Source organism: Eucalyptus grandis, chromosome 6 (genome assembly GCF_016545825.1).
Source record: "Eucalyptus grandis isolate ANBG69807.140 chromosome 6, ASM1654582v1, whole genome shotgun sequence".
NCBI lineage: Eukaryota > Viridiplantae > Streptophyta > Magnoliopsida > Myrtales > Myrtaceae > Eucalyptus > Eucalyptus grandis.
In genome coordinates this window covers 37409709-37481797 of record NC_052617.1, presented here as the reverse complement: position 1 = coordinate 37481797, position 72089 = coordinate 37409709, and the positions used below count along the sequence as shown (strand labels likewise).

Below are 72089 nucleotides of genomic sequence, written 5' to 3'. Positions count from 1 at the left end.
ATAAATCAAATAAAAAACTAGAAAAAGGTACTCATTAAAAACATCGTCGACATAAAATATCTTTACCTAGAATTTAGAAAGAATGATTTAAACATCTTTATTATTAGATGAAATAAATGTTGGATTTCTATTGACAACAACTCTATTATTAAACATCTTTTACACTTGCAATCTTGAATGAAAATATTAATCAATGAGCAAAATGAATACAATTGTTAAAATAAAGAGTTGAATACACAAATTTTTTTTTTTGGTCAGTCATATTCTATTCCCACTCTATACTCACTTTCAGACTTTTGCCCTACCTCTCTCTGTAAACTTAGGTTCGGTTTACCTATTAAGCCTAACCAATTGTTTTCGGCCCTTTGTCCAGCTAATTTCACAAATATGAAAAGAGGAAAGAGAAGGAAGAGAGAAGGAAGGGGACAGGACAGAGGAGGCCTCTTAAATGCTGTCTTGGATTTTAGCTGAGCATACGGCAGACAGAGCTAACGGGAAACTAGAAACTTGGGCAGCAGAAACTTGGTACACGTATACCTCAAATGACCTTATCTCGTATAAAATAGCGGCGTTGCCATTGTTGTTTTAACCTAATTTCATTTGACCACTAATTGTTTAGGCGCGTCGTAAGATGGTCGTTTTCTTATCGTTTTTCGTGCAAGTTAAAAAAGAAAGGAAGAAAACAGAAAGAGAAGGGGCTTGACAAATACCAGTGAAGTGTGACTCCGTAATCTCCTTGATTATGGACGTTGACGAACACGAGATCGCCTTTGTGAACTTGGATCGTCGGCCCCGGCAAGCTGTCGTTCACTAATAACAGACTCCACGAAGTGCAATTCCTGGTGATGTTCGTCTCCCTCAGCTGTAATAAGAGCGAGAAAGAATGTTGTCACAGGTAAATACAGTGACAGACTCGGAGCGGAGGCACATGTATTATCCAAAACAAGAAAGAGCTACGTTTATCGCTAATGAAATCTTTGCCTGTAAAAATCACATCTTGTTCTGGCCATAGTTCTCCTCATCTCATGGGGTTTGCGTACAGTTGGGACGAGAGAGACAAAGTGCTTGGACTTTGGGGGTTTACTACCTTCCCAAGGTCAGAGATGGAAGGAAAGGTTTTTCTATTTGGTCTGTCATTTTGTCCGCCACTAGTTAGCCCAAAAGAACAGATCATCATCATCATCATCATCATCATCATCATCATCATTATTATTATTATTCGCTTCTCGCACTGACAGAAAGATAAAATAGTGACTCCTCGCGTTTTGTGTTCAAAGTTTCGAAGGCAATTTTCAGTTTATTCTGCAAAAAGTAAATTTAGTTCATAGCAGCTAACACGGTGATCGAAAAACTTGGTAAGTTATGAAGTCCTATAAGGCGAGCATGGCAAACGAAACTTGTTAATCGATCAAATTTCTCTAGTCCAGTGTCTCATTAGTGCAAGTGACAGGCGAGCTAGCGAGCATCGCGTGTGGACAGAACATATTTCGCAGACGACGACGACACTGACTCTAATGAAATCCCGCCTTCCATTCCCACGAGACTAACAGGGGTTTCGGGGGTCATCAAATTAGCACAAAAGGGTACCAAGGATGCGTTGCAACTTACCACGAAGTCATAGTAGTGGACATTGGTGGCTTCGGCAACGAGGAGAGCGTTTGCGAGAAGGAAAAAGAGCGTGGGGAAGAAAGAGACGGACGGCGATCGCATCGCCATCTTCTGCAATTCAAACACGCCGGATGAAGTTTGCCCTTTTTGTGTCTTCTTGACTCGAGGTGATAACACACACTCCCTCTCTTTATTTTATAGAGAGAGAGCAAATTGCCATAATATCACGGTCACGTGCGCACACCTTACATTCAAACCCCCCGGTGATTTTACCTACAGGTACAGGCGACGACAGCGGACGACGCAGAGAACGTCCGATGAGCATTTCCCCCATTGAAATTCGAGACGACCCGGTAAACTGAGCTCTCGGCGTGAAACGCATGGGGGATGAGGACCAGCACGGGAGCAGGTTGAACACATGCCGCTAGCTCCTCGAACATCTGATGTCTTCTCGTGAGGGTTTGGGCGACGCATTATTCAAAGGGCCATGCGTATCTCTAGGGCCGCTGTCACGGGATATCAACGCCACTCATCTGATGACATATCATTAGCCCTTGAGATCCTTTACCAAATCGAGATACAAATCCACGCTGATGCTCTGGGTTCTAAACGTGTTTTTATTTGTTATTTTTTTGGGTCATTGAAACGGTCGCCCGAGCTTGGAATAGAGAATAGCAAGAGAAAGAATTAGGGACTGATGAAGTCGTCGTTCTAGACATTTGACCAAACGCTGGAGGAATAGGTGCGGCGAGCCCTAGCGCCACGTAGAAGCCATGAAATGGCCCGGGACTTAACTCGACCGTCGCGAGAGATTTCTACGCGGCACGAATATGGATTACAGAAGAAGGGAAAAAAACAAGTCAACATTTTCCGCAGAGTTCGATTGATGTCATCCAGTCATGCCGCAAGAACGGCGGGAACGTCTCCCTTCCGAGACATATCGTTGGTGTCATGTCGATACAATTTTTTTTTTTTTTTAAAAAGCCTCAAAATCGTGCCTACAGTACAGAATGTACAGGACGGGTGGGGCACGAGCCGAACGCTTCAGCAGTCGGAGGTTTCTGGGAAAATAGGACGTGTACGAAGTTTAGAAAAATATAAAGCGGGGGCTACAGTGAAAAGGCGCAACTAAGTCGGGGGCCCGCTCTGCAAAAAGGGCGATTGGCTGAGAAGCTGCGCACGTAGCGAGGTTGTTCATGGAAACCACTCCCCACTCTCCCACTTCGAACGGGCGTATTTACTATTCTCACCGAACCCCGGAACAGAAGGTGGGACACAGAAGAGTAGTTGAAGGGAGAAGAGCACTTGAGTTGGAACCGGCTAAATGAACATATATATTTGGTATCTTTCTCTGAGATTCCTGATTATATATGCAAAAGTGAAATTCGGCCTTGCTTGATGGGGAAAAAGAGAATCAGTTTGAGCATATCAAATCGAACTGGCATGATAGGAAAGACTTGAGAAACGAGTAGCCTAGTTGCGTTATTTAACGCGTCCTGTGAAGTATCAACCGTGCGACCCGGCCAAATGAGAGATTACAGTATTGGAGTAGGTGGTATTGTATTGATATTTTAGTATAATAGACAACCATCGGCATTTCCATCTTAAAAGAATATTACTGCTGAAGAGAGAGACTCTGATCCCCTTTGTTTTATACTGACACAGGCTCGGATTCAAAAGAGAGGCCCTACTAAACTAGAAACCGATCGATGCGAGACCCGCGCCCTCATCATCATCCCCCGGAGAACGTGCAGAAAGAGATCTCGTGGCGAGGACTAGCGGACGGGAAGAAGGCAAAAGACTTTTATTATGAGGTTCCTTTCGCATATGAGGGACCAGACCTAAAGGTGCTCGCCGACAAGGTGTCTGAGACCCACGTTTCGGAATTGTGTTGATTTGTTTATTGTAATAGGAATTAAGCAAGCGGTGGGGCGTTCGGTGGACGAGTCGATGCGACGATGCATCGAGGATAGTGGGGGACGGTGCCAATCACGTGACGACGTCAAGTATGCAGTTAAATTGGATTGGTTGAACAGAGAATTTTAGTGTTTTTTTCGTCTTCTTTTTTCAGAAAATAGATAATTGCATTACTGTTGTAAGGTTTGCAATAAGGAAACAGAAGACGCGTGGCAAAGTAAATTTCAAAGCGGCTGGAAATCTTGGGCTAAGTGCATGTTACGCCGGGCCTTTGCCAATTAGCATCTCGGCTACGATGGTCCAAGCCCGGCAACTTGCATTTGGCCTCAGTGATATATAGCTAATGGTCCTCTCAATATAACTGCATTTGATTTGACAAGTTCAGCAATTTTTTGCTTGAAGCTGGTTTTTTCTATAATACAACCGATCCATCTCTTTTTATACTTCGTGATGGACAAGAAACAGTGCTTCCGCTACTTTATGTTGATGATATTGTCTTGATTGGCACACATCTACTGAGTTGTTTTTATGTCAAACAAAATATGCCCTTGATTTATTTACACGAGCACACATGACTGGCTGCAAACCCATCTCCACTCCTCTATCCCTAAGACCAATCACCTTGAAAACCAATGATGCTCTTCTATCCAATCCAGTTGAATACAGAAGTTTAGTTGGTGGACTGCAATATCTTACCATCACTCGTCCTGATCTTGCCTTTGCAACAAACCTGTTATGTCAAAAAATGCAATAGCCTACTATTGACGATTTTCATAAGCTGAAAAGGGTGCTTCGTTATGTGAAAGGAACAGTTCACATTGGCATCTTTATTCGTTCTCATAGCTCTATGAGTTTATATGGCTTCTCTGATGCAGATTAGGCTGATTGTGTTGAGACCAAATGATCCACCACTGGTTTCTGTACCTATCTTGGTTCTAATCTCATTTCATGGGCAGCGAAGAAACAACCTATCGTCTCCCGCTCTTCCACCGGCGTAATACCAGCACTTGCTTCGCTACACCGATCTCATTTGGATTAGTTTTGTTCTACGTGATATTGGTCTACCTCTGAAATCTCCAACTCTGTTATTTTGTGATAATCAATCTGCTATTTCACTTACAACCAATCCTATTCTCCATGCTCGCACTAAACACATTGAAGTCGATTTTCACTTTGTTCGTGAGAAAGTTTCTTCCGGTTCTCTTCGTGTTCAGTATGTTCCGAGCATTCATCAACTTGCTGACATTTTTACTAAAGCCTTATCACGGCTTACACATTCCACTCTTCGAATCAAATTGGGCATGGGTTTTTCACCCCTTCCCAATTTGCAGGGGATGTTAAGAGTAATATGCAAAGTACTGGTGCTGTCAAAAACAGTAGAAGAGAAGCTACTAGAGAACCAGTAAGTGCTGTCGAGAACAGAGGAAGGAAAGAAGGCGACAACGAAAATTGTAGCACATATAGCATGTTTACATTGAGGAATTGGTATTCGATTTTAAGCTTGTAAAGTCAAACTTTCTGTTTTGCTTTTTGTTAGTTAGTTGTTTCATTCGGTTGATCAATTTTCAGCTAATATAAAATTGATCTAAAGAGAGCAAATGATGTGATTGAGTTTTTCAATGTAAACCAGCTCTCATTGAATAAAAATTCATCGACTCTGTTTCTCTTCTATCTCTCTCTCAATCTCTATTCATAAAATTCTTCATCTTGCACTAGTTCATGTTGTGTTTACCATATGGACGTGTAAGTTTTAAGTTATTTCGTATTTTTCTTTTTTTTGTTAAAAAAAGGATAAATTTTGAAATTACATCATTATTCTTCTAATAAAACATTATTTGATCCGATCCCCTAACAACATAAGAAGCAAATCTATTAATAATTTATCTAATACATGATTATTATCCGTATTATCGGGTTGGATAATCCAATTTGTAGGGCTTTTTGTGGACGATGCTTAATCTTTTGTTCACGAAAATTAATATTTAAACCTTTCGTAGGGTCTGGGCAGGTTCGGGTTACCCACTGGTTCTAATCAAGATGGGTTCGGGACATTTCTCCCAAGACCCGCATCCCGCATCCCACCTTGGTCCTCGCGCATATAACGTGCCTATTTTTTTTTTTTTTTTAAATAAAGGAATTCCAAATGCTCACGTTTACTGCACGAAGCACCAGTTGACGAAGGCTGGCGTTGAACCGTGAGAAGCACAGGTCGAACGAAACATGCGAACGGAGGATAGGCGAATGCGGACGGCAGAGAAAAGAATAAAAAAAACCGGGCCCTCGTTTGTCGTATCTCCCAATCAAATGCGCTGCACACCATACATTCGACCGGAAAGTAGACGGGGTATCATCAGAACGTTAGCACCAAAAATAGATAAAAATAACTAGGTGAAAAAAAAAAAAAAACACAGAACCTCCGAAGAGCATGGTCACCGAGATGCATGGAAGTTCACACTAAAAAGCAGTTATACTGCTTACGTTGTTGTCGACATTATGAAGTATTCACGTGTATAGCTGTTATGCACGAAATATATACAAGGGCATATAGTTTGGGATGAGTTTGGAAATTTATAGATGCTGAGAACACGCAGTAGAAGCTCAATAGCTTTCGCGTGTCCGAACTTATTAACGTATCTAGTTAAATCCACCTTCACTCAAAAATCTGTTAATATATCTGATCTATGTTCACTCAAAAGCCTTTTAATATATCAATTGATTCACTCAGAAACTTATGTTACGAGTCAATTATAATATATTAACTACTTTACAGCATATTAATTCTCCGAACATAGGATTTTTCTAATACAACTCACACATACATTTTAATAATAAGTGGGAAACCTACTGGACATATCATTTAAGATCGATGTGATCACCGAGATGCGAACTGGAGCATCACGTGTCAATTGCCATCGGGAAACAATATGACATTGGACGATATGATGTTGGTGGTGTTAGGCGATGCTCAGAAACCGATATGTCAATTACTACGTGGTCCAAAATGGGCCCAAAGGACAGCCAGTACTAACGTAACGTATGCGATCTCCTTTCATTTTGTTGAAGAATTGTTTTTTAGGATACCACGCCGCCCGACTAGAGGCATGCATTGGTCCTGGTCCACCCCAAAAACTAGATTAGATTAAATCAGACAAGCCGATTCCAGGTGCAATCAGTCCGATTCCTAATTCCTGAATTTTGAAGCTAAAAATATCAATCCTGTTCCCGGTTCCTGTGAAAGAATTGTGCCGATCAAAATGAGTTAGCAGAATAAACTCAGAGTTATTTATTATTTGCGAAATATATTAAGCCATAAACAAGTAAGAAATCAACCATCAAACTTGAAATGGGTCAATATAAAAAAGTTGAGATGTGCACATTTTGATTTTTCTGATAAAAGTGTGAATTGTGAGTAAATTAACGTTAGGTGTTTGAGATTTGATAATGAATAATATTTTCTTAAAAAAGGTCAAGCATGAGGTAAGATTTTGGGCTAAAGCCTGGAACGGCTCGGACCCGAATTGTGTAATTTTGGCCCATGCCTTTTTCTTTTTTGGGCTGGGCTAATAGACCGTTCACGCAACAGTAAAGCCAAATTCCCTATAGGTTCGGCCCGCATGGCCAGTTTGCACTTTAATTGTGGAAATTATCAAGAATGAGCTCAAATTCGAGCTCATTAACCTATCTTGTTTGTCTCACCGTTGATCATAAGTTTAGGATAATGTGGAATGCCTATAATACTTTTCTGTGTACTCTCTACTCCAAAAACATTATTGGTTTTTGCATATAATTCTCTTTCATATATCTAGTTTGTAATGTCATACTATCCTATAATTGGGCATAAGAATAGTGGGAGTGCAAAAACTATCGCATGGCATTCATTTAAATACTAAATCTTTTTGTTTTTACTTACTTAAGTGCCACACTGGAGAAAAATCAATCACTTAAATGCCAATACTAGTCAAATGTCCAATGTGGATTTTTTTTTTGAATTTTTTTGAATTTTTTTATTTCTATTTATATTTTGCTCTCTTTTTCTTTTTTCTTTTTTTAAATTTAGAGCTGGTGAGGGTCGCGACCCTCGCTGAACTGCCTCACCCAAGGCTTCGTGGCGAGGACAACTAGATCTAAAAAAGGCCGTGAGGGCCCTCGTCAATCGTTAGGCGATCGCGGCAATGCCAACCAAAGCAAGGGAGGGTCATCATGGCCTTGCTAGCGGTCGATGAGGCCTCGATGGCCTCACCCAAGGCCTTCATGACTAGGGTGGCTAGATCTGGATGAGGCCACAAGACCCCTCGCCTACCTCTGAGTGACTATGGGCAATGCCACCTAGAGCAAGCAAGGGTCATCGTGGCCTTGCCAATACTCAGCGGCAAGGCCCTGACAACCTTGCTTAAGGCCTTCATGGCGAGGGCAATAGATCTAGACGAGACCATGGGCAACGCCACCCAAAGCAAGCGAGGGTTGTCACGACCTCACCAGTGATCGGTGAGGCCCTAACAGCCCTCTTCCACTTTGTGCATCGTCGATCATGACTGCCTAGAGCTAGATGCCGCCCAGAGCGGCCCCGACGGCCTTGCCTAGGGTTTTCACGACCAAGGGAGAGGTGGCTATAGCCGGCGAGGGTTGCTAGTGTCCTACACCGACACTAAAGAAAAAAAGAAAAAGAAAAGCAAAAATAATAAATAATAAAAATTCAAAATAATAATACAAAATATTAAAAATAATATTTTCCAGCAGCCATGTTAGCTTTTCCGATGGGGAAAATTGGAAGTAACACTCAAATAATTGATTTTTTAAATTTGTGGCACTCAAATGAACGAAAAAAAAAGTTTTGATATTCAAGTATTGTGCAAAAGTATTAGCACTTCTACTTTACTTACCCTGCTTTTGTTTCTTTATGCAGTGATGTCCAAAAAGCATAGGTGGAGTCGTATTATATTTAGATCACACTTTCAAAGATATTATTACGTCTGATCGCATCAGGTTTTTCATCCATCTATTTCTCCTCTTCGTATTCTTCCAATTCTTGATTTTGGTTTGACAGATTGATGAATCACGCTTTAGGCCGTGTCAAAATCTAAAACAAAGTCAAGAAATTTCTTCAACACTATCCACTGAAATGAACCGTCCTTCATTATGATAGGTCCACAAGGGATCCACGATTGTAACGGCGCAGGTACTTATTCAATGCAATTGTTCATGACGACTATATAATGCGAGGTCATGGACCATGATGATAACAAAATAATTGATGTCGCCTTTGACTTATGACCCGGCACTTAATGGATTTCAATTCTTTGGGGAGTCCTACTAATCTTTGTAACTTCATGCTGTCTCAAATTTGATCCATTTCACCTCCGACTTTGCTATTTTTCTACAGTGCAATTTTCGATGCGGCTGTGCAAGGAGGCATGTACGAAGGAGGTGGCCTCATGCTCGTCTCTTCAGTCTCCCTATCTTTCATTATGAAAACGGTATTCATACCCCCAGCTCATATGCCGGTTTACGTGGCAGTGCCAATACCATACACCTGTCATATATGCAAAACTTGATTACTGAGGTGGTTTCCGCAATGCTCTTAGCATAGACCCTAATTACCAGCATGAGGAAAGAAAGAAACTAGTACGAGACATACCTGGATTATTTGCTGTGAATCGAATTGCGATCCATCCATGTCTAGGAATTCCGAATGTGTTGACATAAGGAGGATCAATCAGAATGTAGTTTTGAGGATCGGTCTCGTTGTTGAAGTTTCCTAAGCCAAATCCGACGTCATAAAAGCTATATCCGTGCATATGCATCAGATGACTTTATCTTCCATCCAGCAAGTTTGTCCCTTGAAAAACTATCTCCACGGTCTCATTATAATGCAGGACTTTCACCTTCATCCCTCGAACGGCCATCGAAAGACTGTCTGACAAATCGTCACCTGTGAAGGTGTATAGAGTTTCCAGAATATCGGGAAAATCTGTGCTGTATACTCCATTAATATTGCTGCATGTGAATGCAAGGATGTCATGCAAATAAATATATTTTGTTGGTAGGAAGGTTAGCACAGGACCTTTTCACACTACAGCACAGCCTTAAACTGCAAGGTTAGAAAGAAGAGAGGAACCTGTAATGGGCTTGCACAATATCGATGGACAGTGTCTTCACTTGAGTACCGTGGAGCTGCCATGTGATACCGTCCCGGCGATTGATTTGCAGTAATCGATATGTGGCGCTTATCATTATACATGAAGTAACTATTGGTTTTTTGTGTACGCTACATCTATTCCAACCGGTGTCATGCTATGTTCCGCAATAGAGAAGAAAAGGTCTGCACCGAGCACTATGCATATAGGTCTTTCCATAATCAACAAATAAGTGATGTGTTATTTCTGTAAAATCAATAACAAAAAAAATCGGCAAAAGTACAGCATAAGTGCCAAAACTTGGTACAAGAGACAATTAAATACCAATAGTTACGAAAGTATACTTAAGTGTCATTTAAAAAAAAAATTGAGACACATGAGTATCAAATCTGGCGACTTTGGCCGGAAATCTTATGTGGTAATTTTTTTAATAATATAACTTGCCTACATGGCTTGCTGCGAGTTAGTAAAAAAGAGCCAAAACAATGTTGTTTTACCTTCTTCTTTTTTTAAACTTTAATATAAATATTAATTAAAATAAATTTAAAATTAAATCTAATAACTAAAATTAATTTTTAAAAAAAGGAGAAGCAGATTGCATAAGGCAAGGGTTATGCAAGCCCTTGATGTTGCCTCCACTCCATCGCCAGCAAGGGTTGACAACGATGGGCGGAGGGTTGGCCAGGGTCGTTAGGCCTTGACCAAAGACTAGTGACCCTAGTCGACCGGCGGTGACCTCCAACGGGCGATGGCCCTTGGCCCAACTGGGTGAGGGCTAGCGACTCTCGTCGAATTTGGAGGAGGGCTGTGACCTTCGCCCCAAATCTAGGCGAGGGTTTGCTGCCGATCGGCTAGGGTTGTTAGCCCCTATCCAAGGCTCAACAACCCCAATTGACCTTCCCTCCACCGTCACCAACCCTTGTTGGCGGCAAGGGCTTGCATGGCCCTCGCCTTTTGTAATCTACTTCCCTTTAAAAAAAAAAAAAAAAATTAGTTATTAAATTTAAAAATTAGTTGTTAAATTTAATTTAATTAATATTTATATTAAAATTCAAATTTGAGATATATGGCGTCAGTCCTTCCCCTTCCACGGAGGCTTGCTCGCCATCAATGCCGCGGCCCCATCGCCTGTGCTGTACATCGCCATCTCGTCCTGCGCGCATCTGCTTCCTCTGCGCGTGTTGCAGAGACGGGGAAGAAGACAAGGCCAGTAAGAAGACAAGAAAAAAAAAGGGGCTGGGCCTAGGGGAGAAAGGGTCAGGCCCTAAGCCCTTGCATGGAGGGGGAAAAGAAGAAAAAGGGGCCGGGCGCAAAGGCCCAGCCCCAGCGATCGGCTGCTTCTCCTTTTTTGTTTTTATTATGAATATATATTTATATATTTTAGGTTATTATTATTATTATTATTATTATTATTATTAAATTATCCGAAAAAAGTGAAAAAAATAAAGATTAATGGATGCAAAAAAGAAGAAGAAGAAATTAAGGCCTAATTGATGCGAAATATTTTTGTTAGGGTCAAATTGATCCCTAATTTCCTAGGCAAATTAATTTAAAAATTCAATCAAAATTTAGGTGTCAACCACCTTCACCTGATGAGATCACCGAGAGGGAGCCCAAGTTTGTCAATATATTCAATTAAACTTATTACTCAAAAGTTTAAGCCAATAAGTTATGAGTTAAGTAAAATATATTAATTGTTCTATACCACATCAATTCTCCGATATATGATTTTTCTAATACAATTTACTTACACGGGCATCCTAACAGATTCATCCTAACATCTGTAAATTTCTTTTACTTTTCATCTTCATACCCATAAATCTTCGTATTCATACCATACACAAGCCATGAGAAGCCAATTCTTCCTGCAGATTGTTATGGTTGCTCTTGATTCAGTTTGACTATCTACCAAAAGTCACATGTTGCATGCAATTTCACGTTGAGATTCAAGGAAAAAGTTAAGGTAAATCAAGGGCGTCAAATGTAAGTTTTTGAAACTTTCTTGAAATGCAAAGTGGACACTACATTTTTTTTTTTTTTTTTTTCCGGCTTAGGTAAATCTCATTGTGAAGAATATAGGTGGCGAAATTTGAGAATGTAAAAGCGAAGGCAACCAAACCGGTGCAGAGGACATTTGTTATTTCTTTCACGTAAGCAAAGATGTGTGCTTGTGAGTGACGTTGTTTCTATGGGCGCATGTCATTTCTTTCTTGGACGACCATCGAATGTACGATCGGAAGGTAATCCATGATGGCTTCAAAAACACCTATTCATTTGTCAAACTTGGCGTCGGGGTCACGTTGGGCTGTTGCAAGATGGAGAGAGTTTCCAATTTTTTACTCCAGCAGAAAGGACTAGCATTCTTTCCAAGTCTCACTTTTCTGAAACATCGGAGGATTCTTGCGAGGGTCATGTTCTTGTTACAGTGGAAGGCAAATAAAGCCAAAGAGGAGATCCCAACCATTTTTCAGCCTTTACTTAATGAATTCCATGGTGCTGTGCCCGGACGAAATCACATTTCACGCATTTGCTATACTTTGTGCCTTTACTTAATCGATTCGAACCGGTTGGCCAAATGGCCGAGACAAAACGCATCGGAGAGGTTTCTGGAACCTTCTATCCACCGGTTCGACTGCCTTTCCCGGCCGGAAGTTGCGTCTTCGAGGTGAGATCTGGGTCCTTTGTCTCAGTCGCTTTGCAAGCGGAAATAGAGTTTGGGGTTGACTTTGCTGTTCGTGCGTTGGACCTGATTAGGATTAGAGATATTTTCATTGATTTGATTGTTCTGGGCCGAAACGCCGCTTTAACTTTGCACACGGTCTCCTCATCCGAGACGCATTCAACCTGTTCGATAAAATGCTTAAGTGATGTCAGAATGCATGTTCGTCGGAAAAAGTAAGTTCAACAGTCATTTTGATCAATATTTGACCTCACACGATCAGATTGGTACATTTTTTTAGACGATTATGTACCCCCTTCACGCTTGATCTGAGAGACTCATGAAGTTTTAAATCCAGTTCATCCCGGACATATGTAGGCATCGTTATGGTCGGGTTGTGTTTGAATCAAGTGTGTGAGCTGTGCTGTTTGTTGGCCGAACACACGATGTTAAGATTGCATGTCACGTTTCGTGCAAAACCTACTTTAAGTTGCTTTGCCGGTTCTGCTGTCTCTCTCTGTTCTTGCACTGACTACGCTGTTGTTACACGGCATCTGTAAATTTGACTGCGCAGCATGTGTTTGAGAAACAAGATTTAAATGAATAAGCTCGTGGGGTTCATTACGTGGATTTCACAATAAGATCTCACATATTCTTTACCGGGCTTGTATTAAGTTCAGTTCATGGAAATCATGTCCTAGGGCTTATAAAGATGCCATGTAAAACTCTTTGCCCAATATCGTATTGGTTTACTTTCCATAATCGATATAAAAGCATCTTATATACACTTTAGTGGATCTTATATACACTTAGTAGATAAGAATTTTATCACTCATAATTTGACAAAAGACCACATGGGATACTTTGTAACAAATAATCAAGTTTGGGTACTGAAATTGTACTAGTTAGTGTAATTGATTCCCTGTACTTAGAATTTATACCTTGTAGGAAGTAGAACGTCCTTTCTCTAGTTGGCTCCTAAATGGCCCTAATAACCTAGTGGTGAAATCGAGCAAACTTTTGATGTGAGGTAATGAACGTTCCCGCTCGACGATCCACTAAACCCGCTCCCTGCATTGGCAGGGTCGCGACAAGCTCTACTATGTTGAGGTCACTCAAAATCGAATCTATTTTTCGGGTGATTTTGGACTGGGCCTCATTAAACAATTGGTAGTGATTTTGACCCATGAGACAATGTCACATGGTAAAAACGGTCACCAACAATTCATATGCTAATTATAACCAATATATATATGTGTGTGTGTGTCGCAATCATGGGCTTTGGGAGGAATAGGTAGATTGCAATACTTCCACTAGTATTTATTCTCCTTAATTGCCTAAAATACTTGCAGTCAATATAAAGAAATTGGATTTTCCATAAAATTTAGTCGTGCAATATTTTTAATTTGCAGCAACTCTCAAAGATAAGAGCATTTTTCGTTTCATTTTAGTAAAAATGGTTATCGGGGATGCGGAGGGACGACTTAGATGCATCCATGGATAAGTTTTCCATTCTAAACTTCTAGTTTTCAATGAGACGGTTTTCTTAATTTCCTCTTTCTTCTTGCCCTTAAAAACATCATACTTTTTTTTTCCTCACCCAATTTGGTTCTGAACGAAAAAAACAAAGTCTCTTGATGGAGGGAACAATAGAGTTGGTCGAGTTAGGACCTATTTGGTAACCATTATTATTATTATTTTTTTCATGTTCTCTCGTTTCCCAAAACATTAAAAAAAAATCAATTTGTTATCATTAGTTAATTTTTCTATTCTTTGGAATAGAAAAGTGATCAGCGAATAAATTTGAAACAAAAATAAGAAGTAAAAAAGTCTACTTCGTTTTTCCTGGGAACAAAAATGAAAAATACTATTTATGAACAAAAATTGTTCATTGAAATAGAAATATTACCAAACGCACGTTTAGCATAACTTTATTATATACACTTTTTAAAGTCTTGCTCCATTACATTTTTCGACCTTAATTCTCCTGCACTGCACTTATTATGCAATTCACTTTAACAAACTCATTCGACACACTCAACTAATTATGATCATCTAAATCAATTGAGGAATTTCAGAACATTGTCCAATTCCAACTAATTTTGTACATGGAAGATCCACATAAATAGCGCAGTAATTTATTCAATTCAATTTACTCAATTTCACGGCACCAATGAAAGCAAGAATTCATGTGGAGCACGAACATTGACTAATTACCTCGTGCCTAGTGACTTCCAATGGCCAAATGATTCTACCTAATCATAGTAATTACATGTCGCTTTTTAAAGTTTGAGATATTTCACCATATGATTTGTCCTTGGAGGCAATGCAAGGAGGCATATAGGAAGGAGGTGGCCTCATACTTGTCTCTTCCGTATCCCCATTTTTCACTATAAAAGCAGTGTTCATTCCCCAACTCATATGTCGGTCTATATGACAATGCCAATACCATACACCTGCCACATACAATGTTCGAATGTTAGTCATAGAATTCTTTTTCAAATGCAAAAACAATATTTTGGTCCTAATGCGTTATATTACACAAAAAAGGAAAGAAAAGGGTATGAGAAACACCTGGATTGCTTGCCCTGAATCTAATAGCCACCCATCCTCTTTTAGGAACTCCAAATGTATTGACTTTAGGCGGATCGACCAAATTGTACTTTTCAGGATCAGTCTCGTTGTTGAAATTTCCTAAACCGACCCCAACGACATAAAAGCTATATCCATGCATATGCATTGGATGATTTTCTGATCCCTCCAACAGATTAGTCCCTTGAAAAACTATCTCCACAGTTTCGTTGTAGTTCAGAACTTTCACGGATGTCCCCGCAGCAGCCTCAGCAAGACTGGTCGACAAATCATCTCCCGTGAAATTATACAAAACCGGAGGAAGATCGGGAAAATCCGTGGTGTATACTCCGCTGATGTTTCTGCATATTAATGGCAAAAGGATGTGCTTCTCATGATCTTCATCTATCATTTACGTGAAACATATCAAATCAGAAGGGGGAGAGATGAAACCTGTAATAAGCTTGTAGCACATCCACGGATGGGTCCTCCCAACTTATGTTATTTAGGGTTGTGGCAATTTTGGTATCGCCGAAATAACACGAATCATTTGGGCATGCCACGTCATTCATGGAAGCTGTGATGAACATCCTTGTCGTCACGTTGTGAGGGACGTCCACGGGATGTTCTTCAGATGCTAAACCTCTCAGTTGTTGTGTGAAACTCGCCGCGGCACTATAGTCATGATAAAATGGCAGCGTGTCATTTGGGTAACTTGGTGGTGACGTCAGACTGAAATTCCCTTCATATTGGATGATTGTCGTAGCAACGACATGGGCAAATTTGGTGAAATCCATGTCTTCACTTGAAAACCGTTGAGCAGCCATGTAATACCTTCCTGGAGATTGATTTGCTGTAACTAATACATCCATAGTTTGTCCAGGTTCTATCATTAGATACGAAACAACTATTGGTTTCGTGTATGCTCCATCCATTCCGACTAGCATCATGTTGTGATCAGCGATGGAAACGAACATTTCTGAACCGACCACTGCATTGACTATACGAAAGAGATAGGTCTTGCCATAATCAACAAAAAAATGAGGCGTGGTATCTGTATAATTAATAGCATGAAAAAACAATATGTTAGACATTATTTGTAACAAATACATGGAAAAATCATATCCATCAATCTAGACAATTCAATGCTTAATCACATATCTATGTAATTCGAATGCAAGTTAGATCTACTACATACAGGCATTTCTGAAAGTATTAGTTTTACTTTTAGATACAAAAAAGTATCAACATTGCAGTATCTAAGTGAAAGAAAATTATATATCTACAATAACTCGAAATGCAAACATTTCAAGGAAGTAGCGTTTACCTCATGGTCTGCATTCCTATCCTCATAAGCATAATGTCCAAACCAAAAAGGAAAAAGAAAAAGAAGAAAGAAGATAATGAGAGTATAAATGTACCATTGGAGCATGGAACAAAATCTCCAAATTGTCCATTGATCAGGTAACCAGTTGCACGAGGAACGTTAGGACTGCCTATAGACAGTTCCATCTCTAAAGCTTTATTTAGAGAAGTTCCTTCATTATACCAAGAACCTGCAAATCATGAAAGGAAAATGGGAAACTGAATTACATTAATCTTTGCTTTTACCATGCAACCGCAAATGTTTATTCCAAAGAAATGCATAGTCGGAAAATAGAGATAATGATGGAGGAGTACCATTGAAGAAAGTTCTGACCATTAAATCACAATCTCCCAATGAAATATTCAAATAATCTCAATTTTCTAGTAAGGGAGTTTGATCTTCACTATAATATATGCAAGGATTTTAAATAGATATGACCCACGATCATTAGTTACTTTGCATGATTTTAGGAAAAGGCATGCTTTATGAACTCTAAGTTTTTAAACTTCTGATCCACTTCCTACCTTAAGCCTCTACTTTTATGTCTAAAAGAGACCAGTAAGAAATCTTTAGAGCACGTACCTAGCACGATTAAATGTTCTCCTTCTGGCTTAGCGAAGGGAAAGTTGGATCCTTCACGTGGTAGAACAACAATAGCACCATGTACGGTGGATCTAGTCCACTCACTGTGGGCATGCCACCAAACAGTTCCTTCTTCGTCAGTTAAATTCACTTCATAAGTGAAATTTGTTCCTGGTGGAATAGCGCATTGAGTAATATACTCCGGACCATCTGACCATGGATTTCGTGGTTGCTTCACTCCGTGCCTGAAAATCAATGAATTTGATCACATAAAAATGTACTCAATGAGCTAGACAATTTTTGTTTGCATTTGAAAAGCAAAATTCAAGTCTTTCTTGCGCATTTTTTCAATAAAATAATTTTCCATCGCTAAGGCTACATTCGTTTCATGACAAATTAATATTGGAAAACATTTTCCAAAAAACAATCGCTTGTATAGCTTACAAAAATGAATATATGAAAAAAAAATTTAATCATCCACAAATATTTAGACATAAATTGTTGTCAATAATGATATAATTCTCTATTGACTAATTATTTCAAGCAATAGAAATTATCGTTTTTAAAAAAATGTTTTCCAAAGCATTTATTCTTCACAAAACAAATGGAGCCTAAGTATAGATGTTTTCGATTTTTAAATTTACTGTGTACATGTGTTAATCAATCTTGTTTTAAATGAGGGAAACTCAAAAACCAAACATATTTGTTGCACAAAAGACTTCTTGCCGCTGGAAAATGATTTCAATAAATTCAATTTCGAAAAGTAAATCATTTTTAGTGTATGTGCTGAAATCAAGTTGAAAAAAATTTAGTTTTATGGTATTTGATAATAAGTGAACCTACTAAAGGCAGCTTGCATCATTAAAAATGACATTAATGACTAACAAACTATAATCAATATTGTTTTGTTTATTTTATAATCTATCAAAATAACATAATTAAAGAAATTATTTATGAGATAATGAGTCACATTTTTTAAATGTTATGTAGGATCGTGTTTTCCATAAAAGTAGAAGAACGTGAGCATCAATGAGTATATTTAGGAGATAGTAAGAAGAGATTTACAGAAAAAAAAAGATGAAAATTATCAAAAAAAGAAAACTATTTGATGAGTGATAGGTACTAGACATAGAGGGATCTATTCTTCTCACTTAGACACAAAGCAAGAAATCAGAGAATATGATTTTCTTCGCATCAGAAGGAGGAGTCATTTTTCTTGATCTAAACTTGTAATTTTTAGTCTACAAAAAATATTTTGTCAAACAAATCGACCTTAAACCTGCTAACAAGCACCACCAGAGACACCTAGAAGTACTTGAGAATATATTCCGTAGTATAATTTTAGATACAATTTCAGTTTGTTCTTGTTGTCTGTTGCATCACAAGCTAACGATAGGAGAGCAATAAAAAGTCAGAGGAGAAAGGTGGACAGACTAAAATTACCAATGAAGAGTGACCCCGTACAGTCCTTGATTGTGAACCTTCACGTAAACAAGATCGCCCTTTCGAGCGCGAATGGTTGGCCCAGGAAGACTATCGTTCACCACTAAAATTGTCGTGGTTGTACAATTTCTTGTGACGTTGATTTCTCTCAGCTGCGGAGGGGGGGAAATGAAGAAAACGACATCGTAAGATGCAGGATTGTCCAAGTACGTACAAAATGATTGTGGACCGTTAGCCGAATCGTCGGCTGGTCCCTCTATGCGGTCCCCCCAAATTTCAGATTCTTTTGAACGTGTACATTCACGCTTTACCTAACTAGAACACCTCAGGATCGCGGTTCTTTGTTTGGCAACATAAATGGAAGAAACATGGGCTGGCGCCGATGCATATGTGAACTCAACTTACATGCATTGTCAGATCACACATACCTTAAATCGGTTTCACCTTGCATCCCGTGTGAATTGGATTAACATGTACATCAAGTGCACATAAGATTTGACCCACCATTAGCCTAAGCATGCGGGACGACTTTCATCCATGGGAAAAGAGAAAAGATTCGAGCATAGTTAATTGCTATCTTGCAAATTGCATAATCACTGGTTCCATATGCTCTGGAAACTGAAAGTTATATTGGTCTATCGAATATTCTAGCCAAAGAATGAATAAATAAATACAAATATTCTATCAAACAACATGAACTGCACACTTAGCACCGCAGACATAAACTTGAGTTACTTACCACGAAGTCGTAGTAATGGACGTTACTAGCTTGAGCTCCGAGGACGACATTTCCGAAGACTAGTAAGACCGCAGCGAGGAAAATGTTGGAGGAATTGGACGATGATGTGGCCATGCTCATGATCGTTCAACGACCGATCGGTTCTTCTCTTCACACTGTGTCTTTCGTTTTCGCGGGTCTTGAGCTGGTGATGGTCTCTCCTCTTTTATAACGAAATATCAGTGGGGGCACATTCTAAAATTAAGCTAACAGTCAACTGTTGTATGCTACGCACAGGTGGACAACGGCATCGGAACGTCGGACGAGCATTTCAATTGACTCGCACCGTTCAGTTCGAACACGTGACGATCCGTGGGCACGTATTCCAAGCATGAAGGGCCTTCCCGGATGGTGTCAGTACTTCAATGAGCAGGAGAAAATATTAGGTACGTCTAATGCTCCAGCGTGTCAAATAAGAAGGCGGTGGGACCGACGCCATCTCCCGACGACAGTCTAGCGGTTCCTTCGACGACCGTCGCTCCCTCCCGACGACGGCCTTTCTCTCTCCACTCGACGGCCTCATCTCAGGGCTGCATTCTCTCGGCGCACTTCTTCCTAAATCGCGCTCTCTCCCGACGGCCGATTTCGCTCGCCTCTCTCCGTCCCCCGACTCGCGACCGAGAAGCAATCGCTCCGCCCTGCTCGAAGCATTTCCTCGAGAAGCCTTAAATCTGCGACCGCAAGTCAGGTTCGATTTTATTTCCCGAGTTTTTATGTTCGCATCTTTGTTTTGGGGGAGAAAGCTTGGCCTAAATCTGCGACCAGAAGTTCACTGGTTTATTGCTTCTGATTCCAAGCGCAGCAACGCAAGAAGTGAAACTGCGACTGTCTCTCTCTACCCCTGTCCGGTTTTTCCGTTCTTGGCAAATTCGAAGATGAGCCCACTTCTGGATACATGATCTTAGGCCGACCCGTCAAGTCGAAGCCCGACGTAATCTCGCTGCTTCGCTCCACCGAGCTGTTGATTCGCTTGTCTCCAGGGGGTTTCAAGATTTTCCGGGGGCGCAATCGCCTGTTCCGTCATTGCAGACTTCCAGGCGAGAAGAAATGTGCCCACAATGATCACCCCAACAACGAACCGCCTCCTTTGTCCTCTCTCGGTATATCGTCACCCTTTCTCTGCTTTCGTTTTTCCCTCGTCGTTTGGTTTCGGGAAGTGGTGGGGATGTTATAAGTCAAAGAAAGGAATCGGGCCGTGAGGTTTCGCCTGAATTGTGAGAGATTAACGCGGGAGTGGTCGACCCCACGTCCCGTATATGGCGAACGGTATGATTTTTGAATGAAAGCGGGTTCACATGAGCTATGAGCGTTGGTGGGGAACGAGCAAGAAAGTGGGTTTTGCTGAAAATTTTGATCTTGTTGAAGTTGGATTTAAGGGTAGGGATTTTCTTGGATTTTGGGCTCTCTCTCTTTTCTTGGTCGCGCGAGCACGATCTTATGCGTGGAAATACTTGTGTTGATCCGTTCTTTTCTTTCAGTGGGACTTTGATTGTGTATTTTCCCTTTGGAAATTGTGACTGGACTTTCGATTATATGTCCCTTCGCAAGCTGAACTGTGGACCCAATTTTGCCGCACGAAGTGGATTTTTAGATCAGGCTGCCGTAACAAAATCATGCACGGGTATCTATCTGTCTCGGTTATTGACAAGTTGGGAGTCACGGCATTTCTGTTTGTTGAAAGCTTGTTAATCTTAGATGCTGTTTGTCAAGAAAAATTATAGGAAGAGTAGACACTGAAGTAATGTGACTCTTTCAATGAACTGAACACATGAGGAAGCTGATATTACTTGAGATCTCTTGGAATAGTTGGTGGGTGTATCTAGATTCATGAACACCCTGGAATTGAATTAAATGGTTGCATTTCTTCTATTGATAAGCATTTTCTGCTCAACTGCTCATGCTTTGTATCTAGATTCATGAACACTCTTTCTTGTTTTCTCATTCTCTTTTTGGTTTTGCCATAAAGGGAATTAGTCGAATTGCTTGTCATCAATGATTGCGGTTAACCTTTTGACCTTGTTTTTGCTCACACTCTGTCTGGAGTTAGTTTATCTTTTTAATTCTGTCGGTCTTACTGAGTTCATGGGACTTGGTGGTTCAAAGATTTTGATCTTATAATTTTGTCAATTTTGATTGTTCATATGGGTTTGTGCGTTGTGCAATATTATCTGCTTTTTGACTTTGGTTCTGTTTAGCTATTATAACTTTCTCAGTATAAGCAAAGTATCAAAACTAACGTGTTTACTTCTTAATATTGCTTGCATTCAATTGTTACTTGGGTCACTTATGTGAGAATTTAGTGAGCATGGCAATAATTGGCTTTCATTTGATTCCACTGTGGAAGTACTCCATTTAGGATGTCATGGCATATTTGCTTCTGTTGACAAAGAGGATCACTACTCTAGAGTGTCCTTGCCAAGTGAATCTTTCATATGGTGCATGATCAGAAAAATTTCGTTCATGCTGTAGTTATATTGGATTCATAGCTTTTAGGCCGATACTGAGAGTTCTTTGCCCATCATATGCCAGGTGCATAATTTTGCAAAATGCATGATCAGCTTTAAATCATCGTTATTTTTTCTCTCTGTTGAAAGCAATCTTTGTTATGGATTGATGAAGGCATGAGTTGAAGAAATCCTTGTTGTCCCAACTGCTCAACAGTGCTTCCATGGATGGCAAAAGCTCATCTGAGTTGAGCCTTCCCTGGTTCTGGATTATTGAGTATTCGGCAAAATTCGAGCAAGTTAACCCATCCCTCTTGCATGGTATTCACCTTCGACAGTAGCATTTTGCAAGTTTTGGTCCACTTTCTCATCATTTTTGTTGGGCATTCATATGGTTGATGCTTTTCAGGTATCATTAAAGCGGCTCCAGAGTTACCCGCTCACTTGGGAAAAAATATGGAAGAAGTTGTTTCTTTGAGATGCTTGGAGGAGTTATGTGGCCCTAGAAATGGAAGCATGAACAGTACTTGGTCCTCATTGGGATCAAAGGCGAAAATTGATACGTCAAAGAGCTGCAAAAATGTCCTACAGTAAATGTTCCATAATGTGAGTTCTAATAAATGATGCATTGAAAATGCGTTTGATTTTCTTCATGACATCTTTCCACTGGTTCTGTTCTAATGATTGCTGAAGTTCGGTGTCTATTCCCTGTTTATGAATTTGTTATATCTTAGGGCTCTGCATCTGATCTTGAAGTGACTGCAAATGAGTTGTTGAAATGGGACCTTCACTCATTTTTAACGCACAAGAGAACCTCTGTGCCAAAAACTGCTCTAGAGGAGGTAAGCAGATCACATTGCTCATAACTTGAAGGGTTTGCAAGATTCTGGTTTCGCTGATCTTACCTTTTTTCGATTTTAAGATTCTAGTATAGTTGTGGGTGTGAATTCTTCTGCTTCTTCTTCCAACAATCAAGCTTGATGGGTGAACATGCTTATGTCCTGAAAATAACTTGGAGTAATTGATCATGCATGTTCAACACATTGGATGAACTGTCTTTCCTTTATCTGTTTCAGGAGAAATATTATTTGATCGAGAGAGCACCCGATCTTTGTCCTTCAACGTCTTTGCTGTTCTTTTGTTGTTTTTATTGTGCATATTTGTTTGTCTGATTATGCTTTTTTATGTTTCCATTTCTTCAGCAAAACTATATCTTTTTAAAGGAGGAAGACATACGACAACATCAAGAGGATGATATAATGAGAGTTGCAGGCGTCCTATCTATACCTAGAGTTGCTGCTATCACCCTGCTGCGCCATTACAATTGATAAGGGGGTCCTTCGTTGGTGCTTTAGCTGTCGCGCCTGATGTGCTATATGATGTGGCTTTCTTGACAGTCAACCTGTATATGTAATTTATTTTTGGAAAATTGCATTTATCTCCACGCTGCTGCTTTTAGTTGTGGTAATTGAGTTGTCTATAGAAATGCTTGATGTCGTGATGTTTAGGTGGTGAGTTAAAATTTAAGTTTCTGCCATTCCTGCTATGCTTTTTAATAGATTAAGTTGGCATTGCAGGAGTGTAAGTAAAGTTCATGATGCACGGTTTGCTGATGAAGATAGAGTGTGAAAAGCAGTGGCCTTATTGGAAAGACCGGTTGTTGAGCATCCTAATTTAAGAAAAGTATGTTGTCTTAATTGTCTGAATTGTTTCCAGGCTCAGTTTCCACTTACTTTCACTGACTATGGACAGCTCTCTTTGCAGCTTACCTGTGGAATCTGTTTTGAGTCCTAGAATCCTGCATATCATTTCATATCTGTTAGGAAAGCCGAGCAACAACCACATATTTGCACATAATGACATTTCTGGACACTTGAATCACTATTTTATTTAAGACTTCCTCAAACTTTTGCATCCAAATTAAGAAAATGTGGCAATTATTGGAGGGAGCACAACTGTCCAAATTCATTCTTAAAGGCAAACCTGAGGTAGGATTGCCAACATTTCACGTGAAATAAAGAGTTATATTCTTCCAGACATTCTGTAGACCTCAGCTCCATCCTGTCATCCCACTTTAACAAAACATATTGCCACAACAAATCATGAAAGATACAAACAACCGGCACTAGGTTGATCAAACTTTAGCATGTCCCATCACAACATTCTCCACAAGGTCAATTTTATTTCTATAAAAGAGCTTCAATTCCATTCACACAGGTTGTCAACATGGCACCAACAAGTTCACAAATAACAAACATCCAGGACATCTCAATGTCCTGACCAACGGCAGGACATCTCAATGTTAAACATCCAGGACCATCATTTATTGATGTGCGTAACCTATCACAATGCTCACATTCATTAAATGACAGCAAAGACACATTCATTAAATGACAGCAAAGAGGCAGGAGTAAAAGCATGTAAATTTCTAAGGTGCACAGTAAAAGCATGTAAATTGGAAGACACCATAAGATAATTTCCGATGTTCCTATCCTGTACACGGTGAGCTTATAAACTAGTTTCATCTTCATCATAAGCTTATGGTAAGATTGCCAGATGACACGAGTCCATGAAAGCAACTGTTCGCAACTAAATTGGAGGATACATCCCATTCCAAAAAGATCCAGATAAGGTTTCACAAGAATTGATCCTAACACACCTTTACATTGACATGATAACTCATATAAAGAAGAGTTCTTTCTTTAGCCAAAGGGAAACTATTCAAAAAGATGCTAAGTATCAACAATTTGGTATGGAGTGTCAGCAGGATTGACTCGGGGTCCATGCCAAGCATACCGAAGCTCCGGGGTAAATCGAGGTTGATCACTGTAACTCTTTTCATTCTCTCCAGCACAAAGACTGACCAACCTGTTATAAACAAGCAGGTAGACCACAAAGCGGTGGCGGTGGTGGTGGTGGCGACGGCGGCGGCCGAGTAGGACCCTCCACTTTTTGCTCAGTGTATGAAAAGCAACACATTTAAATAAATACAATCAGTAGTCTTGCTTACTGGGGCATTCAGATGCCCTGTGCCCCGCACGCCCATATACAAAGCACAATCCTCCGAAGCTCCTATCATGACACAATGCCATATCAGTGAGATTTACATGGCCATGTCAAGTATGTCATTGGTGATTGAAAAGGAATATATTTGCTAAACAATGGAGGATAATGTATCAAATCTCCAACACAAGTCTACAATGCTACATCAATTCCATATGTACCAAGAGCGGACAAATTGCTCAGGGAATACTCGCAAGATTTGCATAGGCAGAAAGATATACCTGTCCCTCGAAGATGGCCTACTGGATCGCCTACCACCTATAAGCCAATCATTATCATTGTTTCTTGAGGGGTGACTCCAGCTATTTTCAATTCTGGAACCTCGGCCACCACGTCTAAATAGACCAACATCATCATCAGCATCACGACCACTGCCCCAACTTTGGGACGATCTCGATCCTCTCCGATCTCTAAGACTTGGCCGATGACTCCTGTCTCTGCTAGAAAATCTACCATAGAAATCAGTAGGGGGTCCATCATCTTGCAGAGCAGGTAACTGTCAATATAAAAGAAAAGTGAATTAGCTCTGAAAATGCAATTAGCACCAAAACTGACGCTATGACAATATCTAAGCATGGAAGCAACTGCATTTAAGTGAACCATAGTAATCTCGACCCTATGAGGTATCTTGAGCCCTCACACAACCTTGGCAATTCTTGTTATAGTGTTCCCAGGTGGTGTTAGCTGACTCAGCAACTCCTTTGCAATCTCCTCAGGAAGATCAAAAATCGCCACTTGAACCTGTCATTGCAACCATAAACAATATGAAAAAAATGGACAACAAAGAATGAAACTATAATGGGAAAATTTATAAAGATAGTGCTTTGGTTTGGTACATACCCTTTCATCTGCAACCAAATATATCTTCCCCAGTTCATCTGCCGTCGGAGAATAGACATCAAATAGAAATCCAGTGACGGATCGGGCATAAAGGAAACCTTTATGTTGGGTTTGTCGGATTCCCAAAAACCGGATTCGACACTAAATCGAACCCCTAAAACGAATGCAGAAGACGAGCCCGGGAAAAACACATGCATCACCGATCTAAAGCACACCACGGAATCGAGCGTACCTTGTTAGCCACAGATTAAACATCGACGCCGATATGAGAAAGAGAAAACCGATCACGTTCGATCCGATGACGTCAATTGGCCTTAAAGGGAAGATAGATTCGCCTTTTGCTTACTGTTTTCTTTTGGGAGGGAGAGAGGGAGGAAAGAACGTACGTAATATGCCAAAAGGTACGTTCTCTCTCTCTCTCTCTCTCTCTCTTTCTCCTTTTATACGTTCCCTCCAGAAAAGAAACGTACCCCTTCATCATATCCCTCCATCCATGGGCCCTAATCTTGTGGGTCGGGCTTTTAGGCCCAACATGGGCGGACGGGCCAACTTAGGCCTATCACATTAAATACACCATAATCTCCCACTCGCACATGGTGGGCTGAACGGGATTCTCTTTACCTCTCTTTAACATTCATACCGGTGAATAATCCGTGCGACCAGCATACTTTGAGAGCTCGTTGCTATACATCTGTTGGGAATATATAGCAGCTCATAATGGGCATCACACTCTGAGTAGATTTAGTATGCAGTACTCTAGATCAATCGATCGCATTTATATCTCTCTTGATCTCTTTTAACCAATGATATATATATATATATATATATATTGTATTCACAATTATGATTATCCCAAAGACAGTCATAATTGGTCGACCAGTGAACACAAAACTACAATATGATTCTCCAAATTCGATCTTCCTCTTTCTTTCAAACTCTCAATTTCAGTTCAGCTTGCTTTTCTAGAAATGTCCCATTAGATCGAATCAACTCATGATCATTGGCAACATCCTAAGATAGCGAACACTAAGTAGAAATCTTGAGAATAAGTAAAAGTCATGAGGGCACTAAAAATGAGGAACTCTTTTCCTCAAGAGTCTCACATGGCATAAAAGTTGAGATCAAACTTTTGCCACTCTTATTGGTCGTCTCATACATACGTAGTATGAAATACGTATTACAGTATTAACTCATTTCCTATGGAGCGTATGTCTACACCTTCAATACCGTACAGATGATAGTTCAGACATACCCAAATCTAACTTGAGTTCACGTATCTACTCATTTACAAAATTTATCATAACTCACATCTGCCATCATAGACAGATAAAGTAAAATATGTGGGGTATTTTACTTTCGAACATAGTAAATATCATGTCCTCATCTTAACACTCAGTTAAGGCGACTTATATATTTTAAGCTTGAGCTCTCGATTATCACCTAGATAATAAGCTTAAAAACCGTCACATCTCTATTTATCACACAGTAAATAGAGGCGATTACCCATGTGAGTGGGCCAATCTTATATCTGTCCGACATACTTTCTTTATTTAAAGTAATGCACTAAGCATTAAGATGCATAAATATCAAACAAAGATTCATACGCATTAACAATGAAAAATAAAATTTCATAAATGTGAACAAATCAGGGAAATTACAATCTAGTACATCAGACTCTACGCAATCCTAGAGATTTTACATGACCACAAACACATCTCTAGATATTGGCTTTGTCATAGGATCTGCTACCATTCTATGCGTAGATATATACTGTAAGTTCACATCCTTTCGTGCAACCATATCTTTGATAAAGTTATACTTGGTATCTATATGTTTGGTCTTGCCATGATATTTTGGATATTTGGTGTACACTATAGCTGCTTGGCTATCACAATTAACCAATAATGGATTTGCAGCTTTTTCAATGACACCTAAATGATCCAAAAATCTCTTAAGCCAAACTCCTTCTTGTACCGCTGTTGATAATGCCACGAACTCAGCTTCCATCGTGGACAAGGCTATACACATTTGCTTCTTACTACTCCATGATATGGCGCCATTGTTCAGTAAGAAAGCAAATCCAGAGGTAGATTTTCTTTCATTTAAATCTCCTCCCCAATTGGCATCTGAATAGCCTTCAAGTCGCAGATCCTTTCCTTGGTAATTCAACTTGTAATCAGCAGTTCCCTTTAGATACCTCAGTATTCTCTTAACGGCATTTCAATGTGCTTGACCTGGGTTGAATTGGTATCTACTCACCATTCCAACTGCAAAACATATGTCAGGTCTTGTACACATCATAGCGTACATCAAGCTCCCAACAGCACTAGCATAAGGAACATGTTTCATTTGTTCCTTCTCTTGTGGAGTCCTTGGACACAGTCTATGGCTCAATCTTTCACCTTTTGCAATAGAAGTGTCTATGGGTTTACAATCTTGCATACGAAATCGTTCAAGAACCTTATTTATATATGTTTCTTGCGAAAGAGACAACGATCTCTTCGAACGATCTCTTGAAATCTTAACTCCAAGAATGTATGCAGCCTCACCCACATCCTTCATCTCAAAGTTGGAAGACAACTAACTCTTGACAGTATTAACAAACTCCATATTACTTCCGGCAATTAGTATATCATCAACATATAATGATATGATCACAAATTGATCTTTGGATCTTTTGATATATACACAATGATCCTCATCTATTATTGTAAAAGCACATGCCATTATGGCATTATGAAAACGTATATACCATTGTTTTGACGACTGCTTAAGGCCATATATTGACCTCAAAAGTCGACATACCTTTTCTTCTTAGCCTTTCACTATGAAACCAGCAGGTTGTTCCATATATATTTCTTCCTCTAATTCTCCATTGAGAAAAACAGTATTTACATCCATTTGATATAACTCAAGATCCATACTAGTCACTATTGCCAGAATAATGCGAATCGAGGTAAATCTTACTACATGAGAAAATGTTTCTTCATAATCAATTTCTTCCTGTTGATTATACCCCTTCGCCACAAGGCGAGCTTTATGCCTTTCTATCGGGCCATCAACTTTTCGCTTTATTTTGAGAACCCACTTGTTCCCAATAGCTTTGCGTTCTTTTGGAAGATCAACCAGTTCCCAAACTCGATTTGACTTCATTGACTCAATCTCCTCTTCCATTGCATGAATCCATTTTTCCTTACTAGGGCAATTCGAGCCTCATTAATATTTCTTGGCTCATCCTCATCTTGCGGAGCAATCATAAAAGTTTCCCTTTAATGTCAAAACGTCGACGGGAATACTTTGGCCACTTGTTCGCCGTATGGGAGATTGTACACTTTGCACATCATTCCCCATTATGCTCCCACTAGGATTAGATAATGATAACGTCGTTTCATCATGTGGTTGCAATTGAGAATGAGTTGAATTTAATTCGTCATTTCTCATATTACTCCCACTTGGACGAACTCCACTAATATCATTATCTTGATCCAATGTTTCAAATAGGAGTAATATTCGCCTATTTCGCCCTTCTTAGGAAATTCATCTTCTAAGAATGTGACGTCTCGTGATTCAAATTCAGTTATACTCCAACTTTCCTGCTCACCTATGAACACATACCCCTTCGAGTGTTCGGAGTACCTTATGAAAATACTCTTCTTTCCTCTGGGACCCAATTTCCCAAACTTGTGAGAGGACTCATGAGTATAGATAGCACAACCCCATGATTTAAGAAAACTCAAGTCCAGTTTTCTACCTGTCCATAACTCATATGGAGTGGAAGTAACTGATTTGGAAGGCACTTGGTTAAGTATATAGGCAGCAGTTAACAACGCGTCACTCCAAAAAGTGATAGGTAAGTTAGCATGCGCCATCATGAACCTAACCATTTCCAGTAGGGTTATGTTTCTTTTTTCCGCAACACCATTTTGTTGAGGAGTATATGGAATAGACAACTGTCTTTTTATTCCTTTCTCATCACATAATTTTCTGAACTCATTAGATAAATATTCTCGACCTCGATCGGATCTTAATACTTTTATTTTCTTATCTAATTGATTTTCTACCAAGTTCATAAACCTTTTGAAACAACTTAATGCTTCAGATTTATGAGAAATCAAATAGACATATCCGAATCGAGTATAATCATCTATAAAAGTGATGAAATAAACAGCCCCGTGCCTTCCTTTCACATTCATTGAACCACATACGTCAGAATGGATTAAATGCAGAGGAAATTCAGCTCTTTTACATTTTCCAAATGGTTTCCTTGTCGTTTTCCCTACTAGGCAATGCTCACATATGGGCAAATCGACTTTTCCAATTTTGCCCAACAAGCCTTATTTGGCTAGTCTATTCATACGTTATTGGCCAATATGACCAAGTCTAGCATGTCACATATTCACATCATTATCATATGTATTAGGAGACGTGAGAAGGGAATAACAAACATTTGCGTTAACATAGTCAATATCTAATACAATGAAACCATCCTGAAAATAACCACAACCATAGTAATTTGTATCCAAAAACAAATCCACACCTCTATTATGGAAGTTCATATTAAAACCTAGTTTAACCAACACTAAAATAGACACTAAATTCCGACGAATCTCCGAGCATACAATACATCATGTAGGAACAAAATGCGTCCACCACGCATGTTCGGTTAAGTGCTAGTTCCTTTCACTTCTCTGGAGTTGTTTCCCACATAGATCCACTTAGTTCCGCTTGGTACTCGTTGGAATTCCACGAAAAATCCTCTATCCTTCGCTACATGGTCCGTCGCTCCCGAATCTATAGTCCACAAATGATTAGACTCGAGTCAAGAATACGTAACTCGACACAAAAGCAAAGTTCTGAAAAGTACAAGGGGTGTATACTTTTTTTGGCTCACGACAGTCGCGAGCATAGTGACCCTTCTTGTCACAGTTGTAACACTTCACCCTTGTAAGTTTCTTCATTCGAGGACGTTTTCCTCTTTCATGTTGGTTAAGCTTAGGCTTCTTCCCTGAAGGACCTGCTTCCTTGCCTTTCCCTTTATCAAATCAGTTAGGACGTTTGCGCTTAGAGCTCGAAGCTCCATGTGAGCTAGAATCAGCATGGTAGATTTCAGCTTCTGGCTTAGCCACCAAGAGGCGGTCCTCTTCCAGCTCAAGATGACGCACTGCATCCTCAAAAGTTTTGATATTTTCATTATGGGTCAGGTGCACCTTCATATGTTCCAAACTCTAAGGTAAGGAACGAATCACTGCTTGCACTTGCTGCTCATCAGTGAGGACATGGCCAGCATCTTTCAGCTCATTAATCATGTTTGACATATTTCTAAAATGTTGCTTCATGGTCTGACAATGAGGTTTCTTATAAGAGTCAAACCTAATAGTGAGCTGCCTCGCCCGGGTCAAAGTATGACCAAATTTTGCTGCCAATGCTTCCCACATCTCCTTGGCATTCTCAAAACGCCTAAACTCTCGCATGACGACATTTTCCATGCTACTTAACAATGTAATGCGAGCAAGAGAGTTCTTTCTTTTCCATGCAGCAAACGCTTCCTTATCTCTCTTGCACAGTGCAGTGTTTCCTTCTTCAGTTCTACCATGGTCAGGTTAAGAGCTTTTAGTGCCTCTTACTCTTCCAGCAAACACTTCCTTATCACCATTGAGCTTTTCACCTTTGTTTAGCTCGGCAACTATGCTCTTTGTGGCTGAAGCCATTGATCTGAACACATCAGACATATATACACGAATTACTAATGCCTATCATTTATGCATCCATTTTGCACAGACCCATTATATTAATGAACAATTTCAAGTAAGGTTTCGGAATCAAAAGGTCACTATATTTCCAATCATCCTCCAAAAATCCTAACTTAAAACTATCATTAATATAATTGTCTTATGCAAAATAAATTCTATGAAGCTACAAAAAACTTCTATGAACTACTCACAGCAATCAATAATAACAGAAAGCAAATAATATTTAACATCCAATAGAATAATAATGCTTTCACATAATACAACTAACATATCAGTTGTTACATCAACAATAATCAGGTAGTAAGCATTACATAAGATGTTCACAAATCACACTTAACAAAGACCAGCCTCTACATCTAACACCAAGTCAGTATACGAACTGGGAAAGATCCTCTTTTGTTCAATTTCTTGATCTTTTCCCTTGTAACAATCTAGTAATGATCATCTATAAAATCCATCACAATTTTCCTATATGAAGTGGCTCTGTTGACATCCCATATGCGATTCAACACTCCTTGCCATTCTGGTGGAAGGGTGTTCATGAAAATCGCACCATCTCGCATCGTGGCATAGGACGACCATTCCATATGACCTTTTGAATTTTCTTGTTGACTTCAAGGACGTAATCAATTAAGTCACCACTCTCCCATCGGTAATCAATCGCCGCCTATCAACTTAGAAAGCCTTTCCTTTTATTTATCGGTAATTGCGCGAATAGGTGTGCGCAACCTTGGGGAGGCATTGTTTCTGCAACAAATGCAGAACAAATAAGGGATCACATATAATCCACATAGACTTAATTGAAAAAGAAACACATTCTTTTTCTCCTTTTTTTTGGGTCAACGGTCAACGGTCAACGGTCGGGTCACCGGGTTGTCGGACCGGTCGAATCGGTCAAGCCGGTTGGGTCGGGTTGGACCGACCGACCGGCGCGTGGGGGCATAGGACGACCATTCCATATGACCTTTTGAATTTTCTTGTTGACTTCAAGGACGTAATCAATTAAGTCACCACTCTCCCATCGATAATCAATCAGCTCAGCTATCAACTTAGAAAGCCTTTCCTTTTATTTATCGGTAATTGCGCGAATAGGTGTGCGCAACCTTAGGGGAGGCATTGTTTCTGCAACAAATGTAGAACAAATAAGGGATCACATATAATCCACATAGACTTAATTGAAAAAGAAACACATTCTTTTCCTCCTTTTTTTTTGGGTTAACGGTCAACGGTCAACGGTCGGGTCACCAGGTCGTCGGACCGGTCGAACCGGTCAAGTCGGTTGGGTCGGGTTGGACCGACCGACCGGCGCGTGGGGGCATGTCCGGCGGCCGTTGGCGGTGTTCCGCCACTCGTCGCGATCGTCTCGACGAGCCCTTCCATCCAACGCCATCAGAAATCAATTTTGAGTTACAGAAACTCGAAAAAAGGGATGAATAGTGCTCGGGTGTCGGGATTTTTCGCCCCGATCGGTGTCGGCCGATTAATTTCACGAAAAAATAATAAGAAATCATCCATAAACATGAAAGGGGTTGGGAAAAACATGGAAAATGATCGGGAAACAAGAACTACGGCTCTGATACCAATGTTGGGTTTGTCGGATTCCCAAAAACCGGATTCAACACTAAATCGAACCCCTAAAATGAATGCAGAAGACGAGCCCGGGAAAAACACATGCATCATCGATCCTAAAACACACCACGGAATCGAGCGTACCTTGTTAGCCACAGATTAAACACCGACGCTGATATGAGGAAGAGAAAACTAATCGCGTTCGATCCGATGACGTCAATTGGCCTTGAAGGGAAGATAGATTCGCCTTTTGCTTACTGTTTTCTTTTGGGAGGGAGAGAGGGTGGAAAGAACGTACGTAATATGCCAAAAGGTACGTACCTCCCTCTCTCTTTCTCCTTTTATACGTTCCCTCCAAAAAAGAAACGTACCCCTTCATCATATCCCTCCATCCATGGGCCTTAATCTTGTGGGCCGGGCTTTTAGGCCCAACATGGGCGGACAGGCCAACTTAGGCCCATCACATTAAATAAAACCATCACTCTAGAATAAGATGGATCCCGAGTCAATTGCAGCATAACCCAACCCTACAACACATTTGTCCAGTAGAACATTATAAGATACAGCAGCAGGCACAATTTTCCATAATCTCTAATTACCAGTTAATCGGCAGAAACATACAAAAATTATGTTCTGAAAGACCAATTGGTATCAATGGCTATATAAATGCACTTTCTCGAAATTTGACAGCACATAGGATCAACAAATTATTTTCCCAACATAAATGGTCCATGCTCCAATAAGCAACCACTTATTTTCCCAAATCTTGAAATGAATCTATTAAAAGGTAGGGTTATAGAAGCACAGATGACAAACAAAATTGCCATAGATGTCTCTAATTTACTTGCTCATGATTTGTAAGAGACCGAGATGTAGGAGGTTGCCAAAAACCACTCAAATGAGCCAAAGCATCAGCTAGAGTATTTACACCTCGCTCTTCAATTAGTTTTTGTGCTGTTGGAGTGAAAAACCCTACAGGCTTAGGATGAACCGCTTTGAGGGTCACAACAACTTGCTCAGCGGATGACTCCAAAACTTCATGCATTGCTGGAGGGCTAATAAACTCAAATGTGCAACCTACACCTCACTCAATGGATTTGACAGTTCTCCTTTGACTACTTGCATACATCAAGATAGTCATTCCTTCTTTCCCGGCGCGTCCAGTACAAACAGATCGATGGACAAAAGTCTCTGAATCATTTGGCAGTTCATGGTGGATGACCTGGCATTAGGAGTTGCATACTCTTGTTAATCTCATACACAGCTTTGTGAGAGGACTAACTAATCGTGTAGGTAAACAAACATAAAAAAACTAAATAACCTATGAGATCAACATTAGGGATATCCAGCCCATGAGATGCAACATAAGTAGCAACAAGAACAGTGAACTTCCCCTGCTGGAAACCATTAAGAGTTCTCTCCCTCTAATGTTGAGAGATATCCCCATGCAATGCTTTAGAGGCAATGATACTCATTAATGCCATTGACACCTCTTTTAGTCTGTGTGAAAACATGGTCTTCCTACCTTTGGCATACACGTAAGACAGATATACAAAAAGGTCATTGTTGACACCTAAATTTTGGCGACCCGTTTAGTCATTTATTGCATTAAAAAATTAGGGGTTAATTTTATTCCGGAAAAAATAGTTAATTGCATAGCATATAGTTTTAGGTGCATATATTTCTTAATTTGCATTTACATTGGGTCGGCGACAAATGGGTTTGATTGAGTAGTTCTAAGCTTTAATTTGGTAGGTCGGACTAAGCCCACGAAGCAAGTAAATTGGCCCGAGCCCGTTTTCTTTTAATGACAAGAATTACCTAAATTGAGATTTGAAATAATATTACGGTGAATTTTTGGAATTTAAGAAAATCGGGTTGCAATCTTATCTTTAGGTGATAAAATCAGGAGATGTGGAAAATAAAAGAAAAGTGATATTGCGTGCGAAAAGAAATCTTTGCGGATGCTGATTTGAAAAGGAAAATAAAACCCTAATCTTCAGCCTATAAAAAGGTTTTCGCGTAGGGTTTCGGGAGAGGCCACTCACAATAGAATACACGGCCATTAGGGGCTTCTTTCTTCGCTTTGTGGGAGGGTTTTCTTTCTTTTTTTCATATTCAAAGGTCAATAGTCAAAAGACGGAGGGCCACAGAATCGATACAAACGACCACATTGAGGGGAGCGCAATAGAGAGAACAGGGAAGAAAAAGGTTGCTCGACCTTGAAGCCGACGCCCGTAGCCCACCATCCTCAGCCGTTGTTCCTCCGTTGATCGCTACTACTTCACGTCCAAACCGGCACCTGCACGCAACCCGACGCCACGAGCAGCCACGACGCTACTGCCAATCTTTGACCGAGTACACCAGGAGTCCCTTCGGCGTTCCTGTTCTTGAATCCAGTGCAGACTCGACGAATTCCAGCCACTACGCCTTTGGTCAAGTTCGCCTTTGTTTTGCAGGTCTTCTTCGACAGATTCGCCTACAAGGCAAACTTGAAGAGAGGGAACGTGTGCCTCCACTTCTCTGCAGCACCCAGCATAAATCCATGCATGAAGAGAGAAAAGAAAAATCAGGGCATAGATGTTCCCAGTAAAAGAAGGGCGGTCAACTTTGAGGGGAATTGATTGTGTTTCACAAAAATTGAAGATGTTGCAGTAGCTCCTCACGTCATCGCACTTCCAGCAAGCTTGTATCTTTATTGTCATGATCGACTTTTCCATGGCAGGTGTTCAGCAAGGTTCCTGCCACGACTAGCCTTAGTTGTGCCTCATCAAGCAGCTGCAGGATTTCTCAAGGGACACCAATAACCCCAGTCGAGAATTCCATCCTCTGGTCACGCGTTCAAGTTCCAATCGACACTGATCTCGGAGCCTTACCAAGCGAAAACGATTACGCGGTATCCAATTCTCGGCTTTGCCTCGCATCGTCCCGCAAAGATTCCTCGACGAGCGGCCATGCAACCGTCCAGCACTTGCTGATTTTTGCACCACTATTGAGCCCGTCCCCAGATCGAGCCGGACGAATGAGTTTTTGTTTTGTTTTGTAGGTAATTGGTCAGCCCCTTGCTGTGCCGAATTCGCTGACCCGTTTGGCGAGCCTAAAGTTCACGATCAAAAGAATTACTAGAATCTCGATTGAATAATTCCAAGCGGTGAATTTATCTTCTTTCTTTTTGCATGTTGTCTAGATTGGACAATAACACGTGTGATTCTTTTTGTGATTTTACTTCATGCATGCAAAAGAATCTTCTTTGGCCAGATGAGCGCGAGCAGCTTGGGTGAGTGGCGATGTGCAAATCTCAGTGAAGAAAAATAGCCACACTATCTTTGGCCGCCATCCTCGCAACGTCATTATAGGCCATGCCATGAGCAGCCGCGAAAGTCCAGCCATGCCTTGCTGTCCTTGTCCGTGAGCCATCCGTCGTCGCCACCAACCATACCACCGTGAAGCATCGTCGCCATGCATATAATGCTTGCCGCCGTTCACTGTCAAGGAGCCAGTTGCGATCCCGGTCCAATTGTGCTTGGTCCAAATTTGGAAAGAATATCCTTGAATTAGGTAAGACTCTTGATCAATTTGATTTTCATATATCTCGTTGCGTAATTCGTAATATCGCAATCTTTCTTTGAATGTTTGATCGATATTGCCATATCCAAGAGATCTCTTGATCTCTCGAATTAGAAATTTTCCTAATTTTACAACGTGCATACGATTGATGGTCCGATTTCACGCTCGAAATACGACTCGCAATCGCACGGAAAATCGCCAATCCGATCTCACGCTCGAGATACGATTCGCGATTTCATTTGAAATTGGCCAATCCGATCTCATGCGCGAGATACGATACGTCAATTTATTTCCCAAATTAAATGGACATGGATGATATCTTGCTTGATTTGGTGCTGTGCTGTTTTTGATGCCTTTATTTGTTCGCTCCCGTAAAAGGAAAAAAAAGAAAAAAAAAACATTTGAGTTAGATTAGGTTCATGTTAGAATTACTTATTTTAGGATTATTTTGCATGTTTAGAATAGGAAATTTATTTATTTCGACTTCCTTAAATAAAAATCCAAAAAAGATGCATTCATTTAAGATGTCAGTTTTATATTAGGATAGATTGCATGCTTATTAAGAAAATAAAAAAATCATGTGCACGTCATATAGCGTTAGGGTCACGAAATGCACGTCATTTAGTGATTGTTGCTAGGTTCATTTAATTATAAATTGCCCGTCATTAGAATTAAGTCATTAGGTTAATTTAGATTGCACAGTTAATCATTGCATTTCTTTAGAAATTATTTTACTCATGTCATACAACTTAGGTCATATTGCCATGTCATATCATCTTAGATTAGTAGCATGCATTGCATGATTATCATTAAATAAGTGAAAACAAAAAGAGAAATTGCGTGTTAGAAAATCATATTTAGGATTGTTGATGTGAATTCTAACTAACAACGCAGATGCTTTCGTTGCTACGAGGTAAGTCCTGCAATTTATTCATTGCTTTCTTGGGTGTTAAATTAGTGGTTTGTGCACCTGCATGGTCACCTCACATGTTAAGGAATTAAAATCAATTCAAGTTGCTTGCCAAACAATTTTTTTCAAAATAAAAGATAAAGGTACCGAAAGGGCATTAGAGAAATCTAGTGTAACCAAGTCCCCGTACCCATAATCTCTGGTTCGTAGGAGTAAAGTAAATCTCCCATTACTTTACTTGGGTTTCTAATCGACCCACCAAAAATAGATTAGTGGCGACTCCTAATTGAAAATCAATTGCATGTTAAGAACTCGAATTTAAGTCGCGAATTGGTATGGGCTTGGGAGAGCCCGAGTTAAGTTTAGGCTTAACAATCCATTAGCCAAACCCTAGGTGGTTCACACTCCCGAAAAATTGGTCGCGACAGTCATTTATCTAGTAAAAGCACAATCTATTAAAGCCTACCATAAAGCATGTAGGCAAGAACAAAATCAAAGCCTTCTTCCACTAAGTAGGAAGAATCTTAAGAAACAGCATGATAGAGAAATTCAGGACATATGCCTAATGGGAGACATCCATATGCAAATGTTAGCGAATCAAATAAGCATCTCAATTTGGGAAAAAGATATCAAATATGAGGGAAGCATCTCCTACCGTGATGAGATCACTTAGAATGGTACGCCTTGAAGTTGGAGTTGCTGATATGGCATAAATTTTAATTCCCTCTGCGAGTTTTTCATCTTGTTCTCCAACCTACATCAAGAAAATAAAGAGCAGGCAAACCACATAAGCCATCACACGACATTTTGATGAGCCATGCTCCTCCATTTCTACGACTATACTATGCAAAAATTCAGGCCTATACTCAATATCGGATCATGCAAGAAGTTTGGGCAGACAGAGACAGAGAGATTGTTATTGAGAGAAGAACTTTACCAAGTCAATTGTCAAAGGATTGTTCAAGTGCTTTCTCACCAGTTTCTTCACCCAACCAGGCATTGTGGCAGAGAAAAGCATGCTCTGTCACTGTGAGGAAGCTTTTCCAAGATCACTTCCACATCTTCCTCAAAACCAACGGCAAGCATCTGATCAACTTCATCAAGTACCAAAAATTCCACTTCTCCCAATTTAAGGCTGTTACCGTTGATCAAATCAATGATTTGACCAGGAGTCCTGACAACTACATCGAACCCCTAGGAAAGGACACTTTGTTGGGTAATGTAAGAAACTCCACCATAAACACATACGGTGTTTAAGTAAGGTGTAGATTCCTTAATTTCTTTCTCTACTTGTTTTGCTAATTCCCTTGTTGGTGCTAAGGCCAAAACTCTAGGAAGTCGCCCACATCTAAGAGACATTTACAGTAAATCTGTCATTAGAAAAATGCTCAAACATTGGAGGTCACCAAGATAATTAAAATTATTACTCAAATACCTCGGACTTCTATGTTCATCATCACCATCAGTAAGACGCTTCAGTATGGAATCCCGAAAGCTAAAGTCTTCCCCATTCCAGTCTTTGCACGAGCAATTAAATCACACCCTTCAAGCGCAGGGGTTAACACCGCTCTCTAACAATCACAGAATAGTACAAGGAACATGAGTTTGCCATTGAAAACATGATGAAACTTTAGTAGAGTGAACAATGAAGGGGGAAAAGTAATGAATGATAAGTGAACTATCCTAGTGCTGGCAAAAGTAAAGAAACCAAATATCGAGTCGATTAAAAAGACGAATTCTGCCTGTGTAAAGCCTAAGTCCCAACAACATCTTAGTGTTGAACAACTCAATTTTCAGCATAGGATAGTCATCTAATGTAAGCTACGACAGAACATCCCAGAATACCTATTATCATTGCCTGCACTTAACTCCATCCGTGGTTCGCCTAGCACATTAACAAAGGTCAAGGTTTTCTACTTAATTTTCCAGCCAACTAAGTATGCTCAAACAAAGAAAAACTCAGCCAGCAATAAACAACAGCAATTCATACCAAAGCGAAAATATTGGATAACACAGGGGAAGGAAACAAAGGATAAAGCATACTTGAATGGGAAAGAGATGGGTAATGCCACGTTTCTCAAGAGATTCCACGAGCCTCTGAGGCAAACCCCAGCTTGGAGAGAGCAAGCTCGTCCTCGCTCACACTCTCAGCCTGGCCGCCCTCAGACATGAAGCCGCCCTCATCCTCACTCGCGTCAACCTCGCTCTCCGAGAACCCACTGGTCCCCAACTTCTTCAAAGCCTCCTCGCTCAGCTCTGAGTTTGGCGTGGCCATGGCAAACATCACGAAGCTGCTTAGGCTTCTCCTAAGGCCGCACCTTTTCACGCACCCACTTTTTAAAAGCCCAAAGGGTCTTCGGACATGGCACTCGCTGGACGAACAGAGCAAGGAATTGAAATGGGGCTTCTCGAAAAACGATAGAGAAACCACGGCACCAGCCGAGCGATTGCTTCTCGGTCGTGAGTCGGGGGACGGAGAGAGGCGAGCGAAATTGGCCGTCGGGAGAGAGCACGATTTAGGAAGAAGTGCGCTAAGAGAATGGAGCCCTGAGATGAGGCCGTCGAGTGGAGAGAGAAAGACCGTCGTCGGGAAGGAGCGACGGTCGTCGGAGGAATCGCTAGACCGGAAGGAGCGTCGTCGTCGGAAGAGAGAGCAAATAGGAGAGGGAAGACAGAGGAGAGAGAATGCCCTTTCCACTTTTTTAATTGCCCGCACGTTGGTTTAAAACTGGAACGACGTGGTAGAGAAGAAAGAGCCGACGTGGACCTGCCAGCAGCAGACAGGTGTCGAAGCCGGGCTCGTTCGAGCACCGATGATGTGGTCTTTTGAGGGTACCTAATATTTTCATGCTCGAGTTACATTTTAAAATGAATGCGGACCATCGATTTGATTACGCCGGGCTCCCGTGAGATTCATTGTTTTCATTATTCGAAATGCCGAAATATTTCTCTTGGGAATGCACTTAATTTTCATATCTCACTTCAGCAATATTGTTGTACGTACTATTGTAGTTTAACTATTTCTCTTTCCCAAAATACCCCACAACCACTATAGACCACCACTCGACATTACAACGATCCAAACGCTCGGCCCACCGCAACCGACACCCCATGGAGGAACATGACCACCATCACGAATGGCCGTGAAGATCCCATCAAGAGAGGTCATCCCTTTTCTGTTTTTAAAAATAGAGAGATGCATTAAAAATTAGGGATGAATTTGTTTCGAGAAAAATGAATGCTTTTAATAATAGTTTTTTGAAAATTATCGTTTAAATTGCTTGCAAAAATGAATGAACAAAAAATCTTTCACAAACATGTTTACACATAAATTATTATCGATAATGATAATATATTTCATTAACTAATTATTTTAAGTGATATAAATAATTTTTTTAGAGAAATATTTTTTTTTAAATTATTCATTTTCTGCTAAACAAACAAAATCAAATGACCTTCGCAGATCCCGTAACCTTCTTGCGACAGACGGCCGTTCCTCTCGCTCTATCGAAAGTTCTGAGGAAATTTCGAATTCCAGTATCCATGGTGAATCCAACGATGATGAAGTTCAGTCGGTAGACAAGTCTACGCTAAAAGGGAAACCTCCTGCAAAGGTTCTTAATCTTCAGAACCAGTTGCTGCGTCTCCTTCCTAACCCCCCTCCCCGCGCGCCTTTGAAAGCTTCTGCTACGGGCAGGGAGGACCGCCAGAAGAGGTAATCCTATTCCTTATTCTATTTTTTGGATGATAATCGGCTTTTGGAATATTAGAGGCATGCTTGATCCCCTTAGGCAAGCGGAAATCAGGCGTTTTGTTGCTATAAATAAATTGTGTTTCATTGGTCTCCTTGAGACCAAAGTGCCTGAGGATCTTTTTGAATCGGTCTCGTCCACCCTTATTAGGGGTTGGTATTGGATTTCGAATTATGAGTTTTCGCATCGTGGGAGGATCTGGGTTGGCTGGAATCCTGAGTTAGTCTCCTACTCTGCTATTTCCATTAGTGTTCAAGCGGTGCATGGCACACTGAAGTTTAATAGTTTGGGGTTAAGTTGCTGTCTATCTGCTGTTTACAGGGAGCACACGTTTGCCCGCCGACGCCCTCTATGGGAAGACCTTTGCCATTATAGTGATATTTTCCAGAATTCTCCGTGGTTGGTCGTTGGCGATTTTAATGCAATTAAAGATCCTTCCGATCGCATTGGCTGTTCTACCAACTGGATTTCCTACTTTGATGAATTTCCCCAATGCTTGGCCCGTGCGGAACTTGTGGACCTCAGATATGTTGGGTGCCGTTTCACTTGGTCCACCTCATCCGGTGACGCGAGGAAAATGAGGAAGATCGATCGCATTCTCGTCAACGGTGAGTGGAATCTTCAATTCTCTTACTCAGAGGCCAATTTCCTTAATCCAAGGATATCGGATCATTGTCCTATGACTGTTAGAGTTTTGCAGCCCTCATATAAGAGGAAGCCTTTTAAATTCTTCGACTTTTGGACTCACCACCCAAAGTTTAAGGCCATTGTCCAGCAGGCATGGGATAGTCCGGTTGCAGGCGTATCCATGTACCAACTTGTATCGAAGCTTAAGAGAGTAAAGGCACGGCTTAGATCTCTTAACCGTGAGGCTTTCTCCGACATTTCAGTCAAGGTTGCTGAGGCTAGAGACGCTCTGAGAACTGCTAAGCTAGAGCTCCAGTTGAACCTAGCAAGCTCGATTCTTACTCAAGAAGAAAGGGAGTGTCGCCGTGTATTTGTTGATCTCAGATCTCAGGAAGAATCCTTCTATAGATAGAAGTCTAGGATTACATGGCTAAAAGAGGGTGATAGGAACACGAAGTTCTTTCACCAATCTATGAAGAGAAGGCACTTATTGAATCGCATCCTCTCTGTAAAAGACCCATCTGGAACCGTAATTACTGATCCGGTCTTGGTTCCTCAGGTGTTTGTTAATTATTTTTTTGATCTGTTATCTCCGAAGGAAGGGCTGATCAGACCGTCCATTGATGAGGTGAGGCAGTATGTTCGCAAGACCCTGTCCCAAGACCAATCAAGCTTCCTCAATATGCCGGTTTCTGATTCTGAAATCAAAAACACATTATTTTCGTTGGCTTTTCAGTGCTCGAATCAGTGCATGACTTCTTCCGCAACGGTCGGCTCTTAAAAGAGGTAAATGCCACTACTCTAGCGCTTGTCCCTAAAGTGCCTAATGCTAGTGCGGTAATGGACTATAGACCGATTGCATGTTGTAACACGATTTATAAGGTGATTACGAAGATTTTAGCCAATAGAATAGCTGGGGTTCTTGGGGATTTGATTAGTCAGTCCCAGAATGCATTTGTTAAGGGCAGGAGAATGAGGGATAACATCCTATTAGCTCAGGAATTGTTTGCAGGATTCCATCTAAACCCGTATTTGCCTAAGTGTGCGATAAAAGTTTACTTTTATAAGGCTTATGATACTGTCGACTGGGATTTCTTAGAGCTGGCCCTTGAAGCGTTTCGGTTTCCTTCCCACTTTATAAAGCTCATTATGGTATGTGTTCGGACTCCGAAATTCTCTATATCCATCAATGGGGATCTTCACGGTTTTTTTCCGGGGGGTAGAGGCCTAAGGCAAGGAGATCCAATGTCCCCATACCTATTCACGTTGGTAATGGAGGTGTTCTCCGGTATCTTGATTTCTTGCACCTCCAATCCAGATTTTAAATTCTACTGGAGATGCAAACAGGTTTAGCTCTCCCATTTGTTTTTCGCTGATAACGTTTTCCTGTTCTGTCAAGCGGATTGGAAGTCGGTTGTTATGTTGAAAACAGGGCTTGATCTGTTCTCCTCTTGGAGTGGTTTACTTCCTAACAAGCACAAGAGCGAGATTTTCATGGCTGGTGGTGATACTTCTATTCGGAACAAAATCCTTTGGGCCTTCGGATTTCAGGAGGGGAAATTACTGGTCCGCTATCTTGGTGTATCGATTATCTCTTCTAGATTGAATAGAGCGGACTGCATAGCATTGACAGATCGCATTACCGCAAGAATCCAATCATGGACGCATCGGTTTCTATCGTTTGCAGGTAGGCTACAACTTATAAGATATGTTCTTCATTCCGTCCAAGCATTCTGGATGAGCGTTTTCACTCTTCCATCCTCGGTCCTAGCGGATATTGAGCGGATAATGAGGCAATTCTTATGGAAAGGTACATCACTAGGTCGGGGTGGTGCCAAAGTGGCTTAGGAAGATGTTTGTTGTCCGAAAGCTGAAGGGGGCCTTGGCATTCGGAATATAAGGGAGTGCAATAGGGCTTCTATGGTTAAATATATATGGATCCTATTCTCCGATAAAGAATCCTTGTGGTGCCAATGGGTTCATTCAGTTTTCCTAAAGAAGAAAAATTTCTGGATTGCCGCTCAGCCAAGGACTTGCTCCTGGACGTGGAAGAAGATTCTCCAGCTTAGGCTCTTTTTTCGCCTATCTTTCAGGTGGGTGATTGGCAATGGGTACTCCGTCTCGCTGTGGCATGACTATTGGCTTCCGTGTGGTCCTTTGGATGGATTCATCCCTATCTCTTTTAGGGACAGAGTCTGCCTACCGGATTATGTAGTGGTAGCTGATCTCTACTCCCCGGTAGGTATTGCATTCAGAAATCTTCTTGAAAGATGGTCGATTGCTTTGCCGTCGCTATCCTCTGTGCAGGACAAATTTATTTGGTGCTGCGATTCCTCTGGTGTGTACTTGGTTGCCTCGGCATGGGAATCCATCATGGTCTAGAGAAACCCGGTCAAATGGGCCTCTCTCATTTGGGATAACGCCCTTGCTCCACGGTATCACTTTATATTATGGCTTATAACAAAAACCGCCTTCCTACTCGGCGATGCTTCTATCTCATGGCAGAATAGACTACAGTCTTTGTGCCTTTGCAATGAAGTTCTAGACTCTATTGATCATCTTTTCTTCTGTTGTCGCACCTTGGCACCTCTGGCCTTCTTTTGGGCCGCCAGGTGTAACCTCCCGTGGAAGAACAAAAGCTGGAAGGATCTCATTTTCTGGGCTAAGAAGTTCTTCAGTGGAAAGGATTTCTATCATAGGATTGTTCGATTCTCTTTCGGAGCTTTGTGTCATCTAATTTGGAAGAAGAGGAATGCTGCTATTTTCCGGGGTGAAGCAATAGCCATTCCTGCAATTAAAAATCACCTTATTAAGGCGGTCAGAGACAAAGCTATTTCTTTCTCCAATGTTCCTCCATCTCCGAGGAACAAAAGGCTTCAAAGGTGCTGGGGATTCGATCCGGTGGTCTTCTCTACTCGCTGATCTTGTTTCCGCTCGCCTCTGTTCTGGTTTCTCCGTTCTTAGCCTTTGTATGTTTAGTTCGGAGGGTCTCCGTGGGTTGTATGGTGCTTTCGCCATTGCCTTCGCTTGCTATTTTCCTTAGTTTCTGTTCTTGCTCGTTTTACATCGGTTCCCCTCCACTCTTATGTTATGAGAGTGTAGGTTATGGACCCGATCTTTTGTAATTTTCCAAGCTCCTTATATTCTATTTACCTTTCACCAAAAAAAAAAAAAAAAAACAAAATCAAATGACAGTATTTACCCGCTACTTATTCTCTCACTCTCTGGTACTCAAATTGAAAGCAAAAGATCTAATTATATTGCCTAGTCCGAGATTTTTTTTTTTTTGGGTCGCCCTATTCTATTCCTACTTTACACTCACTCTCAGACTTTTGCCCTGCCTTTTGCAGGGCGTGGGAGTCAAAACCTACTCCTGAAACTTACGCATCCCCACCCCCATCCCCCCTGAGAAGGTGGGGATTTGAACCCCTCACCTCCCCCTTTAAAATTATAAAAATAATGGCATCTGAACTTATTATAAAATAAATATGGAAGTTAAGGAGATCTTACAATTAAAGTAATGCGAGAGAATGAAATCACCGAAATTCTCATCCATACCTACTTCAAGAGAAATTCAGCTACAAATTATCTTAAATTCATTAAAAAAAGGAAGACTAAATTTAGATGTAAAACTCACAACGCAAGCCCTGCCATATTAAGAGCTCTTCAAAAGGTTATAGAAAAAAAGAGACCTACTCGCAACTTTCTTCTGTGCGGCTCATCGAAGAAGCATCCCTGTCCAATTTTGTCTTTGTGCGGTCTTTTAATTTTTTTAAAGAAAAAGCTACTGTATGATCAATGCGAAAGAGGTTTAAGCTAATTATTTCGTGAGAAATGAATAATTTAGATAACTTTCCTAGAAAGAATCACTTATATTACCTAAAATAAGTAGTTAATTAACATTATTTGCACAATTGACAATAATCTATGTCTAAATATTTTCACATATGGTAAAAATATTTTTTCGTTTATTTATTTTTGTAAGCAACACGGTCATTCATTTTTAAAACAAATATTGTGATGTTTCGAAAATTGGCCATATTTCAAAATATATGAAATGGTTATTTTATCGACGCACTTATAGTTATTTTACTTTAAACTAATCACTCACAAGTTAACTAATCCATTGGGTGAGGCCGTAAAGAGGTTAACACATGAAAGACCAGAGAATTCGCAGGGATTGACCGCTTGACCATAAGGATTGACAAGGGTCAATACTATATTGTTATAAGTCAGTTAGCAAATGGATAAATCAATTCGACGGAAGTATGTAATCGATTCGCGAGTGATTCCGCACAATTCCGATACTTGCGTCGACCAACAATAAACCTATTTTCTATTGATATTATGTTCATAGTACATAATTGACCCATCGCAATTACATGACAATCGAGGGTCGTCCACGATTTGAAAAGATACAAATGTAGATCGAAAATTATCGACCACGGGTTAACCGCACGAGAGCTCCTAAAAGCTAGAGGTGTGCAACCGGATCGGGTATACCCAGGAACCAGACCGGCCCACCTAGAAAATAGGGTCAGTAACCAGCTCCCATTGAAACCGGTCCAGGAATCGATTCCCAAAATTCGGGAACCAGTTTAAACCGATTCATTGATTACCCACCCGGGAACCAATTCCCGAATCGATTTTGGAACCGGTTTGGGAACCGGTTTTGTAAGTATAGGTTCAAAACCATTTTTTCCCCTTATTTCTATTTTCACTCCGGCAATTACACTGTGTTCTTCCTCTTGACTCTCTCAAACATGCACGACACTCCTCCTTCATCGTTCCTCTTCCTCACTTGCTTTCCTCCCTTATCGGCTCCATCTCATATCGTCCAACAGACAAACAGTGTTCATCGCTACCAAATTCTTGTATACCACGTGAATTGTCTCACATAATTTTTCTTTTGTATGAAGAGTTATGTTTGCATAAATGAGTAGCTTCATGTAGTAAATATGGAAATAAGGCTAATATCAGACCCATATTTGTTGCTAATTCTTTGTCTTATGATTTTTATTATAATTAATCCTGTGGATCTTTAATTTTTTGTTTAGTCAAAAAGTTCATGTATTTATTTATTACAAGTACTTAATATTTTGATACAAATTAGGATAATTACGTTATTTTCTTGGGTATTAATATAAAATTCCAAATCGTATAGAATATCAGTAGATTGTAAAACAGGTTCCAGTGGAAACATGATTGATCCTGGAATCGGACCGGAAAAATAAGGTGGGTCGGGTATAAGGTCTAATACAAATATGGTCGGGTACGGGATCCAAAAAAAAGAAATCGGTTATAACATGATTGGGTACAGAGTCCAAGACTAGATCCTACCCATCCTAAACCCAATCACCCATACTAAAAGTTACCTAATAGCTTAAATCGTACTAAATTCGCGTTCAATCGATTTTAACCATGAAATTTGATTTTGATTTTGATTATCGAACTTTTGAGAGTTTTGAGATTTAATTATTGAACATCATCTCATCATCCATCGAATTATCGGCGAGTCCGAAATTTTAGGAAAAAGGAATAATTGAATGAAAAATTAGAGACTAGAAAAAAAATCGGATCAAGTGGCAAAAAATAAAAATAATTGGACCAAAAAACTTGTTTTAAGAAATTAGAAATTAAAAGAAATAGAGGGGGCCAAGAGACTTGGTGAGGAGTGATTTAGGGGGAGTTGGTGTGAGGAAAATGATGATTTTTGAAGAAAAAATCATCATAAAATCCCCCTCTCTCTCTCTCTCTCTCTCTCTCCCCTTACCCTTGACGATGGGGTGAGTGGTTCCAAAAAACCTGGAACCTACCCTCGGGTATAGGTTCCTTGTTTTTTGAAACCTGGAATCTACCCGTTAAAATCTGAAACCTAGAACCTACCATGTTACAAGTTTCAGGTCCAACAAGTTCTTATATATATATATATATTTTTAGTTAAACAAAATAAAAATTAACGCAACAATAATAAATAATCTTATCATTCATCAAAGAGAATACAAAACGGACAAAACTATTAATAGGGGAAAAGGAATCATTGGCAAGAAATTCAACTAGATAAAAGAAAGGTAAGCAATTTCAGGTTCCGTATAAATTTAACCTTGGAACCTACTCATTGGAACATATTCTTTATTTTTTAGAACCTAGAATCTATCTTACATACCATAAAATCTGGAACTTATCCTGTCACAGGTTCTAGGATCTACCCAAGTTTCACCTATATTATTATTTGAACGATTACAATTCACTAACAATAACTTATATTTAGATACACAAAAAATATGAACATCAATAAACTAAAAATCTTAACCATAAAATGGAAACTCGGATTAATACTTCTTAATTATATACTCATCATTGAATGATATGGAATATCGGAGGATCGCACGGAGACACTGACCAAGAAAAATATTAAAACTTGTTGCAAGTTTTAGGTTACAGATTCTAGATTCCAAGTTTCAGGTTTTAAGTTCTTAACAAGTTCCTCCAATTAAGAACTTAAAACCTACTCATTGAAACAGGTTCCTTATTTTTTGAAACTTGAAGCCCACCCTACATACCTTAGAACCTGGAACCTACAAATTCCCATCGGTTCGATTCTCATATTGTAGGTTCTACCTTGAAACAATGCTCACCCCTAATTCACACCACCCCACTGTAGAACAACCCTCCCCCTCCCTTTTCTTCTCTCTCTCCCTCCCCTTTCACGCCACCTTCTGCCACCCCCTTTTCTTTTTATTTTTCCCTCTTTCTTCTTCCTCTTCTCTCTTTCTCTCTCCTTCTTTCCCCCAACCCCACGCCATTTCCCCTTGGCTACACAGACCACCCCATTCCCCCCCCATCTTCTTTTTTCTTCTTCTCTTCCCCACCTTCCTCTCCATTTTTCACTTCCCCCTTTCGTTTGTGCCGCCCCTCACCCACCATAATCATCCGACCATCTCACTGCCACACCACCCCATCGCCACCACCACACCACCTCACCACCACCACCGTCCACCATCCCCACCATCATCCGCCATCTCTCACCACCGTTCACCATCACTGGCACCATCGCACCCGTATCATCATCTCCGCCACCGAGCTCTCAAGTCGCTGGCACTTGAGCCACCTGTCCCTCAAACCGCCGCAAGTAGCCACCGAGTCACCACCATTTTCGAGCACCCACCACCGGACCACCACCAAAACCTCCAAGTAAGCTAGCCGTGAGCTTGAGGAGCCACCACCACATTCGCCATGCCATTCACGCCGCCATGGGTGCCATGAGACCTGAGTTCTCAACGCTGTCATGTCGCCTTCGCCACGAGCTCGCCGTCACCGGAAACCCATAACTTCCTAATCGTGAATTAGGATGTTAATTACGTTTATGGGGTAAATTAGTTTAGGGATAATTACGTTTAATATTAGTTAATTTTGGTTTAGCCTTAATTGCAATCAAGGACGTTTTAGATTAAATTTAAGTACGATTAGTTTAAATAATTACGATTAGATTAATTAATCGTGGTTAGATTAATTAATTGAGTTTATTTTAATTAATCATAATTTATTTAATGGTTATTTATTTAATTAATCATAATTATTTTAGTTAACAACAATTAATTTTAATTAAGTATACTTAGGTGAATTAATCGAGTTTTGTTTAATTAATCGTAATTTAGCTTAATTAATCACGATTAGTGTAATTAATGAAGGATTAGTCGTTAAGTAGAATTTTATGCCCTTTTTTTTGGATGAGTTTGTGTATAATTCTAACAATTTGCATGTGTAATGCTATATTATTGATTGCCCAAGTATAGATTCTATTTATTATAAAAAAAGGGGTTTATAGGCTAGAAAATAGAGAATTTTGAGGTGTTGGGTTTGGACGTAAAGTTTTACGCACTAATGAAAATAATGGGGTTTTAAAATAGAAGTGTTCAAAGTTTGATGAGTTGATTTCAAATATGTGACCACGTACGAATATTTTACTAAGGTTTTTAAATGTGAAAAATTGTCAAAGTTAATTATTTAAAAACAAATTCTTTTGTTATTGGCTAATTAATGGCAATAAGAATTGATTTGATTGTTGGTGTACTTGAGTTGTCATTTAATTGAACCTGTCACCCAACAAGAGTTTAGGGGCGATACCCGATTTTTATCGGATGCCTGGCAGGGGTCTGAATGCCAAGTCGCAATTAAGGCCGCATCGATACTCCTTTATAGAATGTCGTCTAGGTAACAATTATAAACGATGCCGTGCCCGATGGGGGCGGGACCATGTATAGACTCTTGTGTTGGTTATGGCCCGAAGGGTCGTAATAATTAGAATACATGTGTTGATAATGTGCTTAGAATATTTCGAACATGTTCTGATTATTATTTATGTGAGTTGTACTAATATTGCTATGTGAGATGTACTAATATACAGGGATATGCCAAGACGAGGTAAGATTGTATGTCGTTGCATGTTTAGGCTACCTCCGAGGTGAATTAGCTTCCCAATCGAGATTTAGGAAGTTGACTCGCTGAGATTTTTATCTCATCCCGTTGTTGTTAATTATTTTCAAGACCGTAGCATGAAGAACTACCAAGTATAGTTGTGATGGACGTGAGATACGACACTTTTTGGCTAGTTTTTCCGTTAGTGAAGTTTAGGTTAACCCTTACTCTAATAAGTTTTTGAGTTGGTTGGTAGGAAGTCGCCCTTTTGGATGGGCTTATAATTGTTAAACTTCCTAGGGTTAACAAGTAATTAATAAAGGTTGTGCCTTTGGAAACATTCAATGTGTTTTACTATCCCTACTATGATTATTGATTGGGTGTTGTTCATTTGAGTTACTTTCGCATGTGTTTAATCGAAAGATAAAAAGAATGGGTCGGCGACATGTTCTAAGACGTCGCAATATAATCAACCGTTGAGGGATGTTTGCAAGCTCGAGGTTTAAGGCATGACAAATATTTTTCAAATTAGTCATTTTTACAAATGGATGTTTAAGACATTTTCATAGTCAAACTTGGATGATTGATTTGCTCCCACAATCAATCTTGATAAGAGGTGTTGAACATCTAGCTCAAGTGGACCAAGTGACGATGGTGCACGTCTGCCAATCCCCTTTAACTTGGTGCATGATCGAGTCCGAATCCCTGAATACTAAAAGGTCTTCAATCTTTGTGCTCAAGGCTACCCTTATCCTAGGATACAAGCTTCATATTTAACTATCTTGTTTGTACATTTAAATCTTTGCCAAATATGGCAAAGGCTCATCCACATAGCCTAGCAGATTGGTGCATGTTGGAATAGGCTTTAGTCCAAATTCTACAGAAGATAATTGTTTGGATCAAGCTTGATGGTGAAGAGACTTGCCATGTTGGAAGGAACAAAAGGTGGCGGGGTTGAGTGCACTGATGTCATTTGAGAAATAGTAGAAATTGGAGCAGAGAAGAGGGAAAGAGAGGTGAAAGTAGGCACAATGTTGTAGAGAGATGACTTGGAAATTGGGATTAATGGAAATGGAAGACGTTAAATAAAGAGATGGTAGAGAAAAAAAAACTTGAAATGCGTCAAATTTTGTTGAGATAGAAATAGGACGAGAAAAGAACACTACAAGTGCCATAACTTGGCAGAAAGGGACACTTAAATGCTATAACTTACAAAAGGTATACTTAAGTGCCACATTTGAATAAAAGTGGAACACCTGAGTGCCACCTCTAGCGAAGCCAGCCGGAAATCATACATAACATTTAAATATTAATATTTCTTGTTGAGGTGGCTCGCCGGAGAGCTGAGTCAGGTCTAATTCACCCCAAACAACATCGTTTTGGGTGTTGGCCAAAATAGAACTATTAAATCGGCCAAAACGACATCGTTTTGGCATATTTTGAATTTTAATATAATATAACAATTAATTAAATTAAATTAAAAACAAAATAATAATATAATTTATATTTATTAAAAAAAAAGGGGAAACGGACGAGGAGGAAGGCAGCCGGCGGCTGGCTAAGGGCTCAGCCCTTGTCGCCGCCGCCTCCCCACCGTCGAAAGGTGGGGGAGGGTCAGCCGAGGCCACCGAGCCCCCGGCCGAGAGCCGGCAGCCCCAGCCTACCTCCCTACTCCTCCTTCCCCCCCTTTTCTTCCTCCTCACTCGCCGGTGCTTCCCCTCCTCCCCCCCTCGGCCGATTTGGGCGAGGGTCAACGACCTCGCCCACCGGGCCAAGGGCCATCGCCTCACCGAGGGTAGCCTTAGCGAGCGGTGGCCCTTGGCCCGGCTAGGCGAGGGCAGCCAACCCTCATCGGATGCGGTCGAGGGCTCGCGAGCCCTCACCATTGGTCGGTGCCAGGGTCACCGGCCCCTAGCCGGGCCTAGCACCCCAGCCCACCTTCCCCCTCCATCGCCGGCCCTTCCGGCGACGGCGGGGAGGCTGCGGCGGTCTCCCCATTTTTTTTAAATTTTTTTTTTTAATTTTAAAATTATTATTTTAAAATATTTTAACTAAATTTAATTTTAAATTTAATTTAATTAATTTTTATATTATTTTTTTATCACGTCAGCCCAAAACAACATTGTTTTTGCATTATTTGGCCACATCAACGTGCAAAACGACATCGTTTTGGGCTTGCTTCGTCAAAAAAATGCCACATATGCAATTTGGCTGGATTTTGGTCGATTGGCACTCAAGTGATCCATTTTGCTCCAATTTTGACACTTAAGTGTACATTTCGTAATTTATGGCACTTAAATGTCAATTTCTGCCAAGTTATGACACTCCGGGGTCCGCATCTCGAAATAGGACCAAAGGAAGTGCTGAGTTGGGCTAAGATGTTGAAGAATTTGATGTGTTTTCTTGCTTTGGTAACAAGTTAATTTTTAGAGTCAAAAGCATATAATGACAAACGTTCATGTTGGCTTAGGCCTAATTAGAGTTGCATAATATGCATTTATAAAAATGACTAAGGACGCATTTGGTAACCATTATGTTTCGGAAAACAATATTTGAACAGAAATAGTTTTTTTTTTTTTTCTATTCCCGGAAACAATTTCTGAATATAAGAACACACTTGGTAACTGCAAAAAATTTATATTTTAGGAATAGAAATGTGTTTGGTAAACTTGTATAATTTTGTCGTTTTTTTTTTAAATTTTCAATATTTTTACTATATTTTTTCCTTTTTTCCTTTTTTATTTTTTCCTTCTTTCTCCTTTATGGTCGGTCGCCAGCCATGGTGACGACCGACAACCAACTAGGCGAGGTTCGATGAGCTTGCCGAAGCCTCGCCAGGCCATCGGCAAGGCTCGACCTCGCACCCGCCCGGCGACGCTCCGGCAAGGTTGAGGTCGCCAACCCTTGTTGGCTAGTCGCCGGCCATGGCCAAGGTAGGCGATTGGCAAAAAAAAGAAAGAAGGAGGAAAGAAAAGAGAAGAAGAAAAAAGAAGAGAGAAAAAAATTGATTCTCGGAATTGTTCTCGAGAACAATAAGCTACTTTTTTCTACTTCTTGTTTTTGTTCCAAATCTGTTCCCGGGAACAAAAGTTTTAGAGCCTGTTTGTTAAAAATTATTTCTGTTCCCTGGAACAAAAATTTCTGTTTTTTTGTTCCTAGGAACGAAAAATGAACATAAACGCGTTTGTTTGCATTTTTGTTCCAAAATTATTTTTTTGTTCCCAAAACACATCTGAATGGAAACAAGAAACAAAAAAAGTCATTTCTTGTTTCTAGAACAAAATTTAGAAACACTTTTTCTCTCTCTTCCATTTTCTTCTCTCTTTTTTCTTCTTCTTTTTTCTTTCTTTTTTCTTTGGCCGATGACCTCGCCGGAGCATCGCCAGCCCTCGGCGAGGCCGAGCGTTGCCGGCCCCTGGCGAGGCTCGGCCTCGCCTTGGCTGGGCGAGCTCGAGCTCACCCGCATCCGACGAAGCCGACCTCGCCCAACGCCGGCGACGCTCAGCCTTGCCGGGCCACCGCCAGGTTGGCACCTGGCGATGGGCTCAGCCTCGCCGGATTTGGGCAAGCTCGAGCTCGCCTAGCTAAGGCGAGGTCGACCTCGTGCCGAGCTAGGCGAGCTCGATCTCGCCTAGATCCGGCGAGGCCGAGCTCGCCCGGCCGGCGGCGAGGCTCGGCCTCGCCGAGCCACCGCCGGAGTTGGCGTCGCCTAGCGGTGGCCCGGCGACGCCAAGCCTCGCCGGATCTCGAGCAAGCTCGAGCTCACCCAACCAAGGCGAGGCCAAGCCTCGCCGTGGCCGGCGAGGCCACCGACCCTTGTCGCCGGTCACCGGCCATGGCCGAGGCCGGCGACCGGCAAAAGAAGAAAAAAAAAAAAAGGAAAAAGAAAAAAGGAAAAATAAATAAGAAAATAAGAAATAAAATAGAAAAAAATAAAAATATTAAAAATTAAAAGAAATAAAAAAATTATACAAATTTACCAAACATGTTTCTATTCTTTTTATATTTTTGGAACAGATTTATCAAACGCGTTTTTTTTGTTCAAAAATTATTTCTGAAGCAGAAATATTTTTTTCTATTATTGTTCTCAAAAACAATTTTTAAATAGAAATGTTACCAAATGCACCCTTACTAAATCCGTTTCTATTCTTTTTTTTGTTTCTAGAACAAAAAATTTGTTGTGGGGAACATAAACACTTTTTAACAAACAAACCCTAATTATATTTAGGATATAAATAAGAACATAATTAAGAAATGCCTCCAAATACATATAAATTACGTATTAATAATGCGAACATGCACCTGCTACCCGATGCCTATAAATACGCCTAATCTTGTAATTATATGTCACTTTTTAAATTCCGATCTTGTTCACCAAAGAGTTTGTCCTTCTTCGAGGCAACGCAAGGAGGCATATAGGGAGGAGGTGGCCTCATACTTGTCTCTTCCGTATCCCCATTTTTCACTATGAAAACATAATCCATTCCCCAGCTCATATGTCGGTCTATATGACAATGCCAAAACCATACACCTGCCGCATACGAAGTTAAAATGTTAGCTCGTGGAACTCCTTTCCAAATACAAAATGGTATTTTGCTCCAAATAGCGAAAATGATTTTTGATATTTTTCCCACAACTCTTTATGTATACAAAATGGCATTTTGACCTATGGACAAAAACCAATCAAGTAATGTCTCCATGTTTCTTAGATGTTGAATTACACGAGAAGAAGTAAGAGAAGAGTATGAGAAATACCTGGATTATCTGCCCTGAATCTGATTGCAACCCATCCACTTCTAGGAACTCCAAATGTATTGACTTTGGGCGGATCGACCAAATTGTATGCTAGAGGATCGGTCTCGTTGTTGAAATTTCCTGAGCCGAGCCCAACGATGTAAAAGCTGTATCCATGCATATGCATCGGATGATATTCTGATCCCTCCAACAAATTAGTCCCTTGGAAAACTATCTCTACCGTTTCGTTGTAATTCAGAACTTTTACGGCTGTCCCTACAGAAGCCTCCGCAAGACTGCTCGGCAAATCATCTCCCGTGAAATTAAACATTTCTGGAGGAAAATCGGGAAAATCTGCGGTGTATACTCCGCTGATGTTTCTGCATATTAATTGCAAAGATGTGTTACTCTTAGTTTCCGGGTATTCATAACGTCAAAATAGATGTTCCTAGCCTATAGTGATAAAAAGCCGTAGGAAGAAAAGATCAAGTTACTAGGAGGAGAGATGAACCTGTAATAAGCTTGCAGCACATCGACAGATGGGTCCTTCCAACTTATGTTATTTAGACTTGCGGCGAGTTTGGAATCACCCATATAACACGAATCGTCTGGGCATGGCAAGCTATTCAGGGAAGCTGTGATAAACATCCTTGTCGTCACGTTGTAAGGGACGTCCACGGGATATTCTTCAGTTGCTAAACTTCTCAGTTGATGTGTGAAACTCACTGCGGCACTATAGTCGTGATAAAATGGGAGGGTATCAATTGGAAAACTTGGTGGTGATGTCAGACTGTAATTCCCTTTGTACTGGATAATCGCAGTAGCAACAACGTGGGAAAATTTAGTGAAAGCCAGGTATTCGGTTGCAAACCGTTGAGCTGCCATGTAATACCTTCCTGGAGATTGATTTGTGGTAACTAATATGTCCATCGTTTGTCCAGGTTCTATCATTAGATATGAAACAACGATCGGTTTTGTGTATGCTCCATCCATTCCAACTACAGTCATGTTGTGATCGGCGATAGAGAAGAACATTTCTGTACCGACTACTGCGCTAACTATACGGAGGAGATAAGTCTTACCGTAATCAACAAAAAAGTGAGGCGTCGTTTCTGTAAAATTGATAGCATGAAGAAACAATATATCAGAACATTGGATACAGCAAAATATGAGACATCTGAAAAAAGCATAATACCTTCAATCTAAGATAATTCAATGCTTATTCATACACATCTATGTAATTTGAATTCGAGTTAGATTTACTACATACACTGTACTGAAAGCACCCACTTTGCAGTATATTTTTGTAAAAGAAAATCATATATCTACAATAACTCAGAGTAAACATTTTAAGGAAGTTGCTTTTACGTCTTGGTCTGCATTCCTGTACTCATACTCATAATGTCCAAAGAACAACTTAATAAGAAAGAATAAAATAAATGAGAGTATGAATGTACCATTGGAGCATGGAACAAAATCTCCATATTGTCCATTGATCAGGTAACCAGTTGCACGAGGTATGTTGGGACTGCCGATGGACATTTCCATCTCTAAGGCTTTATTTAGAGAAGTTCCTTCATTATACCAAGAACCTGCAAATTATGAAAGGAAAATGACTTTAAACTACCATTTGCTTTTACCATTCAAACGCAAATGTATATTTCAATGAAGTGCATAGTCGTCTCATAATAATAATAATTATTATTTTATTACTTTTACATGAGTTAAATTTATTTATTCCTTTTCTTTAGGGCAAGATAGATGCACTGGAAAATAGAGATCATGATGGAGGAGTTCCATCGAAGAAGCCCAGGCCATCAAACCACAATCTCCAAATGAAACAGTGGTATGATATCAATATTCTAGTAAGAGAATTTGATCTTCACTATAATACAAACTTTTTCAATGATTTCAAATAGATAACAACAACCGAACATCAGTCACTTTACATGCTTCTAGGAAAAGGTACGTTTTGATCTATTGGGCGAGCAGTCCGTCATTGGTTGAAAGGCAAAGTTAGGCGAAGGGTTAGAAGCCAAAAGATTAAGTCATTGAGATGGAATAAAATGGACAAATTTTTATTATCATACGAATATCGGAAATCTATTTTTCTTTCATAACTGAGTTATGGATTTTGAATTTCTAATCCACTTCATAGCCTTAGAAGTTCCAAAAGAGTCCCATAAGAAATCTTTAGAGCACATACCAAGCACAATTACATGCTCTCCATCTGCCGTAGGGAATGGGAAACTTGATCCTTCACGTGGCAAAACAACAATAGCACCATGCACTGTAGATCTTGTCCACTCATTATGGGCATGCCACCAAATAGTTCCTTCTTCTTCAGTTAAATTCACTTCATAAGTGAAATTTGTTCCCGGTGGAATAGCACATTGTGTAATATACTCTGGACCATCTGACCATGGATTTCGTGGTTGCTTCACCCCATGCCTACAAATCAATGAATTTCATCATACATGAATGGACTCCACGAGCTAGACAATTGCTATTTGCATTTAATAAATAAATTTAATGTCCTTTTTTTTACATTTTAAAGATGAAATATAGTTCTGTGATGAAATATTGAATTGTTTGATTTTCAGGTTCTTCGGTTAATTTGTACACATATATAAATCAATCCTGTTTTAACTAAAGTAAACTCAGAAAACCAAGCTGCATAAATCCCATGAACGAGCACTCCACAGATACCTAGAGGTACCTAAGCTCATACCTTGCTGATAAGGTTATGTGTTAGCATATAGCTTCTTTTCGTTTGAGTTATCTATCACATCACAAGCTAACGTAGGAGAGCAATCAAATATTAAACAAGATGGATAGAATGAAGTACCAATGAAGAGTGACCCCATATAATCCTTGATTATGAACCTTCACGTACACAAGATCACCTTTTTGAACGCGAATGGTTGGCCCAGGAAAACTATCGTTCACCACCAGGATCGTCGTGATCGTGCAATTCCTCGTAACGTTGATTTCTCTCAGCTTCGAAACAAAGAAAGGATGGACTTCATGTAAGGAGGGATCAATACCCCAAATTGAACCGTCCGTATAAAAGAAAATGACTGCATAAGGTATCAGATTGTTTCGACCAAAAAAAAAAAGAAAAGTATCGGATTGTTGAAGTATGTGCTATTTGGATCTCATTGATGAGAAAGTATTTCTAGCAAAAAAAAAAGGTTAATACTCTGAAAAACCCAAAACTAGTATGCATGTGACAAATTTATTCAAAGCTATTTTTTTTACTACCAAAAACCCCAAACTAGTATACCTTTGACAAATTTACCCCAAACTGATACACTTATAACAAATTTACCCTCTATTAATTTTCGTTAATTTTAATTTCAAATTATTAAGTTAAATGACACGTGATAGTTGACTGGTATACAAATTTGAGATTTTACGCTCCATTTGTCACAATTTGTAATTTTTGCGATTTTTTTGTGGTATTAATCCAATTTAGCATAAGGTATATTTGTCACAATTTTATCAGTTTTGGGGTTTTTTACGGTCAAATAAATTAGTTTGAGATAAATTTGTCATAAATATACTAATTTAGGTTTTTTTATGGTTAGTCATGATAAATTTATCACACGTATACCATTTTGAGGTTTTTCATGGTCAAAAAAATAATTTATGGTAAATTTGTTACAAGTGTACCAATTTGGGGTTTTTCAAGGTGTTAACAAAACAAAAAAAAAACACGTTACCAATGATTCGAGACAATTTTTATACACGAGAAAGGGGGAAAAAGATTCGAGAATAATTAGTCGCTGTCATAAAAATGTGTAAGCATCAGTAGTTTTGTATATTCTGGAAAGTGAGAGTTGTATTTGTATTTCGATTGGAATATGCCAGCAAAAACAATATGGATTTCAATAACAAGACAGGAACCGCACTTGGACCACTGCAGATGATATGCTTTGGATTACTTACCACGAAATCGTAGTAGTGGACGGTTCTAGCTTGAGCTCCGAGGACCAAATTCCCCAGAAACAGTGAGATGGCGACGAAGTAAATGTACGAGGCAGGCGACGTTGAGTTGGCCATGTTCCTGATGATCGTACGCTTCTTCTTTTCTGTGTCTCTTCCCATTTACTGGTCTTGGGCGGGCATGAGTTATCCTCTTATAAGGAACGAGCTGGTGGAGGAACATCGTTCGGTGTATCTAAGAGTCAACTCATAAATGCCACTCACAGGTATAAAACGATATCAGAACTTCGGATGAGCGTTTCAGTGGACGTGCTCCATTGATTTCGACGTTTTGATTCATTGATTCCATTGATTTTCAAACACGTTAACGATATGAGGTTTGGGGGTAGATATACCACATATTCAAATAACCTTCCTCAAATGGGATTAGGAGCTGACGTGACCGTCGAAAAATATAACTTTAATATTTTTTAATAATGATTATAATTACTATAATTTTGGATTTTTATTTTTATTTTGCTTTTCTTTTTGCTTTTTTTTTCTCTAAGGCTGGCGAGGATCACTAGCGATCCTCGCTGATCGCAAAATCTTCACCCAAATTGAGCGAGGGCCACCTCGCCCTTGGCCACGAATGGCCTTGGGCGAGGCCGTTGAGGCCTTTCTGATAGTGGGCAAGGCCATGAGGACCCTCGCTTGCAACCGCCCAAAGCTAGCGAGGGCCCTCACCGCCTTGCTCTTGCCATGAAGGCCTTGGGTGACCGCGTTGGGGCCTCCCCAGCAACGACTGAGGCCATGAGGAACCTCGCCTATGGCTGCCTAAAGCCGATGAGGACCCTCGCCACCTTGCTCTCATTGTGAAGGCCTTATGAGATAGCATTAGGGCCTCACCAGCAGTGGGCAAGGCCGTGGGGTCCCTCGCCTGCGACCGTTTTAAAATTTTTTTGTCTATTTTCTTTAGGGCCGATGAGGGTTGCCAATGACCCTCACCGGCCCTAAAGGAAAAAGACACAAAATCCATGTAGGACGTTTAGCCAGAAATGGCACTTAAATGAGCGGAAAAAAATTTGACACTTAAGCGAGTATCCTGCGAAAGTATTGGCACTTGTACTAGACTTACCTCGGATTAGGACTTCTGATATCTCTAACTTGGAGGTGGCATTATTCAATAAATGGAGCAATGATTCAAAATGAACGTAAACCGTAGATTTGGACATGGGCGACTCATGGGATTCATCATTTTTATTAGACGAAATGTTGGAATATCTCTCCTAGAGATACACTTAATAAGGTCTACTTTGTCATGTTTATCAAGTTCTAAAATTTAATATGAATTTTTACCAAAAAAAAAAATTAATATGAATTGTTGAGATGCATGGATATGTTGTGTTAGAATTTCCTACATAGAAGAATTGGTACTGTAGAATATTTACTATATCATAATTGGTTCATAACTCATTAGCTTAAAATTTTCAATAAAGGTTGGTTTAACTAGTATTATTGATGGACTCAAACTTGGGCTCCCTTATGGCGTCCTCTACAAGCAAAGATATTGGGCTTCTCCTACGAGCTCCAAAGAAATAGTATTAGAGCCGATGATTGATCAGTAGCTCATCCCAATGTATAACGGTATTTGGCGAATATATGAAGGAAGAAACCTCATGAGCAACTCAATTTCTGGGCAATTTTCATCAGTCTGGTGCAAGAGACCGGTTGACGGTAGGAGTTGTGGTGTAACAATCTGGTCCTAATGGTAGGCTTTATAAGTTCGGTCTAGAGAAAGAGACTAGGGATAAATGTGGGTGTTGTTGTTGTGATCGGCACATGCAACAAAGCCAAAGAGATGAGTTGAAGGTGGGTGTTTGGTGTGGCACATGCAACAAAGCCAAAGAGATGAGTTGAAGGTGGGTGTTTGGTGTGGCACATGCAACAAAGCCAAAGAGATGAGTTGAAGGTGGGTGTTTGGTGTAGCAATGTGGTCACAACGAAGTGGATATTCTAATTAAGACATAATTGACGCAGAATGATTCCTGAATTAAGGGGATCCAAACTTAACATTAAGTTCACATGTTGGTTGAAATGGATGAGTGAATTATGTTAGAAAATCTCACATTGGAGAATTGGTATAGTATGAAATAGTTAATATATTATAATTGGCCTATAATTCATTGACTAAACTTTTGAGTAAATATGAGTCTAACTGAATATGTTGATAGATTCAAACTTAGTCTCCCTCCTAGCAATCTTCCCCAAAGCAAAGGTACTGAGTTTTTACGGTCCTTCCCAACTAAAATGGTGATATTAAGTGCTGCAATAGTAAATAGTCAAACTCAATCTTCAAGGACTTGCAGATAACATTTGCAATTTTCACGCTCTCTCGAAGGATGAGGTATTAATCAGTTTCGCGTGAAACAAGATAACATTTGCAATACGACTGTCATTCTCCATTCGTTCCTGAGACTTAGACTGGAAGACACTAAGGGCCACGCAAGTCGTACCAATCTGAATGGTTTGCGCGCTTGTTGGTGCGTGGTTCAATCCAAGGCATCTCCAGTACATCATCAAAGACTCATTTTTGGACAACTATGGCTTGAAATGACAATTTACTCCGATGTGTATTTGTGTTGTGATTGCATTTTTTTTTGCCTACACGAGATACAGGTTGGTATAATAATTGCACCCATGTAATGATTAATTGATCCTCTTTTAATGATGTTCGCATATGGGGGAACTCTCTAGTACTATTCCGTGAGGATTTTAACTATCTCAATTTGTTGATATGTTTCGTTATAAATTTTAGAAGCAAACACACTGTCGCTTGGATCGACGGTTGAAATAATTGGGACACTCTATGAACATGCACTTGTCAACCGGTGCCTATAATTCTACCTGATCTTAGTATCTCATATGTCATTTTTTAGATTCTGATAAGTTTCATCGAAGAATTTGGGAAAAATTGTCCAAAAAATTGTAAACCTATTGCACTTTTGTTAAATTTAGTCATAAAACTTTCATTTTACCAATTTAATCATAAACATTTTTCATTTCTTGCCAATTGAACCAATCTCACTAATTTTAGCTGGAAATTGTTAATGTGAATGACCAATACTGACGTGGTACTTTTTTAATAATAATTGGAATTTTTGAATTTTTTTTTTTTTTTTTTGCTTTTTTTTTTGGGGGGGAGGGGTTTAGATAGGACCAATAAAGGTTGCCAACCAACCCTCACCAACCATAGGCAAGGGCCAGTGACCCCTGCGAGCCAACGACTCTCGCCAGCCACGGGCAAGGGCTTGCAATCCCTCGACCAAAGCCAATAAGGGATAGTCGGCCCTTGCCTATCGCCGGCAATAGTTGGTTGGCCAACCCTTGTTGGCCAATCCTTCCTAACCCTAGAATAAATAAATAAAAAAAGTAAAAGGAAAAAAAGAAGAAGGAAAAACCATTAAAAATATTCAAAACGTTATTAAAATATTATTTAAAAAGTGTCACGTTAGAGCTAACTGTTAATATTAGCAATTTCTAGTCAAAATTGGTCAAATTGACCCAATTTGTAAGAATTGAGAAAATTATGACTGAATTAACAAAATTGAAAGGTTTATGATTGAATTGATAAAAGTGCAATAACTTTAGGACTTTCTGGACAATTTTCCCAAGAATTTATCCTCAAATGCAATGCAAGGAGGCACATAGGAAGGAGGTGGCCTCATACTTGCATCTTCTGTATCCCCATTTTTCATTATAAAAGCAGCACTCATTCCACAAATCATCTGTTAGTCTATATGCCAATGTCAATACTATACACCTTCCACATACGATGTTCAAATGTTAGTCATCGAATTCTTTTTTTAATACAAAAATTGCAATTTGGTCCAGATATGTTAAATTACACAAAAAAGAAGGAAAAAGGCATGGGAAATACCTAGATTATTTGCCCAGAATCTAATTACAATCCATCCTCTTTTAAGAACTCCAACTACGCATAGTGTCTACAAAGAGCCAAGAGGTACTGATTAGACGTGCTGGCTCTAGATATTATGCAAAAATCAGTAGAAAGCAAGCTTCTGATTGAGGCTTCCAGCAGTAGTCTAGTAACCCAGCGCTCAGTCTGGATGCATTTTTTATTTTAATGTGCTAGTGCCTACACTCTTTATCCCCCAATTGGAGGGAAAATTTCTTCCCTTACTCCTGAAAATACCTTTGAATTTTACGTCGCAGAGTTTGGACGAAACTATTTACTATTTTAGGACATACTTAGGTTCCTTACGGACTTGACTTTAGGTGGACCCACCAAATTGCGGACCTCAGCGCGCGCACAAATTTTTCTCTTCTCTCGGTTTTTCTTGCCTTTAGATCGAGCGGTACCGCGGTCGCGTATTAAAAGGGAAGAGGGAAGAGAGAGGCGACCGCGCGGGTACGAGGTGAGTTCACATGCGCACCAGACAGTCGAGCCCCAGGAACTACGGGTGACTCCAGAACTTCTGGTAGGCTACTGGTCTTCGGATAGCGCAGCCTCACGTAATGAAACGTGCGGGTTTTGATTTTTCCCACGAAGGTTTTGTTTTCTTTTGCTAATTATCATTTTAAATTCTTGTGGGCCGCAATGATAGAGAAAGCATGCGATTGGACTTCCTGTGATCTTCTAAAGTTTTTTTTTTCCGGTCACCGACGCATTTTTCCATGATGGTTCGTTCCACATGACGTGGGAGGTGATCTTGATTGCGGACCAAAACAACAACAAAATCTGAGATCTTGATAGATAAAAATTAAATTCGATGGACCAGCATGTGAAATTGTATATAGCAGGCCTTTTTTATGGGCAAGAATGAAAGGAAAAAAGGCCACTCGAAAAGTTTAAGGATAATATATACTCGTGATACATGGAATAAGTTAAACAGCACGTCAAAATAAAAGAAAATATAATAATTTACTAACTAAAGTTATTAATTCAAGATATTACGAAACTTTTGTCCACTTAAAGAATCCTGTTTTTGCATGAAACTTATGAATTACGAAGGAATTAACACGTATAAAATTTTGCACCTATAACTCCCCAAAAGTAAGGGTTGGTTGTATCTCGAACCATATAGATGTTATCTTCAATTATCACGAGTACACAGGACAACAATTTAAAGAGTCTGGTGGAAGATTCTGTAATAAAATATTTTACGTAGAAATTATCATTTTCTCAATCTAGTTAGTGACCTTACTGTTAGGATACTAAGAAGTTGGAGTTATAACCACCCCCAAAAACTCTCGGCTGTGGAGTTATGTTCGGCCCCTTTACACGTTAAAGATATATAATAATTAAAAGAAAAGTGGGATTAGGACACTAGGTCTAATCGCATCTGAAAGTAACTTTGAAATAATTTATAGTATTTATTTAGCCTATTCCCAAAAAAGCAAGAGCTATATGGAATATTTGATCTCAAAAGTTGTGAAATGTTGAATTGCATGCGCCAAAAACACCCACAATCCCATTATCATATTGTGACCCCATTTTCAATCAAAATCAACTTTTAACCCTGCCTCTATCGAATATTTCATTCCACCCCAAATTCACCGGGATTCACGCTTTTAACTTTCAAATATTGCCAAAGCTATTGTTTTCACCGGTTCCATGTTTGTTTTGTTTTTTTTTTTTTTTTTGTTTTTTTATGGAACACCAGTCTCACTTGAGAGTTCTATTGTTTTTACCGAGTCTTGAACTAGTTAAACCCTCGATTCATCACATATTGCGTTTTTCCCTGTAATGCCTGATGATTTGTGCACTCTACTTTAAACTAGGGCAAGAAACTTCCTGTGATCTGACAAGTGAAATAGTAATATATTGTGTCTCTTGTTCCTAGTTTTTGTGCTTAGCACTAAGCATATTTAAAGAAACTACTTTAAATCTTTTTTGCCGAGTTCGATATTTGAAATTTAGAACAACTATGAAAAGAAGATTATAAGAGAATTTATACATTACCATTTATATATTATCAAAGTTTCAGGGGTCTCGAACGAAAAGCCGACCAACATTGTGGGTGCACTGCAAAATTTTAATCAAGATAAGTTAAAAAAAGTAATCTCCACAATTTGCTCTTTTGAACTCATGGATGGCGTGCAACTGCAAATGACTTCACGATAGTCTGGCCCATGGTAATACTTTGAATTATTTGTGTTGGGATTAACGGATTCCGAAAATCGGATTTGACACTAAATCGAACCCCTAAAACGAATGCGGAAGATAAGCCCGGGAAAATCACGTATCACCGATCCTAAAGCACACCACGGATTCGAGCGTACCTTGTTAGTCACAGATTAAACACCAATGCTGAAGATTGAGGAAGAGAAACCGATCCTGTTCGATCCGATGACGTCAATTGGCCTTTAAGGGAAGACGGCGTCGCCTTTAGCTTTCTTTTGCTTTTGGAGGGAGAGAGGGAGAGGAACGTACGTTCGTTATGCCAACGGGTGCGTTCTCCCTCTCTTTCCTCCCTTATATACGTTCCCTAAAAAATAGAAACATACCCCTTCATCCATGGGCCCTAATCATGTGGGCCGGGCTTTTAGGCCCAACATGGGCGGACGGGCCTTAAGCCCATCACATAAAACCATCATCTCCCACTCGCACATGGTGGGGGCGAATGTAATTCTCTTTACCTCTTTCAACATTCATACCGGTGAATAATCCGTGCGACCAGCATACTTTGAGAGCTCGTTGCCATACATCTGTTAGGAATATATAGCAGCTCATAATGGGCATCACATCCTGAGTAGATTTAGTATGTGTCGCGACCAATTTTTTTCGGGGTGAGAACCACTTAGGGTTTGGCTAATGGATTGTTAAGCCTAGACTTAACTCGAGCTCTCCCAAGCCCATACCAATTCACGACTTAGGTTTGAATTATTAACATGCAATTGATTTTTAATTAGGAGTCGCCACTAATCTATTTTTGGTGGGTCGATTAGAAACCCTAGTAAAGTAACGAGAGATTTACTTTACTCCTACGAACCAGAGACTAAGGGTACGGGGACTTGGTTACGTTAGATTTCTCTAACGCCCTTTCGGTACCTTTATTTTTATTTTGAAAAAAATGTTTGGCAAGTAATTTGAATTGATTTTAAACCTATTTCCCTAACATGTGAGGTGTTCATGCAGGTGCGCAAACCACCAATTTAACACCCAAGAAAGCAATTAAATAATGCAGGACTTACCTCCAAAGCTACGAAAGCATCTGCAATGTTAAATTAAAATCCATATCAACAACCCTAGATATGGTTGCTAATTAACAAGCAATTACTCAATTTTTATTTCCTCTTTTTCAATGAAAATATAGTCCATATGCAATGCAATGCTTCCAATCTAATATGAAATGATATGGCATGGCAATATGTCATAAACTATATGAATGAATAAGAATTTTTGTGATTTCTTAATGAACATGCAATAATTAAATATGCAATCTACATTAACCAAAATGACTTAATTCTAATGACGTGCAATGACGTACAAAATTATTTCAACTAAAATCACATGCAACATGCAATTTAATATGCGAGGTATATGTCACGCGACATTTATTAAATGACCTAATCTAATGACGGGCAATTTCTAATTAGAAATGAACCTAACAATAATCACTAAATGACGTGCATTTCATGAACCTAAATCTATATGACATGCAAATGACATTTTTTTTTATTTTAAAAAAAATGCAATCTATCCTAGAAATTGCAACTAATTTATCCTAAGACAAATTTTATGAAATTTCAAATGATCTAGCTAGATTAAGATTCTATCTAATTTAAACTAGGGATTAAGTCATATTAAATCCTAATTTAAACTAAGACATTATCTAAATCTAAAATGCCATTTATCTAAAAAAAAAAAAAAAAAAATGATCTAAATTTAAAATGAAACATGTAATTCTAATCTAATATGCACAATGATTTTTTTTTTTTTTATGTTTTTCTTTAATCTCGAAATTAAAATTAATACCTAATTAACATGCAATTCAAATAAAAACTAACAACCTAAATGAATGCACTTTTTTGGATTTTTTATTTAAAAATTCATAATAAGATTGCAATCCTAATATGCAAGATAACAAAAACAAACCTAGTCCTTATTCGGATTTTTCTTTTTTGATTTTCTTATTTAAAAATTCGAAATCGATTGCGATTTTAACCCTAAGACTAAGAATATTCTAAAACATACTTAATCCTAATTTGAATTTTTTTTTATTTTTTCTCTTATGAAAATAAAATTGATCCAAACACACGATATCAAATCAAGCAAGACAATATTGATATCCAAAAATTGGCGAACCGTATCTCGCGCATGAGATCGGGTTGACCAATTTTAATTTTAAATCGTGAATCAAATCTCGGGCTTGAGATTGGATTATCGATTTTTATAAGGGATTGCGATTCGGATTTCGGGCGCGAAAATCGAACTATCAATCCCTTGCTTGAGGGGGACTTTCATGTTGGAACATCAATCATATATTTAGGAATAATCCTACTAAAAAAAAAGTAAATAAGTGAGAATAACATTAAAAAAATAAAATAAAGTAAATAAAAAAAGAACTACCTAATTGATTCCCTTTTTTTTCTTTTTTCCCTTTCAAGCTTTCACGTTCGTGCGGCCGGTCACCGGCTCCGGTGAGAGGCAAAGCAGACGAGGTCCGGCGGGAAGAAATTACGACGGCGACGGTGGCGGAGCTCGGGAAGGGACTCGGAGCAAGGCCGGCAATCGGATCGGCAACGGCAACAGCCTTGAAGGCGAAGCAGAGGTAATGCAAGCTGCAAGGGACGCCGGGAAGGTAGGCGAAGCAGCAGCTCGGACCAGGAGGCGTGGCTCGTCGCAGGAGCAGCAGCGGCGCTCGGGAAGCAAGGACTCGTGGAGCAAGGGCGCCCGGGCGAAGGACTCGGGTCCGTGCGGTTCTGAATCTGTTGGGTCTTGCTCCGGATGGAGGGGAACGCTAGGCGTCGGACCGGGCGGCGCGGCGGTGGCTTCAAGCGGCGGCAAAGTGGGAGCAGAGGCGAACGGAGCAGAGCAGGCGTCGGTGGTGCTCGGTGATGGCGAGCGAGAGATCTACAGTCGCGGGCTGGAGGTACGGCGACCAGCTCGAGCTCGGTTCTGGTCGCGAGTCTATGTGATGACGCGGGTGACAAGCGGGGGTGCGATCGGTGGCCGGCGCAACGGTGGCGGAGGCGCGGTGGAGGCCGGCGTCGCGGTGCCGCAACGCACGGCCGGCGTGTTGGGATCTCCGCAAAGAAGACGATGCGGGCCCCCTTCTCTCTCCCTCTTACGTCACTTGTTGCAATGCTTTTGTTTTTCACAGGTTTCTCTCTCTCACTTTTTAACTTTTTCTCCTTTGTTCGATCCAAAGAAAAGCCTCCCCCAGCCCCCTTCGTACACTGTTGCTTTTATAGGGGGTAGGAGATAAGTTTTAGATTTCCCCTTCAAATCTACATCTGCAATACTTTTTCACCAACTGATCACTATTGATAAAAATTCGAGATTACGATAAATATTTTCTCGAAATCCAAATCTCGCAAAGATAAATCGCAATATTTTTTCACACATGTGCTCTATCCAAAAGATTCATATCCCGGAAAAATTTCAAAATTTTTATTTTTCACGAGATAATTAGAAAACATGGGCTTGGGCCAACCAGCTCGCTTTGTGGGCTTAGTCCAACTAATTTGACCCCATTCGCACTTTGGTCCAATAAATAAAATGCCAAAATAAATGCAAATATAAATCTATATGCTATAAAATTAACCCCTAATTTCCTATGCAATAAATAAATTAATTAAATCGTCAAAATTTAGGTGTCAACAGCTGCCCCTCTTTGAAGGTGAGCTCGAAGAGGTTGCCTTCAAAGACAAATTTAGACCTAAATTTTGACTATGCACATGCATTGAATGATTTTTGTTGGAAAATGAATTCCATTTTTTTATGCAATTTATATGATGTATGGAAATGCTAATGCAGATGATAAAAGACTTACCTAGAATGACTTACCTTTAAGAAGGGTACAGTGATTCAAGATAGTTGGTATTACATGTCCATGACTCGTACCATTCTACGGTCGCCCAAAATAGTAACATGGCTTTGCAAAGAGACTGCTTCCTAGGACCCGTACCATTCTACGGTCGCCTAAACGGGGATTTACCTTCCAAGACCCGTACCATTCTACGGTCGCCTGAATAGGGAAATAGGTTTTGTCTAGGACCCGTACCATTCTACGGTCGCCTAAACGGGGATTCACTTTCTAGGACCCGTACCATTCTACGGTCGCCTGAATGGGGAAATTGCTTTTCCAAGACTCGTACCATTCTACGGTCGCCTGTTAGAGCAATAAATGTTGTCTAGGACCCGTACCATTCTACGGTCGCCTAGATTGAGGTTTTGCTTGGCTAGGACCCGAACCATTCTTCGGTCGCCCAGCCTTGCGAATGAGATCAACCGACCCGACCCGAACCATTCTTCGGTCACCTTAATCGATTGAATCTGAGAGAAATTTTGGGGACAACTCAATCGAGTGTCAGTATGTTTAAAAGGGAATACCTGTGCGATGACAAATATTCAAGGTATGGATAGAGATACACTTACCTAGTAACATCTCCGATCTTCAGGGATATGTCTCCTGCAAAACATGGTCGTAGGAGAGAGAACATGCATTGGTAATCATAAACATGCATCAATTTAATGGAGGTTCATGATAATTTCCATTAATCTTGCATCACCTAATTTCCATTCTGAACACATGAGTGTCATGAATGTGTCAAATGAGGGATCCTTTGGTCTGAAAGGACTTTTCTCTCATCCTCATGGCAATTTCATCCTGACCTTTGATGCAGGATTTTATCAATCACTCTATCTCACCATCGTCATGCCAAACAAGGGTCTGAGCAATTTCGCAAGTGGTACGATCTCACCAATCTGAGAGGTCTTTAACAGGGACCGTAATGTGAGCTTGGTTAACGGCTTAACAAAGGAGACCCTTTGAGTCGAGGCTATTGAAAAATGAGTGATATTTCACAATCATCTTTGGGGTTTACAAATCAAGAGACATGAGAAATGAAGCAGAAATTATCTTACTCGCACTTCTTCAAGCGATACTTTCAAACATATGAACTTTTACTTTAATTCAATTGCCCCAATCTGAAGAGACTTTGTGAGGGACGTAACGTAGGCTAAATTCATGGGTTGAGAAACAAAAAGATGATTAGGCTCAAAAGTGTTTATGGGGTCAAAGTTGGTGATCATCTTGACATTTCCAACAATTTTCCTCCCCATTGTCGAAGATTTTCTTCACATCACAACTCCACTGATTGCAACATCTCAACATTTGAGTTTTTTTTTTTTGGTACCACCTTGTTGGGGATACGACTCATTCATCAAGTGTTTGATTTTTTTCTTTGGGCATTGGCCTTGCTTTTACCAGGCACACTGCTTTTTCATGCCCCACTTTGCACTCTTTTTTTTTACAAAGTCTCCATTTTTATCAGCATTGTAAATCATGCTACTTGAGTGGTTTGATTTTTCTTGCCTTGCCCTAGTGTGGGGGATGATCACCAACTGGGTTTAATGTGAAATGAATTCTTTGGCTCAATGGAGCTATGCAATGGATAAAGTGTATAGGATAGAGAAAGAACTGCTCTTCGTCGTCCTAAGGCACTTTGAATTATTGTACAAGTCACACTGTAAAAGCAATACTCAAAGATTGATGCAAGTGTGAGTAAGAAAATTCCTATCATTCATTTTAAATCTTGTCCCAGTATGAGACGATTCTTGACAGGGATGATTTAAAAAGCTCTTCATGTGTGTGGGCTCAAAAGGCTGAACAATGGATATACCTGTAGTGTTTCGGGTAGCAGAAGAAACTGCCTCTCATCATCTTGGTTGACGTACCCTTTGCGAGATCACCCTCTTCCTTGTGGGCATAGAATTTTTCACACAACTCACTGGGGGTCAGTGTATGGAATAGGGTTTGCATTTTATCATTCCAAAGTATCCCATTTGACACATTCAATTTATCTCACACAATTCATCAAGGAAGAAAAATGCAATATTTGCGACAAATTTGAACAATTCAATTCACTAAGGCAATTTATTCATCATAAAATGTTTGCAATTCAAAACATGACATGGAAAATTCTATCATGGGTAATACTTCTTGACAGCATCTGAATTAACTGGAGTGGAAAACACACGACCATCCATTTCTGCCAAGATCAAAGCACCACCATGAAGTACCTTCTTTACCACATATGGGCCACTGTAGTTTGGAGCAAACTTCCCCCCAGGATCTGGAAAAATTGGCAACAGCTTCCTTAAAACAAGATCATTTACCTCGAAATGTCTCGGCCGCACCTTTCGGTTGAAAGATCTAGCTACTCTCTGTTGATATGCTTGGCCATGGCAGAGAGCCTTCAGTCTTTTCTCATCGATCAAGTTTAACTGTTCAAGTCTTTGTTGCGACCATTCTGTCTCAGATAATTCCACTTGGGATAATACTCTCAAGGAAGGAATCTCCACTTCCACAGGCAAAACTGCCTCCATGCCGTATACCAGAGCAAAAGGAGTTGCCTTGGTAGAAGTACGAATCGATGTCCGATACGCCATCAGTGCGAAGGGTAATCTGTCATGCCAGTCTCGATAATTCTTGGCTGTCTTAGCCAAGATCTTCTTAATATTCTTATTGGCCGCTTCAACAGCTCCATTCATTTGAGGGCGATAAGGGGATGAATTCAGATGCTTGATCTTGAGCTCGCTAAACAACTCATCAACAAGCTTGTTGTTCAAATTTGTCCCGTTGTCAGTGATAATTGTTTCAGGGACATCATAGCGAGTAATTATGTCACGTTTGATGAACTTCACAACATTGCGAGCAGTGACACTTGCAAAGGATGTAGCTTCGATCCATTTTGAAAAATAGTCTATGGCCACTAAAATGAATCTATGCCCATTGGAAGCCTTTGGGTTTATTGGGCCGATCACATCAATCCCCCACATTGAGAAAGGCCATGGCTTGGAAAACTGGTACAGCACAGTTGGAGGAACATTTATCTTATCACCATGGACCTGGCAACGATGACAATTTCGAACATGCTGTATACAAATCACCTTCTAGCGTGAGCCAATAATAGCCTAATCTCATGATCTTCTTAGCCATCATGTGTCCATTCATATGAGGGCCACATACTCCTTCGTGAATTTCTTGCATGATTTGAGTGGCCTCAGCTGCACCCACACACCGCAACAAGATTGAATCATAATATCTCTTATACAAATTCTCACCACTAACGAAGAACTTTGAGGCCATCTTCATGATGTACTTCCTATCAGCTGGAGTACTTCCCTCAGGGAATCCTTGTTTTTGGATGTAGTTCATGATATTGTAATATTATGG

General features: G+C 40.0%; 4 protein-coding genes, 1 long non-coding RNA gene and 1 pseudogene across 7 annotated transcripts in view; 2 read left to right on the top strand and 4 right to left on the bottom strand.

Moving 5' to 3' along the window:
- LOC104449550 (putative laccase-9) overlaps window positions 1-1771 on the bottom strand; it is a 5233-nt gene extending 3462 nt beyond the window's left edge. The window contains exons 1-2 of the mRNA XM_010063733.3: window positions 1609-1771; window positions 711-862 (exon numbers count right to left, since the gene is read on the bottom strand). Of these exons, the coding sequence (XP_010062035.2) occupies window positions 711-862; window positions 1609-1716 (260 nt within the window). The 5' untranslated portion in view covers window positions 1717-1771. The remainder of the gene's footprint in view (window positions 1-710; window positions 863-1608) is intronic.
- Window positions 1772-14390: 12619 nt separating this feature from the next.
- Window positions 14391-19197, bottom strand: LOC104449546 (putative laccase-9). Its single transcript, XM_010063728.3, has 7 exons — window positions 19020-19197; window positions 18281-18432; window positions 16838-17082; window positions 16311-16445; window positions 15343-15943; window positions 14893-15251; window positions 14391-14774 (listed from the first exon to the last, which is right to left on the bottom strand). The coding sequence occupies exons 1-7, from the start codon at window positions 19137-19139 to the stop codon at window positions 14587-14589; spliced, it is 1800 nt and encodes a 599-aa protein (XP_010062030.2). The 5' UTR covers window positions 19140-19197; the 3' UTR covers window positions 14391-14586.
- Window positions 19198-19470: 273 nt separating this feature from the next.
- Window positions 19471-23398, top strand: LOC104449547. 3 transcript variants are annotated; one of them, XR_001988503.2, is made up of 8 exons: window positions 19471-19746; window positions 19861-20158; window positions 21678-21823; window positions 21912-22108; window positions 22237-22344; window positions 22705-22912; window positions 23080-23185; window positions 23267-23398. It is a non-coding gene; the product is annotated as an uncharacterized LOC104449547 (long non-coding RNA). The 3 variants fall into 3 exon arrangements; XR_726579.3 differs by having other exon boundaries at window positions 22705-23185; XR_005552163.1 differs by having other exon boundaries at window positions 21588-21823; window positions 22705-23185.
- A 10045-nt stretch (window positions 23399-33443) lies between these two features.
- LOC104451953 lies at window positions 33444-39881 on the bottom strand (annotated as a pseudogene).
- A 1094-nt stretch (window positions 39882-40975) lies between these two features.
- LOC120294449 lies at window positions 40976-41992 on the top strand. The gene has a single exon (XM_039314536.1). The coding sequence runs from the start codon at window positions 40976-40978 to the stop codon at window positions 41990-41992; it is 1017 nt and encodes a 338-aa protein (XP_039170470.1).
- A 12253-nt stretch (window positions 41993-54245) lies between these two features.
- Window positions 54246-58858, bottom strand: LOC104449548 (putative laccase-9). The gene is made up of 7 exons (XM_010063730.3): window positions 58684-58858; window positions 57581-57732; window positions 56939-57183; window positions 56190-56324; window positions 55244-55844; window positions 54754-55112; window positions 54246-54529 (listed from the first exon to the last, which is right to left on the bottom strand). Exons 1-7 carry the CDS (start codon window positions 58840-58842, stop codon window positions 54339-54341), a joined length of 1842 nt encoding a protein of 613 aa, XP_010062032.2. The 5' UTR covers window positions 58843-58858; the 3' UTR covers window positions 54246-54338.
- Between the last annotated feature and the right edge of the window lie 13231 nt (window positions 58859-72089).

Coding starts and splice junctions, on each gene's coding strand:
- LOC104449546 (XM_010063728.3), bottom strand. CDS start 19,139: ATGAGCATGGCCACATCATCGTCCAATTCCTCCAACATTTTCCTCGCT. Junction 17,083..18,280: donor TACGGGGTCACTCTTCATTG/GTAATTTTAGTC, acceptor ATTGATTTTCAG/GCACGGAGTGAAGCAACCAC. Junction 16,446..16,837: donor AGAACATTTAATCGTGCTAG/GTACGTGCTCTA, acceptor CATGATTTGCAG/GTTCTTGGTATAATGAAGGA.
- LOC120294449 (XM_039314536.1), top strand. CDS start 40,976: ATGCTTGATCCCCTTAGGCAAGCGGAAATCAGGCGTTTTGTTGCTATA.
- LOC104449548 (XM_010063730.3), bottom strand. CDS start 58,842: ATGGGAAGAGACACAGAAAAGAAGAAGCGTACGATCATCAGGAACATG. Junction 55,113..55,243: donor GTGCTGCAAGCTTATTACAG/GTTCATCTCTCC, acceptor ATTAATATGCAG/AAACATCAGCGGAGTATACA. Junction 54,530..54,753: donor ATTCAGGGCAGATAATCCAG/GTATTTCTCATA, acceptor CGTATGCGGCAG/GTGTATGGTTTTGGCATTGT.